This window comes from Gastrolobium bilobum, unplaced genomic scaffold (assembly GCF_033153095.1).
Source record: "Gastrolobium bilobum isolate Gb01-03AN ecotype WA unplaced genomic scaffold, APGP_CSIRO_Gbil_v1 utg8637, whole genome shotgun sequence".
NCBI lineage: Eukaryota > Viridiplantae > Streptophyta > Magnoliopsida > Fabales > Fabaceae > Gastrolobium > Gastrolobium bilobum.
Genome location: NW_026898325.1, coordinates 397,043 through 467,686, shown reverse-complemented (window position 1 = coordinate 467,686; position 70,644 = coordinate 397,043). Strand labels below are relative to the sequence as shown.

At 35.3% G+C, this 70,644-nt stretch overlaps 7 protein-coding genes and 1 non-coding gene across 10 annotated transcripts; 5 read left to right on the top strand and 3 right to left on the bottom strand.

The window, feature by feature from the left end:
• Positions 1-2,759: 2,759 nt before the first annotated feature.
• On the top strand, positions 2,760-4,706 carry LOC133314923 (uncharacterized). The gene has a single exon (XM_061516469.1). It carries the CDS (start codon positions 2,760-2,762, stop codon positions 4,704-4,706), a length of 1,947 nt encoding a protein of 648 aa, XP_061372453.1.
• Positions 4,707-15,006: 10,300 nt separating this feature from the next.
• Positions 15,007-15,980, top strand: LOC133314927 (cold shock protein 2-like). The gene has a single exon (XM_061516476.1). It carries the CDS (start codon positions 15,093-15,095, stop codon positions 15,645-15,647), a length of 555 nt encoding a protein of 184 aa, XP_061372460.1. The 5' UTR covers positions 15,007-15,092; the 3' UTR covers positions 15,648-15,980.
• Positions 15,981-28,995: 13,015 nt separating this feature from the next.
• On the top strand, positions 28,996-30,630 carry LOC133314894 (thaumatin-like protein 1). 2 transcript variants are annotated; one of them, XM_061516420.1, is made up of 4 exons: positions 28,996-29,088; positions 29,182-29,851; positions 30,345-30,433; positions 30,467-30,630. In XM_061516420.1, exons 1-4 carry the CDS (start codon positions 29,040-29,042, stop codon positions 30,607-30,609), a joined length of 951 nt encoding a protein of 316 aa, XP_061372404.1. In that variant the 5' UTR covers positions 28,996-29,039; the 3' UTR covers positions 30,610-30,630. The 2 variants fall into 2 exon arrangements, with proteins under 2 accessions (XP_061372404.1, XP_061372403.1); XM_061516419.1 differs by having other exon boundaries at positions 30,345-30,630.
• A 3,482-nt stretch (positions 30,631-34,112) lies between these two features.
• Positions 34,113-39,746, bottom strand: LOC133314922 (endo-1,4-beta-xylanase 5). The gene is made up of 8 exons (XM_061516468.1): positions 39,446-39,746; positions 36,677-36,711; positions 36,409-36,562; positions 35,842-36,014; positions 35,625-35,726; positions 35,287-35,433; positions 34,561-35,199; positions 34,113-34,448 (listed from the first exon to the last, which is right to left on the bottom strand). The coding sequence occupies exons 1-8, from the start codon at positions 39,744-39,746 to the stop codon at positions 34,113-34,115; spliced, it is 1,887 nt and encodes a 628-aa protein (XP_061372452.1).
• Positions 36,219-36,291, top strand: TRNAE-CUC (transfer RNA glutamic acid (anticodon CUC)). Its single transcript has one exon. It is a non-coding gene; the product is annotated as a tRNA-Glu (tRNA).
• A 10,298-nt stretch (positions 39,747-50,044) lies between the features above and the next one.
• On the bottom strand, positions 50,045-52,511 carry LOC133314932 (protein NUCLEAR FUSION DEFECTIVE 4-like). The gene is made up of 3 exons (XM_061516483.1): positions 52,086-52,511; positions 51,157-51,992; positions 50,045-50,714 (listed from the first exon to the last, which is right to left on the bottom strand). Exons 1-3 carry the CDS (start codon positions 52,413-52,415, stop codon positions 50,243-50,245), a joined length of 1,638 nt encoding a protein of 545 aa, XP_061372467.1. The 5' UTR covers positions 52,416-52,511; the 3' UTR covers positions 50,045-50,242.
• Positions 52,512-56,555: 4,044 nt separating this feature from the next.
• On the bottom strand, positions 56,556-57,583 carry LOC133314920 (protein EXORDIUM-like 6). The gene is made up of 2 exons (XM_061516467.1): positions 57,064-57,583; positions 56,556-56,938 (listed from the first exon to the last, which is right to left on the bottom strand). Exons 1-2 carry the CDS (start codon positions 57,581-57,583, stop codon positions 56,556-56,558), a joined length of 903 nt encoding a protein of 300 aa, XP_061372451.1.
• Positions 57,584-59,596: 2,013 nt separating this feature from the next.
• LOC133314897 (peptidyl-prolyl cis-trans isomerase CYP21-1-like) lies at positions 59,597-68,999 on the top strand. 2 transcript variants are annotated; one of them, XM_061516424.1, is made up of 7 exons: positions 59,597-59,806; positions 67,095-67,170; positions 67,251-67,361; positions 67,648-67,671; positions 67,759-67,941; positions 68,083-68,158; positions 68,555-68,999. In XM_061516424.1, exons 1-7 carry the CDS (start codon positions 59,708-59,710, stop codon positions 68,715-68,717), a joined length of 732 nt encoding a protein of 243 aa, XP_061372408.1. In that variant the 5' UTR covers positions 59,597-59,707; the 3' UTR covers positions 68,718-68,999. The 2 variants fall into 2 exon arrangements, with proteins under 2 accessions (XP_061372408.1, XP_061372409.1); XM_061516425.1 differs by lacking the exon at positions 68,555-68,999 and having other exon boundaries at positions 67,314-67,361; positions 68,083-68,162.
• Positions 69,000-70,644: the final 1,645 nt, after the last annotated feature.

Genomic DNA, 70,644 nt, shown 5'->3' with positions numbered 1-70,644 from the left:
ACCAAGAATATCAGTGTTTAATAATCTGCATATAAATATACATCTTTCAATCCAAAAATAATAATAAAAAAATAAAATCATATCATGATAAAATAGAGTAACAAAACAAGTAACAAAGTGTTGTATGAGCAGTCCACAACAATTCAAAAAAGCCACTTGCATGCAGAGAAATCTAAGATACGGAGCTACATAACAATTGGGTAACCTAAAAAAAAAAAAAAAGACTTGGCGGGCTGACCCATATGGGCTGGCGGGTTTGGCGGGCTGGTGGGTTGAAAAACTCAACCCAGCCCGCCCCATTTGGCAGGCGGGGCGGGCCAGCCCGACGGGCTCAGCTCATTTTGCCGGCCCTATTGCCAACCCTATATACAAGCTATTATCAATATCGTTTGTTCCTTTTTCTCAAATTTCTCTTTCTTATTTTTTTTAAAAAGATTAATGGCTCACGTGCATGTTGAGAATATGTAAACCGTTTTCACTGTAAGTACGGGCGTTCATCGCGTCATCTTAATAAGTCTTATAATTGAAATTTAACTATTTAAATTGATTCAGACAGTAAATGGTGTATTAATTAAACGCAAATCAATTATTAGATTCATGGTATTTCAATCCGAGCTTCGAACAATTATATCACATTAAACTTTTTATTATTATTTTCAAGCTTTTAAAGTTGTACGTTTTTTAACTTTACAAATTACATCTTTCCCATTCATTCACCAGAACACCCTCATTTAATGTTCAAATTATTAGCAAGTGTCTTTGGTCATATTTACCATCTAATTTTGTCATATCTTTTTTGAATAAAGAGATTAGAGAATATAAAGAGTTAAATGTTTTGGAAATATAATATAACATTTTGATTTGATTTAATTATTGTTTCGGAACATGAAAATTTTAAAATTTTGTATTAAAAAGAAGATAATGAATAAAAATAAAAACTTAAAAAAATCTAACAATTTTTTTTGTTTAATTAGAGAATTCTAACTAAACTAACCCTATCTTAATTGAATTGATTTGGTTCTTAATTGGTCTATATAGGGAATTGGGTTTAACAACACACAGTTGTATTTAGTTCAATATTGACAGTTTGATAAGTTGCTGTGAATGGATCAGCTCCTTTGCTACACAAGGATATCTACGGAATGATAGTTTTAATGCCGTTGAATGTGTTTCATCTAAAACAAGTGAGATGAGTATTTGCCAGCCTCCGATACTCAAATCAATATTTGAGTTATGAGCATAGGTAAATTGGAAAAAAAATGATCATATATGAGCTTTGAGCCTCAATCTTACAGTTATCTTATTAAGTTGACTTTAGTATGGCAGCATGATAAATATGTCCCTAATTGATAGATTCTGATGGCTTTATAAGCTTCACTTTAGTCTAATTCAGACCATATAAGTTGTAAAGGTCTTGAAATAATCTTTTCAACAATAAATTATAAAAAAAATTAATTATGCAATAAACTCACGAATAAAGTTACACAGTCATGATAAAATAGCTTAAATGTTTAAAAAATTCAAATATAATTGTTATATGAAATAAAGTAGTAAGAATGATTAATTCACAAAAGAGTTAACGAATATTTAACGTTATTTCCGTAAAAATAATGACTATTTTTTTTTATAAATCTTTGATTTAAATTCTTTACTTCATTGTTTTCCCCAAAAAAAATAAAAAAATAAATCCTTTACTGCATTATCATGGTATTGGGTTCCAATTTCGGTAGGTCCTTACTTTCACTACATAATTTGTTATCATGTTATTTAAGATAAACAATAAAAAAATAATTTTATGACATAATTTTCTTTAAAACAATTTTCAAAAACTATTATTTTTAACTTATTAAAAATACAAAATGGTTTTTATAATTTTTATAAAAAAATATTAAATAAATTTTTGAAAATATATATTCTTTTAAAAACACAAATGTTGATTTGATTTTTTGTTTGAGCTAATCAAATTAAGGAAAGTATCAGATAAATTTCGTATATTTAGTTAGCACCATTCTCAAACAATAACTCAGTTTTTAATTTTTGATTCAATCATGAAACATTCATTCAACACACCATAGAATAAATAATTATATATCTTTTCAAATTCATAACCGTCAATGATTTAACCGGTGCCAATGATTTAATTTCGTTTATTGCTCATGATTGATATAAATGCTTGGATTATTTAATTGATCGCGATGCGCCCTCTCTCTCTCTCTCTCTCTCAGCGTGTAACAAGCCGGAAGCTCATAGGCTAAAAGTTAGCATCACTCGCCTATCCATGGAGCGTGTCATCTGTTTCCTCATCGCACCGAGAATCAAGCACGTTCTACGAGAGCAAGAAGTATCTCAAGCCGTAGGATGAGAGCGTGGTGATCAGTCGCTAAATCCATGGGTTGTTGGTTGCGGAGAAGTTGTAACATCCGCGCTGAGTTTAGACCAACCAATTGCCCACCACTATAAGTAACCCAAACAATTATGGTTAGTCTTTACACAAAATTTGGAGAAAAACCCGTTGGACCATTCCCATTGTTTCCTTCACTGACCACCGGCGGCGCCACCATCACCGCCAGTGCCTCCTCCTCTCAAAGGCAGAAACCCCATGACCCACCATTACATCCATAAGTTAATAATAGGTTTAAGGTACGAGTTTCGAAGACAAACAACGTTGCGAGACTGAAAAGAAAAAGAAGACACGTACGAGTGGAAACATATATAATTAATAAGGCGTGGTGGGAGAGTGGCATAAGGGAGGGACAAACATGTCGAGCATCGTGAAGGAGATCCTGGCCGGCCCGATACAGATGGCTGACCAGGTATCGAAGATGTCGGAAGACGTTCAGAATTTCAGGCAGGAATGTCTTGAGTTGAAGGCCAAAACAGAGAAGCTAGCAGGTCTCCTCCGTCAAGCCGCAAGGAACAGCAATGACTTGTACGAACGTCCCACGAGGCGCATCATAGATGACACCGAACAAGTCCTCGACAAAGCACTTGCACTCGTCACCAAATGTCGCACAAATAGCGTCATCAAACGACTCTTCACAATCATCCCCGCCACTGCGTTTCGCAAGACCTCCGTGCAGCTTGAGAATTCCATTGGAGATGTCCAATGGCTCCTTCGAGTCTCCGCTTCCGCTGATGAACGAGACGATGAGTATTTGGGTCTTCCACCAATTGCTGCCAACGAACCTATTCTCTGCCTTATTTGGGAACAGGTTGCCATTTTGCTTTCAGGCTGTTCCATAGAGGAACGTTCGGACGCTGCTGCTTCATTGGTTTCTCTTGCTCGTGACAACGACCGCTATGGAAAATTGATTATCGAGGAAGGTGGAGTTCCCCCACTTCTGAAATTGTTGAAAGAAGGTCGAATGGATGGTCAGGAAAATGCTGCAAGGGCTATTGGGTTGCTTGGGAAAGATCCCGAAAGCGTGGAACACATTGTGAATGCAGGGGTTTGCTCTGTGTTTGCGAAAATCCTCAAAGACGGTCACATGAAGGTTCAGACGGTGGTGGCATGGGCTATTTCAGAGTTGGCCGCACATCATCCCAAATGTCAGGATCACTTCTCCCAGAACAATGCCATACGCTTGCTCGTCAGCCATCTTGCATTTGAAACCATTCAAGAGCACAGTAAGTACTCCATTGCCACTAAACAAAAGATGTCTATCCATTCGGTTTTGATGGCCAGTAATACAACCAATCCCGATGATGATAAGAAAATTGTACAAGAAGAAGATGATAATAATAATAATAATAATAAGCAGATTTCTCACCCGATGGTGAATCAATCCTCTAACCAGATGCACAATTTGGTGACTAACACATTAGCCATGAATGCTAATAATAAGGGAAACCCCAACAACAACAACAATGCAAAGAAGCAGCACCATGTGAATGGGAATCCGCATGTGTCAATTGCTGGGACAAGTATTAAGGGGAGGGAATTTGAAGATCCAGTTACAAAGGCACAGATGAAGGCCATGGCAGCTAGAGCACTGTGGCAGCTCTCGAGGGGAAACTTGACTATCTGTCATAGCATAACTGAATCAAGGGCTCTTCTGTGCTTCGCGGTTCTATTGGAAAAAGGCCCTGATGATGTTCAATCCTATTCAGCAATGGCCTTGATGGAAATCACAGCTGTGGCAGAACAACATGCAGAGTTGAGACACACTGCTTTCAAGCCCACTGCACCTGCTGCCAAGGCTGTTGTAGACCAGATTCTTAAAGTTATTGAGAAAGCTGACTCTGAACTCCTCGTACCTTGCGTCAGAGCTGTTGGTAACCTCGCTAGGACTTTCAGAGCAACTGAAACAAGAATCGTTGCCCCATTGGTGAGGCTGCTTGATGAAAGAGAAGCACAGATTTCTATGGAAGCCGCCATTGCCCTCAACAAATTCGCTTGTTCAGACAATTATCTCCATGAGAATCACTGCAACGCCATCATAGAGGCAGGTGGTGCAAAGCACTTAATTCAACTAGTTTACTTCGGGGAACAAATGGTCCAAATTCCTTCGTTAACTCTTCTGTGTTACATAGCAATGCACGTCCCCAAAAGCGAGACTCTTGCCCAAGAAGAGGTCCTCATAGTTCTTGAATGGTGCACAAAGCAGGCACATCTGATCGAAGATCCCTCCATTGAACCACTGTTACCCGAAGCCAAAAGTAGGTTGGAACTCTATCAATCAAGAGGTACAAGAGGATTCCGTTGATTTAACATATCTGTACAACACTGAAATGCATAACTCTTTTTTTTTTTTTCTTTTTTCCTTTTTGGGGTGTTGGGTTTTGTTTTATTTTGACAATCTTGCATGAGTGTATATAGATTAAATTAGCTATGTTTGGGTGATCGCCCTTGTGAAATTAATTTAGGCTCATTTTGTTTTGTATCAATATAGAAATTTATCTATAGAAGATTTTGTTTACCTATTGTTTCATTGGAAAAGATTTCATTAGTTTGTGTCTAAACATTCTTTTCATTAGTTTATGCATATTCTATATGGAATAAATAAGAATCATCTTGTAGGCAAAAGATTGATGTAATCGTTACAGACAAAATAAAGTCAATGAACACAGTGCCTAGCCTCTTCAACTTTTATTATTATTATTTAGGGAAATTATTTTCTCATTTTTTAATGAGTGGTGGATCCCACCACATCATGTGTCTATGATAGGAGATACTAACCTCCAATAACATGAGAAAAATAAAACGCTATTATTTAACTTGTCATTTCTTTTGTAGGAAACAAAAATTTAATCCTATACGAAACCAAAGCCCATTCTATATATTTCTTCTCAATATTATTTGATAAGAATTTCAATTAATCTTCATCTCTTTTCTCTCCTCTCAAGATTATGATATAATAGCGTTGAAAATGAATATGTGAAGTAGACATAAAATAATTAAAGGTTTTCATGTTGTTGGAAAAAATTATATCATGCAACAAAAAAAATAACTATATATTATGGGTAGTATATTTTTATATCACGTCAGCCAACAATGTCTGAGAAGAAGAAAATAAATCAACTTTAATATTATAAGTATATATTACACGTCTACCCATAATACATAATTATTTATTTTTTAAATGAGATTATTTTTTTGGCAACATTTCCAATAATAAAAAGGTGATACTTTAATAAATACAGTTATATAAACACTGGATCGATTCTCTCATTGGTTAAAATAATAGTTTTGTGCCTCTTTAAAAATAATTTTAAGATAAAAAAAATGCATGTAATCATTGTGATGTAAAAGGCTGAGCTTCCCATGTGATGTAAATGGTCTTCACTTGTTCCAGACTCTCCACCCACAACTTTATGTATACGATAGCTCCTTCGTGAAGATAATAGAGCATTGCTGCTACGTATTGTTCTAATTTTCTTTGGTTTGTTTTTGGGCCTTTTTTGCAGTTTATGTACAAAAGATTTGCACAAACAAACTTTTGATAATGCATAAGTTAAGAAAATTAATATATATATATATATATATAGTTTGGTGTTTGTCATTTTAAATGACATAAGTTATGTCATTTTAGGAGAGAGATAGACACAGAAAAACAAAAATCATAGGAGAGAGAAAGTAGGTGATTTTTATTAATTTAAAATTCAAATTTTCTGTGTCTGTATCTCTCTTAAAATGACATAATTTTCTGTCATTTAAAATAACAAACATTTTTCCCATATATACATATATATAATATATATATATATATATATGAGAATGATTTGTTTACAAATTTTTTTTACAAATTTATGCATTGAACTATGTTCTCCGGGGAAAAGATAGTGTGATTAGTGTTCTCCTGAGAGAAGATAGTGTAGTTTGTAAGAGTGTGTAAACAAAAAAATTTGTAAATATAACTTGCCTTATATATATATATATATATATATATATATATATATATATATAGGTAATCACTCCAGCAGAATATAGAAATCCAAATAAAATAACTAAATTTTCCCAACCTTATGATCCAATTGGATATAATTATTAGGACTATGAATTAGCCTGGACCAATGTCTTCTTCATGCAAAATAAAGAAAACAAACATTCATGGTTAATTTACTTTAAGCAAAATATCCAATATAATTTCCCACAATGGTTTAATAAATGGTGGGATTATTTTGGACCAATCTTTGATATCCTTCCTCCACAAGTCTTTGAAGGAATGACAATCTTTTTCAAAAAATTCGACAATCTAGCAGATCCCTTTCCAATAGATCTGCATTTTTTCTCAATGTTCTCTCTGGCATGGATATTTTCATGGCAGTAAAATTACGGCGATAAAACAGGCATCAGACTACCCCTAGTAAGGAAGGTATCTTAACACCAACGAAAGTCAGCTAAGGTTCTACATTTAAGATTGGATAGGAGTTCAGCAGAACGATCTTTCCATAAAGATGGATCACCAATAAAGTGTTGAATAATGGTGAAAATTAATTGATTAACAGCATATGAAATAGTTTTATCATCAGAGATTATTGGAATGCCATCAAGATCAATTTTAACAGCATTAAAAACTGAATTCTTTTCATCTTCAGAGAGATAATTATTCCACCAACCTTTGAGTTGACCAGAAAAGCCAGAGACAATAATATTGACAATGATTCCTTCAGAACAGTTATGAGAAGTCTGATAAGAAGTTGCAACCATAATCATATGGTGTAGAGTATTGAGTATGTTATACTCTGATAGGCCATCTATGTTCCACTCATAGACGTTGTTACCATTAAAACTTTTGAAGCTTGTATTCTTTTCTTCAAGTAGAAGATCAGGAGCAGTAGCTTTTTGGTAATAAAGTTTGGAAAGGTTTCTCCAATTATTAATACCAGTTATAGGATTAATTTTAATTTCAGATTTGTTATCTGACTCAGAAGATTCATCATAATGACTTAGAGTATTGACAGTTTTTGTTGACTGAGTGTTATGTTTATGAGACTGTTGAGTCTCTTGATCAGAATGTTGCGGAGTATCAGGAATGGTTAATGTACTTAACTTCTTATCTATTTTCTTAAGAAATTCATCCTGAGACTGAGATTGAGCAAGGAGATCAGCAATCTCTTTTTGACAAAAGGCAAGAAGTTCACCACTCATTTGAATTGGACGAGCTTTGGTTGGGATTTGCCTTTCATTAAAATCCTTTTCATAGGGAAGATCTACGATATGTTTTTTCCTTTGCCAAAAAGCATTCGGAAGATCAGAACAGATTGTATTCTGGATTTGTTCAAGCAAAACTTTGATCTTTCTGTTTTGATTGATAACCTAAAAAACAAGCAGATCTCTAACCGTCCAAACAGGGCCCTAGATATCCAACCCAAACCTATTTCTACCCAGAAACCAAAACCTTAAACACCGTACGTCTCAAATAACAAGTTTCTAGACGTAATATGAATAGAACCATCCTACTGGATAATAAACCAACCAAGGTTCCTGTGAAGATTTTCCCCAAAGACTTCAAAGGACATCAATTTCATTTCAAACCACATTCTCCAACTAAATCCCAAAATTTTTATGAGTTTATTCTACTTGATTCAAACTCTATTTCCATCAAACACTATAAGAGTCCAAAAGACCCTGAGTTTATTACTTATTCAACCATCCAGATTCTCAAGGTAATCACCCCAGCAGAATATAGAAATCCAAATAAAATAACCAAATTTTCCCAACCTTATGATCCAATTGGATATAATTATTGGGACTACGAATTAGCCTGGACCAATGTCTTCTTCATGCAAAATAAAGAAAACAAACATTCATGGTTAATTTACTTTAAGCAAAATATACAATATAATTTCCCACAATGCTTTAATAAATGGTGGGATTATTTTGGACCAATCCTTGATATCCTTCCTCCACAAGTCTTTGAAGGAATGACAATCTTTTCCAAAAACTTCGACAATCTAGCGGATCCCTTTCCAATAGATTTGTATTTTTTCTCAAAGTTCTCTCTGGCATGGATATTTTCATTGCAGTACAATTACGGCTAGAAAACAGGCATCAGACTACCATTACTCAAGAGACAAGCTTTTGTTAAATGGTGGATAGAATTTGATGTTTCAAGAGCTTACCCAGAAAATGTCAAGCTCTGGTTTAAAAAACATCCAAAAAACATCAAGCCAGCTGATCCAGAAACCTCCCTTTTCTTGAATCAAAAGGCTCAAATCACGGCAGCATTAGCAACATCAACCAGCAAAGAAAATTTTGCAAAGAATCTGCAAGGTATTCTTCAATTACTCCAAGAAGATGAAGCTGAAAGCTCTAAACAGAAGATAGGTTCTTCATCTCCATCTATCGCTTCTTCAGCAGAAGACTTCTACCAAAATGAGGATGATTGTTTTGGAATCAACTTAGCAGAAGACTGTTGAAGAAAACCATTGTAGTGACGCTGATGGCAAAATGACATGAGTATGATGTCAGCAGAAGGTGACACATATAGTGACGTAATCAAAGTGTCGGCATTAACTGTAGCAACACGAGTCAGTTTCTGTTCACATAACCTACACTGTTGAAATAGTACCGGTCATGTAAATTGTACTATAGCAATAGTGATTTTTCAATCATTCAAAGGGTTGCTTCAGTATGTTGAAGGCATCCTTTCATTTGCAAAGTTTTAGAGAGATAGTCTAGAGAGAGAGACTACGAGGTACTTCTGAGTTCAACTTTTAAATTATCATTTTCAATGATTGCTTTAGGAAGTTTATAATTAACTTGAAGTTTGAGCTTATCGCTACTATTGGAGGGTTGGCCACTTTTGTTCAGAATATGAATCAAGAGTGGAGGGAATATAGAAATCAAAACCTAATCAACCCCAGATGCATGATAATGCTGAGGAGATTGCTAGGCGGAGTTTGAATATATATATATATATATATATGAACCTCTCGTATGGTAGCTCACGTCGAGATCTCAGTGTTGGGGCCAACCTTTGGAAATATTTTTTATGGTCCAAGACCATCAAATAATTTGGTGCTGCTTCTCACAACATCAAATTTTTCTTTTCATTTTTATCCCTGTTATTTTCTCTTTTTTCCAATTTTACCCTCCCATTTACACTAAGAGGCCACCTTAAAAATTGTGGTCCGGGACCATAATAAGTTCTCTCCAACCTTAGGCCCGGTGGAAGTGTGGGAGTAGATGTGCTAAACGAACCAGGGGCCTTTGCCTCAGCTCGTGAAGGCCTGAGCTTACATGTTTAAAATTGGTTGTTGGCACCAGACTTGAACTTGTATAAAAGCTCGTTTAATAAAAAGGTCTCAGGCTCCAATTCAAAAGCTCGGCCTTAGAGCCTCTCAGGCTGGCCTAGTATATTATTTTTTATTTTATTTTATATTTTTTATACTACTTGTAGTAGCCCTCTCTTTCTCCTCAATCTATTTCACCTCATTTTATTAGTTAAATAAATTTTTTGAATGCTTTTGTTATATATTATGTTGTTTGGGTATACATTGAAATTATGAATATTTATGGATTACTAGTGTTGTTGATTATATATTATGTTTGAATAAATTTTTGTTGTCTGGTTTTTTTTAAAAAGGATAAATAAGGCTTTTATTTTTTGTAAATAAATCATGCCATAGGCCAATAATTATATTTATAACAGATAACAGGCTTGGTCAGGCTGACAAATTTCAACACAGGCGTAGCCTTTTAAGACCAAAGCTTAGCTCGGCTCGGCCTGTTAACACCCCTACGTGGGAGTATTTCTAAATTCGAAGGATTAACTTTCTCTATGGGAGTATTTCAACACAGGCTGACACGCTCCGACACGCGTCTGACACGCGGTCAATATTCTGGGACACGTGGTCAACGTTCGGACACGCTCCGACACATTTTTTCGACACGCAATCAACTTTTTCGGACACGTGGTCAACACTCGGGCACGTTTTTTTTAGTCTTAATTTTGTTTTATTAACTAAAAATAAAAATAAAAATTATAAATATTTTTTTTCTGTTATGAAATTTGACATGAAAAATTAACAAGGTACGAAAAATTATTTGTGTTTATATTTATGTTATGAAATTTGAATATTTGATTGGTTATATGACTTATTATGGCCTATTATATCTATTAAATATAAATTATATTATATATATTAAAAATATTATTTAATATCAAAACGTGTCCCAACGTGTCAAAATATGCCTTTTTTTAGAATTAACGAGTCGGCGTGTCATGTGGTGTCGTGTCCCGTGTCCTGTGTCAGTGTCTGTGCATCATAAATTCTCTCTATCAAACGTGACTTGCACCGTTTTCCAACCTCAAATACATAGGAAAGTATTTAGAAACTCTGAAGCAAAAAGCCACCTATGATTCTAATAAGAAAAAATATAAAAAAAATAGAAAAATTCAATTGATCAATTCCACGGGAGTGGATCCTCTCATGTGAAAAAGTGGTCATATGGTCATGTTATTTGATCACAACCATTATTTAAAGATTATACATTTTTCTCTCTTATCTCATCTTCAATGAGTGATTGTGATCAAATAATATGACCACATGACCATTTTTTCACATGAAAGGATCCACTCCTCAATTCCACACTTTAACACTCGAAATCCAAATAAACCATATATCAAACACATGTCATGTCAGGACCTACCATTAGAACCCGCATATAGGTTCTAGCGAATCCTGAAAGATTTGTTCGCAGGAAATTTTAGGAGGATGTATAGTATTCCAAGAGTACCTTAGGGGCGTTTGGTTGAGGAGAAATTTTTTGAATACTAGGGAAATAGAATTGATAGGGAAATGGTAAGAAAGTGAGATAAAGTGAGATAGATAGAAAATTGTTAAAAAAAGTAGTTTGCTGGGGAAAAACTTTACTGGGAAAATTAGGTAACTTTTAGGGAATGTATGTTTGGTTGGAGGTAATATATAGTGAAAATTTTGAGTGAACAGTGAGATTACCCAGCTTTTTAACAAAAACCCACCTCCCAAAACGCTTTCTCAACAATAAATAAACCTATCATTCCGTTCCAAAATCTAAAAATCCATGCAAATTGGATGGATAGCTTTCTCACTAAATCACCCTAAACGAAACATCTCGTTTCAAGAATCCTTCTTACATTTGCATAGGTTTCTTTTAAAAAATGGCGAGCCAAACACCACCTAAGAGGGTGTCTGGTTGAGGAGATATTTTTTTTACTAGGTAAATGCAATTAATAGGAATATGGTAGGAAAGTGAGTTTGGTAGGAAAGTTAAAAAAAAGTTATTTGGTTGCCAAAAATTTTACCAGACAAATTGGGTTAAATTTTATGAGTCTTTGTTTGGTTGAAGATAAAATAATGATAGAGAAATGGGTTGAAATGACAAAAATAATCATTCCATTTACAACTTGTAAGAAAGCAAGGATAGAAATTTTGGCCATATATTTGATAAAGAAGACGTAGTCAGAGGAGGGTAACTTTGTCACAAAATAAAATAACTTTTGGCCACTTACCCATCTAAACACAAATACCACGTTGCAAGTGGACAAATTGGACAGTGTTTTGTTTACTTCTTTGCACGTGAACTTGGAAGGTTGGGGAACATGATTGCTTGGGGAAATTTTCATTTTTCTTGAACCAAACAAAGACAACCTATAATACCAAACTCAGATAGATGGGGAAGTAAACCAAAATCCTGAACCAAACACTACCTAAATTTGTTCACAGGAATTTTTCTTTCATACTACGATACTTTTTTATTCTTCAAAAGAAATTTTTTATCTCAATTAAACTAAAGGCATTTTAAATGAGATAACACTTTGTCCTTTTAAGATAGAGACAGACAGAGAAAAAAGAATTTTATTTAAATTTTAAGTTAAAAAAAACAATCCATTTTCTCTTTTCCATGATTTCCATTTTTCTGTGTATACTCTCTCCTAAAATGATATAACTTATGTCATTTAAATTGACAAACACCAAACCCTTAAACTAACACGTTTATTTTTATTTTTACGTAAGTTCCAGCTTTTGACTCTTTCAGAGAGGATGTATGGTATTACAGAAGTACCAAATATTTGTTTCTAGTCATTTTTCTTTGATATTACAAAGATATTAAATTCGACATTCACTTTATTTAACAAGAAATTTTTTATTTCATTTAAACCAATATCTTCATCTTTGTTTTTATATAATTGGGAAAACTTCAAAAACCCTCTGAAAGTTTAGTCAGAATCACTTACTCCCTCCCGAAAAATTTTAATCATTTACACCCCTACTTAAAACTTTTTTATCACTTACCCCCCTAACTTGATTTTCCATTCAAAGTTAAAGTTAGCGGAGGTAGTCTTTTAAAAAAATACCAAAACTACCCTTAAAAATACCAATATCTTGCAGATAGGGGTGATAAATGAGTCAGGGGCCTTTTAGAGGCCTTTGGCTCGGCTCGTGAAGGCTCAAGCTTACATGCCTAATATTGGTTGTTGGAACCAGACTTGGACTTGTATAAAAACTCGTTTAGTAAAAAAGCCTCAGGCTCCAATTCAAAAGCTCGGCCTTAGAGCCTCTCAGGCTGGCCTAGTATATTAATTTTTATTTATATTTTTTATCCTGTTTGTAATAGCTCTCTCTCTCCTCTCCTCTCAATCCATTTCACCTCTATTTTATTAATTAAACAGACTTTTTGAATGATTTTGTTCTATATTATGTTGTTTCGATATACATTGAATTTATGAGTATTTATGGAATTACTAGTGTTGTTGACGTATATTCTGTTTGGATAAATTTTTATTGTCTTATTTTTTCTAACAGGCTAACAGGCAGGTTTTTATTTTTTGTAAATAAGGCAGGTCACAGGCCGATAATTATATTCGTAACAGGTAACAGGCTTGGTAAAACCGACACATTTAATCACAGGCTTAGCCTTTTAAGACCAAAGCTCGGCTCGGCTCGGCCAGTTAACACCCCTACTTGCAGACCTCTACACGTGTCACATTTGGTCAGGTAAATTCAAGGAAAATATATTCTATGCCACCTTTGGGAAAACGCCCAAGTTGAATACCATAGTGAAGAGACTGTTTCAACACAAAGGTTACCAGGAGCGTGAGTTTCAAAATGACGACGACATGGTCAACCAATTGGAAAATTTGCTAGGACAGATTGTGAAAAGCCCAATACTGTTAGTCCTGGATGATGTTTGGAAGGGATCGGAATCTCTTGTTCAGAAATTTGTGTTCCAAATCCCAAACTACATGATTTTAGTGACATCAAGATTCGCTATTAGAAGATTTAGCCCTCTATACTTCTTGAAACCCCTTGGTGATGCAGATGCTATAAATCTATTTCGCCACTCTGCAACCCTGAATCAAAGCTGCTCTGATATTATTGATAATGATATGAAAAAGGATGGGTTAATTAGTTTGTTCTTTAGGTGAACCCTGGGCTGTCCAGGATGTTTGGCAATAGGGTCATTGGATTGGGTTTGAAAGGTTTGTGGTTTGCTGCAATATGTCTTGCAACTTCTATGTTTATGTCCATTTTTTTAGTGTTAAGGACCAAATAGGTCTTTCGATGCTAAGGTCAGCTGTCCACAACTCCAAGAAGACATAAAACGACGTCGTATTACTTCCACGCTGGCATACTTACGGTGAGTCAGCAAAGTAACGGTCCACGTGTGCTCCGTTAGTTGGGCCGTCAGATGCCAACTAATGGAAGGACAAACGTGGCCCTTTTTTTTCAAATATTAGGGACTAAAATGAGCCTTTTTTATTGTTCGGGACTAAAATATGACTCGTGAAAATTGTGAGGGACGAAAAAGAGTATTTACTCAAAATATTTCTATATCATTTGGATACCGTCTTTCTGGTATTTTATAAAAACAATATTTTTAAGGAGTTATAAGTGGGATGCAAAACTTCAATAGGAGAAAGACAAATCAAGAGACTGTTCGATTTTTTTTATATATGTATTTATTTCAAATAATATTTATAAAAACAACATATTATATTTAGTTTGCTTAATTTTTGTGAAAAAAAATATGAAAGTGAGAAAGTAGTGTTTTTACTGATTTTCTTACAAATTTTAAAAATGCAAAACATAATAAAAGCAGGTAATGTTTTCATAGTTATTAACTAACGAATAGATATAAATAAAAAAATAAAAAATCAAACACTACCTTAAAACTAAAGCAAAACCGGCTAGATTTAAATTCAGAGTAATTTAATTTATTTTAAAGGTCTAAAATTTTTTTACTATAAAAACTGAACATTTTGCATTTTAAAATTTTGGCTGCTGCTTTTCTCTGAATAATAGAAAAATACCCGCTATTTTGTTTGCGTAACAACAATTAATACTTATTTGTTTTTTGGCCTTCTACATTTAGTAATTCAGTAAACCGATTAAAAGTAAAATAAAAATAAAAAATGATTTATTAAATATAAATTGAGAAGAGCGCTGACCATTCAACTACCGTTGGATTAATGAAAGTAGATTATTGAAATGGGGATTAGCAGAACAGGAAAAGCCGGGCCCATCCTCACAAAGGAAGCAATGCTAAATTTGAGTATAAAGAGCAGTTGCGCACCTTAGATAGTTTTGACCTAGACAGAGGGTGACATAGAGAGAGAGAGAGAGAGAGAGAGAGAGAGAGAGAGATTCAGAGATCCGAAGAGATGAGTGATAGGGTTTCTGGAAAGGTGAAGTGGTTCAATGACCAGAAGGGTTTCGGTTTCATAACCACCGACGATGGCGGCGAGGATCTCTTTGTGCATCAATCCTCCATCCGATCTGATGGCTTTCGCAGCCTCGGCGAAGGTGAGTCCGTCGAATTCGTTATCGAATCCGATCCCGATGGACGCACCAAGGCCGTCGATGTCACTGGCCCTGACGAATCATCTGTTCAGGGTAGCCGACGCGCCGCTCCTCCTGGCGGTGGAGGCAGGGGCTACGGCGGAGGACGCGGTGGCGGTGGTGGACGAGGTGGCGGAAGAGGTGGATATGGAGGCGGCGGCGGCGGCGGTGGAGGAGCGGCTTGCTACAACTGTGGTGAGTCGGGTCACATAGCTAGGGACTGTTACCAAGGAAGTGGCGGCGGTGGAGGCGGAGGTGGAAGATACGGAGGCGGTGGCGGAGGATACGGAGGAGGAGGAGGCGGCGGCGGAGGGAGCTGCTACAACTGTGGGGAGTCCGGGCATTTTGCTAGGGACTGCCCTTCCAATGCTCGTTAACCTAATAGTATGGTGTTGAATGTCTCTGCCCATTCCTTTTGTGGTTCTATTGGATGGGTCGGGGCTTGGTCTTGTGTTTTGTGGGTCCTTTTCGTATTCTGATTTGAAGATTATGCTTTAAAACGAGGGTTAGGGTTTTTCATGATGGGTCTTTCTAGTTGTGGCTTCTCTGGGCTTCTTTAAATTATAAGCAATTAGTTGTTCGGTTTTTGTTTTTTTTTTTGGGCGTAGTGAAATGGAGAGGGCTTTTGTTAAGTTCTGAAATCATTGACTATATACTCTGTTTCCTAGTGTTAATTTATACACATCATGGACAAAATCTGCTCTGCCTTATTCTTGCATTTTTTTTATATGATTTGCATTTATCATTGTCCTGTTGTTCCGATGGTTGTGTTTATTTTGATTATCCTCATCTAGAAAAGAGTGACATTATGAATTGTTTTTATGGCGATTTGCTATGATGATCTTATGGTGTATCAGGTATACATGCCAATCAAAAGTAAAAGAAAAAAAACCTTAGCCTTTTTGTTTCTTGGTAAGCCAATGTGTTCTTAATTGCTTCCACCCTCAGCCTTGATGCAGACACAAATTGATTTTTATTTAGGCTTTGATCTGCATCAACTCTTTTCCTCAAACCGTTTTGAACTGATAGTTGTGTTTAGCTTTGCAACTTATTCAAGAGGACAAACTGTGGTATTCCTTTTCTGGTTGGTTAATCAAATAAACTCTGATATTTAAGCGTAATGCTGAATCCTATTAAACAATCAGTTATCCTTTAAATTAGGCTATTTGTTTTGGAGGATTTAGCATCATTCCTTCCTGTTGGCATGTCTGTTGTAGTGCACGATTATGTTTATTCATTTCGGATCTGTAGCTCGTATTTACACTTTGCTTCAGTTGTTTGATTTAGTTTAGATTGCTCATTAACAACACCGGGTTTTCTGCCTTGTTTCCTCGGTATAGGTTAGAACTTTTGAAGAATATTTATTGCTGACCGAGCAGGCTACTTGGCTGTTTAATGGAAATCTTAAATCAATGTAGGAACTCAAAAGCACATGCCTCTAATTGATTACTTTTGTGTACTGAACTGGTAGCCTTGCATTTCTTTTCTCTCTTTCGGCACATCTATCCCCTTTTTCCACTTTGGTACCAAGTTCTGAGACTCGTCATCGCCTTTGGCCTTATAAGCCCGCAAGTATTTCACTTCATTTTTCTGCATGTTACTGAGGATTAATTTTGAAGAGTTATTGTACTAAATATGTATGCTTTTTTGTTTTGAAAGTTAAAAACTAAACATTTGAAGCCTTAGCATAAAAAATTATTTAGTTTACCATGAAGTTTTTACAAGCCCCAGAAATGCTGCTGTGAACCCGGGTATTAAATTGATCCCGTGTTTTGTAATGGGTACGGTGTGAATCGTATATGACTATTGCGTGCTGACGTTCACATGAAATTTGTACTGATTCTGGGATTTGGGCGGCTCCTTTTCTTTTTTGGGTAAGAAAGATTTGAACGGTTCTAGTCATATAGTTTTAACGTCATGCTGCTGTACACATTGGATTGAACAGATCCTATCCTAAATGAATTTATGTTATGATATGGGCTTTAAGTTGGGCTGCATGCTTTTGCAAACCAAATCTTCTTTTCGTGCTGAAATCCCTTTCAATTGTCTAGGTACTTTCTATTGGATTTTACTTGTAATTTGTAAGTAAAATATTCCACACAATTATTTAGATATACGTCGTACTTATCATAACCAAAGGAATTTTGGCCATTTGCACCCTCTACCTCTTGCATACAACTCATCGCAACACCTTGTAGATGAATTCATCTTTTTTGAATAGTAACACAAAGCAAAATACATCACTCTAAACTTTGGACCTACAGAGACCAATTGTAAGCTATAATTAGTCACTTCTCTTTTATTACGGATAAGGAAATGATAATATTTGAATTACGTAAACATATATTTTTATCCTTTTATTTGTTAGTTGCTTAGTTATTTGGATTAAATGTATTCATCTGAATTCCATAGAATTTCTAATATGGTATTAAAAAGGTTTCACCCTCGTGATCTTTCCATAACAATTTCATTGATGGGTTCGTCAGAATTGAGAGCTCTATGTTACCTTTTGCCAACGTCCCATTTGTTTTCCATGGTCCCCTTTAATTTTTTTTTTCTCAACAAAACTCATTTGTTCTAGTTTTGGCATACATTATAAGTTCTTGTTGCATATATTAGCTTGACAGGGCATTTCCGCTGATGATTATTCGAGTGAAGGACATTTTTGTTGATGTTATTTTAGCATTTTTTTTTTCTTTTTTGGTTTCTTTCTATGGGAAAGATATTGTAACAACCAAGTTGTGTTACTACCATGTTACTACCAATCAATCTCACCGTTCGATCGATTATGTTGATCCAATGGTTATATTTATTTCCATCTTTGTATAGTTATGATTCTCCATATTTAAAGTGAAAGCATTAAATATGAGAAATCATAACCATACAAAGGTGGAAATATATATAAAGTATTAAATTTGGAAAATCATGACCACACAAAGATAGAAATAAATATAACCGTTGGATCAACATAATTGATCGAACGGTGAGATTGATTGGTAGTAACATGGTAGTAACACAACTTTGTTACAATATATTTCCCCTTCTTTCTAACCATATTTTGTGGATTTTTTTTTAGTAAAACATTGGACATGAAAATATTTAATTTTTTAATTTGCAAGTTAAACATTCGTTACCTCTATCCTCCAACTTGAAGAGAGATATCAACTTATCATTCCTTCATCACAGGTTGAACAATTCCTTTAAAGAAAATCATGTCTTATAGGATGGTTATGATGCATAGACATGAATCGTGTAAATAACTCTAAAGATGGATATGTATAAATATTAACATTCATGGTTGCTTGAGTAATGGTAGAATTGATTTATAGATTCTACCTGCTTTCTAATTAAAATTGTGCCTGCGCACGAACTAGCCCAAAATTTTGACATTTTGGTCCGATAAGGCCTATAATTAAGCTTTCAAATGAAGCAAATCCTACATTTTAAATGTGGCTTATGTTCAACTGCAAGTATGTTAATTTCTAATGGGATTGCTCACCTGTCATAGGATTTTCCTCCATTGAGGATTTCTTGCATTAACTCCAAAACTAAAGAGATCACTTTGCTGTGTATGACTTGTAGACTAAAAAACCCTAGAGCAGTCTAACCATAAGCTATTAGGAGGCGTCCTGATAACTGAGATAGATGCACAATGTTAGTTAGAAATGTAACAAAAATAGAAGAAAAGCTAAACATTATTCTCTGGTCTGTAACATTATTTTTTTGCCATCTTACAAGTAGTTAAACTCCCAATATATGAAATACAATTTTAAGAAATTCTGAATCTTGGGATAACTGGAACTCAGGTCCTTAAGTTTTATATCCTTCAAAGAACTTATAGAACCAGGCCAATCAAAATTCTTGTATCACCTGAGAATTTTTATAATCAGAATTAATTGCCTAGCAGCCATCATGATTGTGCTGCATAGTGGTATGAGCAGTAACTTGACTCCTTTCACACTTAACGAAATTCCAACCTTCATCTTTATTGGCTTTGAAAAGTAAAAACTTGCTTCGTTCAGTCAGACAAAAATATATGATCGTATGCTTTAATTTGTACTTCAATATGAATATTACGGTTTTTTTTTTTTTTTTTTTTTTGGAAATTGAATATCACGTTTTTTAAGACGTGATTGTGGAGTACGGCCTAACGGGTGTATTGAACTTCGTTACCAGAGGAAAGATAAGACTAATCCCCCTCTGACCTCCAAAGATTTTTTAAGAATTTACTTGAGACAGATTTGAATTCCTGACCTAAGCAAATCTTTGGAAACTCATTTGCCAACTGAATTACCTTTACGGTTGATTGTTTGTGTTTTAAACTTGTGACAGCCTGTGTTATTTAAGTTTTTAACTCGTAAAAGATTAACATGTACTTGTTAAATTGTGTTGGCTTGCGTTAGTATTTTTTTCTTGAATTTAGAATATGGACTATACATTCTTATATATCTATTTATTTCAATCGCTCCAACGAATGACCTAGTACAAGACCGAGTGAATGATCATATCAAGTTTAATAACATTGATAGTAATTTTAATATTTTTAATAAATAACGGTCATCTAAATGGTTATAGATGAACACTTTGACAAAGCAAAATACCTTGAATTAGGAAAAAAAAAGGTATATAATTTTCTTTTTCTTATTTTTATTGCCAAAGTTACATTTAACACTATTATACATTATTTTTATTTTTTTGTGTTTGGCTGTTTGGAGGACTGTTTCAAACTTTTATCTTCATTGTGGTGAGAATTAGAGTTAATCTAATATAGTACGCTTGGTGAGCACAAGTTATGTAAATAAGATTATATATTTGTTTCAGTGACTCGCCGATAACTTAATATGTCAACCAAATAACTTAAGTCAATATTTTCTTCAGTCTGCTGTCAGATTTTGCTAGTTATGATTGACTCAATAATATCCGTTGCCTGTTACCTATACGCGCGGCAAATAATAGTGTTGATGAGGCTGATTTATGGAGTAATGTTTTGTAGTCTGTAAACAATTCGTGGATTCAAGCAAAAAGCTCGTCATTGGATACAACTTTAGACAAGTTTATTTGGCAAAAAAAAAAAAAAAAAGAAACTTTCCCCGGATTTTATATGAAAAAAATGCATGTATATCAAATATTCTAATGCCTCGCTATACTTTTTGGGAAGAATTTTGAGAGTAATTTGTCTCTAAAGCTGGTGGTGGCCTAGTGCCACTCACTGCTTTGAGGTGGGACCATACAATTTCCGTCAACATCCTATACTGTTAATATTGCATCAACATCTTGAACCTACATAACATAGTATACAAGGCAACAGGCCAACTGGGTAATAATCTCAAGAGAAATAAATAGTGAAAATTTCAGTAACGACTATTGAGCTTTGTATGAAAATTTAAGGGATAAATTAATTTTTAGAATGTTCTTAAAAGAGAATTATGAATTTCATTCAAATGTTTTTAGTCATAATAATCTGAATATGTTAACTAACATAATAATCTGAATATGTTAACTAACATAATAATCTGAATATAACAAACATAAACTACGTTTTACACTCTTGCTTGGTTTACTCAAATTAGATTGAAGGGATGAGGATAAGATACATGCTTAATATTAATTGTTATGAAAATTATAGTCATTCCTCATCATTTAAAAAATGTCAGTTTAGTAATGATATCAGATCTACTATAAATATATAATTTATATTTTTAAATAGCATATCCAATTTAGTTAAATTATTTTCATTGATAACGTTAAAAATAATTCAATTTAACTTTGAAGTGGTAAGATTACAGTGGATCAAATGTTTCAAGGAAAGGAAATTGTTTGTTGGACTGCTCCGCATCAATTATGGCCTAATTTATAAACCTCATCCCTATTCCTCATCAGATGCCGGAATCCATTAACATATAATCGAATTTTTTAAGGGGGAAATAATAGAAGCTTCTTTTGTGTCATCCGACCGACACTATTCCTTGAACAAAAGTTAACTTTTCCCTGTGATAGAAATTAGAACAAAATGGGGTTCTTTTTTAAACTTTAACAGTAAAACAACTAGACTTTCCAAAAAAAAAAAAAAAAGTAAAACAACTAGTAAGAATCACTTCATGATATTTCTTTGTTCTGAATCGGTATATGGGGTGTATGTCTGGCTCATTATCTTTGATCCCACCTTAATCTCTACATGCTATGGTTGTCCCATTAAATTAGAAGGCATCCACAATCCTACAATCATATCAATGAACGATTATTCCTTGATTTTATTTTATAAGATCTTGAGCCTCAAGTATGAATCTAATTTTAAATTACATTATCCATCATAGCCTCATACTAAATTGAGTGTGGAGTCTCTAACAAATATATGCCAGTTGCCACTATTATTGTTGAGATATATAGTCCCACATTGATTGGATGGACAACTAATATGGCCTTTATAAGGCCTTGGACACTCTCACCCCTTGAGCTAGCTTTTGAAGTGGTGTATCCCAAGGTTCTTAACATGGTATCAGAGCCTCACCGTTCCCCGCTTTAAAAAGTGAAATTAAAATAAAGAAAAAAGAGCACAAAAAGGTAAACCAAAAATGGGCCTGTGCAATTTTTCACGCTTCTAGCCTAAATGGCTCTTGCGTGAGGGGGCGTGTTAAGATATATAGTCTCACATTGATTGGATGGACAACTAATATGGCTTTTATAAGGCCTTGGACACTCTCTTCCCTTGAGCTAGCTTTTGGAGTGGTGTATCCCAAGGTTCTTAACAATTATTTTAGGAACAATGACAAAAGTGTCACACATTTTAAAAAAAAATTGCTTAAATATCATGCGAACATTATAATTTTCCAAAATATCACGCGTGTAAATACGCTATTACAAATAGCGAATTTTGTTTGCAGACATGACACATTGGTGGCCATTTAATTTCAATTGGTAGTAGTGAATTAAGTGATCAAAATATTTATAAACAAAAACAAAACAGGTGACAGTCTGATACAAATTCATTACATAGGTTAGCGAATTAGGTACCGCTCAACAAAATTTAAACACATTTAAATTCAGTGTCTGCACCTCTAATGCTTTTCTTCTATTAACGTGGGATGAGATTGTCAAGAAAGCAATGCAAAGAAAGGAGATGAGGTTTTTGAACAATATCATGAGATCCCCTAATTATGAATTCTTTTTGTTGTAAACCTCCTACAAGATTCAATTTGTTTCCTTATCTTCCTCTCTCTCTTTCTTCTCACGTAACCTATGTTAAGTTTGTTGAATTCTTTGGAGGAATAGAGGAAGAAAGAGTTTTGAAGCCTTTGAGCCGGAGAGAGATAGTGTTTGAATTGAGGGGAGAATTTTGTCTGGTTTGACATATCATAGTTAAAAAAAGTAATCTTTTGAACTGGTTTTCTCTTGGTGCTGCTGACTTCAAGATTATGTTTGGATGAGAACCTGTTTATGTTGTGTTCATAACTGTTTCCTTCTTGGAAAAGTTATATTTTTGAACTTGATCTGTTGACGTTCAAGGCTTTTCCTGTAAAATTCCCTTGTCTCCTTACGAAAACCAAGTCAGAGTATTGTACACTCAAGCTAGATGCCTTTTTACTTTCTTTCTTCTTCTTTTTTGCAAAAAAGGAAGGCTGCCAATTGAGGGGTACCTAATCCCCTAACCTATGTGGCAAATTTGTATTAGATTGTCATGTGTTATGTTTTTATTAAGAGTATATTGACATTTTGATTACTTAATTCGAATTAGATGACCATAAAAAAATGTACCACATTTGCAAATAAAGCTCGTTATCTATTGTAATGGATTTGCACGGGTGATATTTTGAAAAATTTTACTATTTACATGACTTTTAGTAAAAAAAAAATTTGAATTTGTAGCAAATAGACCACTGTTCGATTATTTTAAGGGAACATCACCATCAGTCATCCAAAGGAGTAAATTCACACTGTGCATGCATCCATACTTAACATTTTTCTAGCACCCCCATCATTAAATTTGTTAAAGCTGATATAACTGTCGATAACTTATACCATGCATAAAAGCTATCCCGCACTTGTGCTTTAAAAGTTTGGCAAGAACCTATGATGTATTTAGTTATAAAAAACTGTAAAGCGAACAATTTCAGCATCCGAGTGGCATTAAGAAGAGTGGGGTTCTTAAACCAATGCCGATCCTAAAACGGTAGCGGTGACTACTCACAGGGACCCACCGTTACTCACTATGGTCCATCAACCATTCTGCATAATTCACGCTCGGAAATCTTGGGGCACCGTGCCTTGATTCTTGTGTCCATACGAATTGCTACTTTGCAGTTTGCACTCGTTTCAGGATGATTCTCGGAGGGAATAGATTAAACTGAAAAAAGAATAAATGATATTTATAAGCATGTATAACTGATAATTAGAAAATCATTTTAACTTAAATTTTTTAATCTTATTTGCATTTTAAGAAAATTTTAAATAAATATTAACTTAAATGGAAAGAATTTATCTATTTTTCTAAAAAAAAAAAATTATCTGAACAAATTTAAGTTATTGTTTTGACTATAAGTAATTGAATGAAAAAAAAATTAAATGTATGTAAATTTCATTTATAAATTTGTTAAGTAGCAATGATTAAATAGAAATATTAGAATAAGTTAAGTTTGATAGGCTAAACCGAATAATCCAATAAAATGTGCAAATAGAACTAACAAAAATTGGGTTTAAATATATTTGGAGATAATATGACAGGAGCTAATTAATTCAGAGTGAGTCAAGTCAATTTAGTAATTTAATATTTTTATTTTAAAATATTACTCGATAAACCTCAAGGGATGATACAGATAGTAATTGAGCTTTATCAAACGATCGAATCACAAGGTTGAAAGTTCTTTGGTTCGATTTCCAGATAAAATATTTTGGGATCAGTAACAAAAATCTTGCACTCTATGGCTTAAAAAGATTAATTTCAACAAACGGATGGACGCCTTGGAAAAAAATAATACTGGAGTAATTATATGATATGTGAAGGATTTATTTTCCTTTACTCTTTATGATGTAAATTAATATTTTTTTTGTAAAAAAATTTACTTATTATTTTTTAAAATTTAAACTACACTAAAGGGGGAAAAAAGTGACGAAGTAAGTAAATAAAGTTTTTAAGTATAAAAAACATGAAGATTTTTTTTTAAAAAAAATAGACTATTTAAGCTAATGTGTTGGCCCATTCAGTTGATGACTTATAAGCGCATTTGTTAGGCTAATAATTTGCTTGGCAACAGCAAACAGCACATTGAGCTTGGTTCGAAAGTTTTTAAATTATTGCATGTTAATTTGAATTAACACATGTAGAAATGACCATTTTCAAAGGAACAAACATTCTTAATGAAAGCGAGAAAAATTCTCATTTCATTTTTATCCAAATCTAAGTATAAAAAATGACTTAACTTATTTAATCTCAGAGTCAATATGTATATTTTCGTTCCTAATTAACTTAAATTGATTTACACCCCTTTTGTCCTAAATATGTCCGGATTAAACTTATTTAACATAAAAAATATAATATTTTTAATATTTTTATTTAATTGTAACGTAATGAACATAAAAAATGGAATGATCATTTTATTTCTCCAAATTTAGAAATAAACATATTCCGTTTTATTTTCAATCTCATTCTCGTTTCTCTTCATTTTCCATAAAAAGCATTCCCTCAAATTAAATATGAACCAATTCAATCAAGTTGTACCGTATTATTCTTTTTTTCTTTTTTGATAAGCTGTACCGTATTATTCTTATTCGTTTAACAGTGAGATATTATTCCATTAGTGTTCACATGAGTATAGATTTTCGTCTTTTCGATAGTCTTAAAGGCGCACTCTTCATAATATATTTAAGATACAGCAGTCTTAATCTCGAATATAAAAATTAAGGTAGAAAGCATACAGACATCCTCATCCTCAACCATGAGAGAATTTATGGTGGACCGGGACCACCATTTTTTAGGTGGTCCCCTAGTATAAATGGGAGGGTAAAATTGAAAAAGAAGAAAAATAACAAGGGTAAAAAGGGAAAGAAAAAATTAGTGTTGTGAGAGGGAGCACCAAATCATTGGGTGGTCCTGAATCATAATAAATATTTCCGTCAACCATAACATTAACTTCCTATGATTAATTGAATTTATTTAACTCCTTTTCAATCAATTATAAGAAAACGAGTCAGTATTTATATGGATACCATGTAAAGAATCTTGGGATACACCACCCCAAAAGCTAGCTCAAAGAGTGAAAGTACCCAAGGCCTTATAAACTTCACATTAGTTGTTCTTCAACCAATGTTGGACTATATATCTCAACATTGACTTTTGTTAAAAAAAATGACAATGATGTGGGGATGATGATCATGATAGTTAAAAGTCTGATTTAAATATGCGCTTTTATGCTTTTATAATTTTTTTTAATCAAAACAATTTTATCAAGATTCCAAACGTTTTTACATTTTTTATGATTTTTTTTTACGTTAAAATTTTATACGATATTTTATTCTTCTTCCTAATTTAGGTAAAATCTTCATTATTTTTTTTTTTATAAGTAAAATCTTCATTTTAACTACCATTAAGGACGTGAACAAATAGTCATTGTAATAGTGGGAAATAATTTATAATAGTAGATTTTTGTATATCAAACACTGTAATTGATTGGGTTGTTTTATTAATTAATTATTAATTTTCAATAAAATATATAAAAAGTAATGGTTAAGAATGAGTATAAAATTTAATATATATATATATATATATATATATATATATATATTTTTGGAAATTTAATATTTTTATACCGCTTTAAAAAATTCCTACCACTTATAATAATAAGGAAAATATTTTCAGCATTGGTACAATGCTCAACAACGAGATAAATTGTAGCGTCTTCTTACATTGGATTCGCTTTTTCTTTCAACAGATCAATTATCGGGTGCTTTTACGGAACAGATCCATAAAATCAGACGAGCGTACATTGGTGAGGCCATGACAACTATACGCGGCAAGTCCCACCAAGCATCAGGCCTAGCAAGCCATTAAAAGTGGCCCAACAACGTCATAGCAAAGACTCATAAAACCAGGTATTTGGTAACTCCCATGCGGTTCGATCCAAATTCACGAGCGAAGTTACTGTGGTTTGGGAGAAAAAAAAATTAAGAGGGATTGAGGTGAGAGAAAAAAATAAAAGATTGAAAAGAGAAAAAAAAAATTAATACAGGTGTTAATTTTTAAATGAAATAACCATGATGGTCCTGGAGCATATTAAAATTTTTCCAAAATCAGACTGCACAATTTTAGCGGATTTATTCAACTACAGACAATTAATTTTTTTTTATTTACTGTTTTATGTAATCAAATAATAATGAAACCATTTATATAATATAAAATTTTTAATTATGATTAGTTTCATTTTTTTAAATAATCAATATAATTATTAATACACATACAGCAATAACGTAAAAAATGTATAATTTTTTTTTTAAGTTTTACATTTATCATGTTACAAGACAAAAAATATATTCATACGGACATATACAAAAAGAGAGAGAAAGTAAAATGATGAATGAGAAAAAAAATCATGTGGGCCCTACATCTTAAATGTGTGTGTGGGATCATCTTTCCGGGTCATGTAACATGATAAATATAAAATCTTTTTTTTTACACGAATAAATTCTATTTTTCATGAGCTGATATGAGTTTCGTTCCTTGCTAACTAGACGTGTAACGAAATGGGTCAGATGACTTGTCAAAGCCTGCAGCTTAGCCTGTTTTTGGCCTATTTCGTTTTAAAAACATTTTAGACTTGAGCTCATTAAAAGACTTGTTTAGAAATAAGTCACAAGCCGATTTTAGCAAGCTTGGTCTCTAAGCCTCAAGTCCGACTCGTATTTTTCAATACATTATATATTTTTTATTTGTAATAACAATATCTTATTATTTTTTAATAAATTAATATATTATTATTTTTTAATGAAATTATATCATATGGTTTTTTAATTTTTCGCAATCTTTCCTCTTTTCACCTGATAAATACATATTTTCTTAACCTCAATTCCTTTGTTGTCGCGGCCATCGCTCTTCTCTTTTCCTTCATTTGCCAAATTTCATTACTCTTCTGCCCCTTTCTCAACTTGTCTTTCCTTCCAAACCATCCATCTCTCTCCATTGACTTTCATAGTTGATAGTAAGTCCTCATTCTTTATACTATTTGTTCTTTTTTTGTCTCGTTGGCAAAATTGCTTCTTTCTAAAAAAATTATCAAAAAAATATATATTATTTGACTTACGGGTGAGAGTGTAAATGAGTTGAGTTGAGCCAAACTTTAATTTAAACAAGAAGAGCCTATGAAAAATATTTTGAGCTTGGGTTAACTCATTAGCTTGCTACGACTTAAATTCTAGGCTTGACTTTGCTTGTTTATAAAAAATTAAGGGTTTGGCTTGAGCTTGACTTAGGTCATTTAGAATAATAAAATGTATTTTTTTCAAACACACATACGTCCAAATGTTGAAACTATAAAAATATCAAATTATGTATTCCTTCATCAGATAAAAAACAATTATAAAACTCATTCAGTCCATATATATTTTAAGATCGAATAATGAGTTTCGCAATTTTTTCTTAAACATTGATCAAACTCGTGAAATAGAGAATGTGGGGGAAGAATATTTTAAGAAAAATATGTAATATAAACTAACCTTTAAAATTTCTTCTTAAACTTGCGACGACTTCACCGTTAATAGAATAAGTTATCGAGACTCTAAAGCTTATTATATTATAATCTTCAAAGAAGAATAGAGAAAGAGTATTTGAGTTTGGTTAGTTACTTATGTAGTCAAAGACAATAGTAAAAAATTAGGGTTAGAAATACAGGATTAATGAATTAGTGACATAAAAATATATTATTTATTATAATAATGTACTGGGCTAGCTCATGGACTTTCGAGACAAGCCTCGTTAAATCAGGCTTGTGCTTGTTTGCTAAACAAGTTTTTTTTAAAAGCTTGAACCTGTTCTATCTATTAAACAAGCCAGAGCAAGCCAAGCTTAAAGCAAGTTAAATCCTGGGCCCTTGACAAATAACTCGGCTCATTTATATCCCTACTAACGGATGTTTTATGCATCTATATATCTTGTAAGCATTCTACTTTTTTATCATTTTTTTTGTTTTTATTTCCAACAATATATTTAAATTGTTAATATTTTGGATTATTGTATGCATAAAAACATATATATTTCACAAAGTTAAATACACAAAAAAAAAAAAAAAAAATGATAACCTATATTTTAGGGATTGCAACATGTCATTTTTAAAGATTTGATAAGTCAAATCAAACATTATATTTTGTAAAAATAAGTCAAATTAAATTTATAATTTGACTTTTATAAAACTAATAAGTCGACAAACTTAAAATAATTTACACCACCCTAGCCGATTTAACTCAGTTAGATTAAAATCTTACTTGCTCCGAGTCATTTGCACGCCTGTTGCTGACTAACCTGTCGCGAAAACACTTTACCTCGTTTTGTGGACAGTGAGCTACTCTTCAATGCTTAATCCAAACCCTTTTTCCATTTGGCATTTGGGTATCCTGATTCCTAGTACTATTCTCAGTCTCCAGACTCTCCACTACCATCATCTCAGCTAACCATTGTAGCCATCTCTTTCACATTTCACACCGTAACATAACCCAGTTGTGAGTCTCTCACATTGCTCCTTTGCTTTTACTTCCTACGAAACCCATTTTCCCAAGCAGCACATCTTCTTATGGATTCCTTAATTCTTTGCTGTTCCCTGCTACTGTTTACTCCTGCAGGTAAAAACACTGTCTTTGTTTTTCTTTTTTCTTTTTTCTTTTCTTACAATACTAGATTTTGGTCTGGCTTATAATATAACATACATATGTCAGGTGTTATGGGTGCTATGTTTACATTTGTAAACAAATGCGACTACACAGTGTGGCCAGGTATTCTTGCTAATGCGGGTACCCCAATGCTTGACACCACTGGCTTCGAGCTTCCAAAGGATACTTCCAGGTCATTTCAAGCTCCCACCGGCTGGTCCGGTCGATTCTGGGGCCGAACCGGTTGCAATTTCGACGGATCCGGTTCCGGATCCTGTCTCACTGGCGACTGCGGCTCCGGCCACCTCGAATGCGACGGTGCCGGAGCATCCCCTCCGGTTACGCTAGCTGAGTTCACGCTTGGCACCGTCGGCCAAGACTTTTACGACGTCAGCCTCGTGGATGGCTACAATCTTCCCATGATCGTTGAAGGAACCGGCGGGTCGGGTCTCTGCGCTTCAACCGGGTGCACATCGGATCTCAGCTTGCAATGCCCATCGGAGTTGAAAACCGGGGACGGAAGCGCGTGCAAGAGCGCGTGTGAAGCCTTTGGTAGCCCTGAATATTGCTGCAGCGGCACGTATAGTTCGCCGGCGACGTGTAGGCCCTCCGTGTACTCGGAAATTTTCAAGTCTGCTTGCCCCAGTTCGTATAGTTACGCTTATGATGATGCTTCCAGTACCTTTACTTGTTCTGCTGCTGATTACACTATCACCTTCTGTCCATCCTCTCCCAGGTAAAAACGCTAACTTTCTTTGTTCTTTTTTTTTTTTAACTCTATTTCTCCTAGTACTATTTCGGAAGCATTCTTGATTATGTGTTTTTTTTTTTAACTCGTTGTAAGATGGCTTTATGCTTTATTATGTGTTATTATGGATCTCTAAAAAAAAAAAAAAAACTGCAACTTGTGACCATATTATTGCAATTTTTTATTTTTTGTAAAATTCTTCCAGTGTGCCACTGCCACTCAGAGTGGTAGGTGGTTGCTTCATATGGCCAAAGTTAAACTTTTTAATGCTTCTGTTTTAATAAGTTAATTGTTTGTTGCAATAATATTAATGGTTTGGTGGGTTTGCTTTTTATGGTGATGAATTTCGTCACTAACAAATCAGAATCATAAAAAAAAAAAAAAATTACCAACCATATTTGTCAGGAATGAGAAAAATGCTTTATTTATTTTTTACTGATAATAAAGAAATTGAGGATTGGCTAAATGTATGATTTTGCAGTCAGAAATCTTCAAGAGATACAAATCCAACGAGTTCAACAACATCACAACAAGGGTCAGGGACAAGTGGATCCGCGGGTACGGAACAGGGTGTTGGGTACTCGGTTGATGGGTATGGTTCAGGGTCGGGTTCAGGATCTGGAGATGCCATGCTAGCAGATGGGTCATATTTAGCCGGTTTGGCCATGGGAGACTCTCCCAGGATGTTCTCCTTCTCCATGTTCGTCTTCTCTGTTAGCTTTTTGCTTGTTGTCTCCTTGTTATAGCTGCACTACCGTAGTACCATTCTCATCATCATCATAGATTCATAGCTTTTGCTTGCTATATGATCAATGGGTAGAGGATTTTGTGGGTTTAATGGGTTCATGAATTTTGGCTTTGCCAGTTAAGCTGGCAGATTCTTCCTCCTCCCAAAACACCCACTTTGAGATTGTTAAAAAAAAAAAAAAAAAAAAAAAATCATGTGTAATACGTAAATTGTTTGTTTTGATTTAAATTATATATATTTTTTAAATTAATATGTTTTACACTTTAATTATTTTAAAAATAGTGAGTTTCTTAAAAAGTAATTTTATTTTTATGTTTTTTATAATTCTAAACATGACTAATTTTGAATTTTAAAAGATAAAATAAAAAATTTGGGTCAAATTTTAAAGTTGATACTATGACTCTATGAGTGTTGACAATTTAATATTATTTTTTAAAATCTAAAATCAATAATAAGTATTTAAAATTGTTGCATGTAAAATTCATGACAAGTACATAGAAAGAAAAAAATACTTTTGAAAAATTGGTTATAGTTGTTAATTAACGTTAAGAAAACCGTTTATATTAACGGAAATAATACTCTCCTGCTACAAGATAGTAAAAATTTTTTCTACACAAATTCATTTTTCGTGTTAATTAATTTTTTTTTAATATTAAATATGAGACCCACATTTAACTTGTCTCTTTTTTTTCTCTCTTACTGTTTTACAACGTAAGAAAACTTGAACTCTTATATTAAAATCAATTAAAGATAAAAAAAATTTCTTTAAAAGAAGAAGAGTGTAATATGTTAAAGAAAAAAAAAACTACATAATTGATTATAAAACATTTATTCTAAAAAGGCAACGTAATTTATCTTTGCATTTGATTTATGAGAAATAATACTCTCATGCCACATGAGATACTCTCATTTTCCTACGTAAATTTGTTTTTCGTGTCAAATAATTTTTCTTTTCTTTTTTAATATAAAATATGGGACCTACATTTAACTTCTCTCTATTTTTTTTCTCTTCTACAATCCTACACCATAACATAAGAAAAGTTAAACCTTGATTTATTTATCTCTCCATCAAAGTTTTTCGGAGTTCTATGATAGTGCGGGGTTTATAAAGTAAATAGCAAACATATTTCAGCAATTTTGGGTTGGCTTTGTTGGTTTCACTTCACATGTAGAATAACAAAATAATTGTTTGTGCTTGGGGCGTGGCTTTATTTTGGTTTCTCAGAAAAGAGAGGAGAGAGAGAGAGAGGAAGGTTTCAAAAAGAAGGTGATGGACCCTCTGCAAAGAGTACTATTTTGGTTGCACTAAAACAAAAAAAAGGGTACTATTTTGTGTCTGGAGGTAGGGTTCACTTTGCGGGTAAGACAAGTAGTTTGCTTGACTTTTGCCCGTTGTTTGTTATCAAAAGAAGGAATTTTGAGCAGCATTTGCTGTGAGATAATCATATAAATAGAACTTGTGGCTGTGGGTGGAAAACAGAAAAGGGGAAATTGAGACGATGCTACAGTTTGCATAGCAAAATCTTTAATCTTTAGTTTCAATATAAATCTCGAACGCTCTAATACAAACGTAAATTCCCGTATCTTATTTTTTATTTTTCTCCAAAAATAAAATTGCATTCTTGTTGTTTCTCTCCGGCTAACCAAAATATGTTTTTAATGAGTTTTACTCTTTTTATTTTAGTTAATGTTCACTCACGAAGTTAGTTAAATAGAGTTAGACTTCATAATTTTTTATTTTCAAGATTAAAGTCAATAAAAAGATTATATGTCTTGTTGAAAGCTAAACCATTCTTGATTTCTTGTCAAATTTTTAATTGGTGTTGTAATCAAAGGTGTTAAAACTTTTCTTCAGCAATTCTCAAAAAGAAGAATCATGTCGTCCAAATGCTGCAATAGAAGGGGACCACCAATCTTAATCTACATGACTTTAATGCCGGTTTGAGATTTTCCGGGGTTTTTTATTAGGTTAAAACTTGAATAAGCTTTATTACTCTTCAATCCTCTTTCTTGGTACAGATCTTTTAAGGTTATTACACAATAATTAAGAAAGTAATTAAATGAATTATTTAGCTTTTAAAAATATAATATGAATATAGAATGGAATTAGGTGAACTCTATCCCACTTAATTACCCCATTTTTCTTCCCTCTCCCTTAGAAATTAGAGGCATCAGATAGAACAATTTTATGAAACTTCATTTTTTATTTTTATTTTTCACTAGAACTTTCAAAGTTAAGAAAAAAAAATTGTTATCTCGTTCATCTTTACTAAAACTTCCAAAGAATTATTATTTTTTCTATCACAAAGTATCCAAACAAGGATATAGTAACTTTGTTCTATTCCATCTTTTTCATTATTATTCTACTGCCACCCTTCCATTATATTTTATTACTCTATATACCATTTCATTCCATTTATCACAATATCTAAACAAAGTCTAAATGGATGTCACAGGAATCTGTTATAAAAGAACCAGCTTCTGTACAAGATATTTTAAGTTTTTAATGTAAAAGTATATAACTATAATAATTTGCAAGAATCTTTTTCCTTTACTTGGGGTACTCATGTTTGTGGTGCTCGTTTAGTTTGTCACACATTTTATTTTGCTTGAAATTCAACCTCCTTTACTCTTTTTTTCTTCAATTTCTGGCAGAATTAAGGATGTATTCGGCAACGTGAAAAGCATGTGGGGGGTGGGGGGTCCTTCATTATCATCGTTAATAAGATTCTCGAATAGAACTGATACCAAAATTCCACATATATTCCCGTCCAATTTTCTTGAATTTTAAGCTTTAAGTCTAGGTTTTCCTCAGTGAATTTCTCTGAAGAAATGAAAAGAACAATTGACATTGTTTAAAATTTTATTTATAAAGGATGTTAATATATGATTATTCAATTATACGTGCATTAATTGGATTTGTTGCCTTGTCATGCGATTATTCTTTTGATCTAAATTTCAGAAATACACATGACATTCTCGATGGGCGTTCTATGCTCAATTGTGGCCCAACTCACCATGACACTTTTCACACCTATTTTACTGATTCCCCCGATAACTATATGAAGTTATGCACCCACACCACACGCCTTATGTGGCTATAGTATGCATAGCAAATTATCAGTCCTCATCTTGGGATTGAACATCTCACTGCATCTACTACATTACAATAGGAATTTGGATTGTCTACTGATCTTTGCCCTTACCCTTCAGTTATGAGAGAAAGATAAAAAAAGAACTATCATAATTGGATCCCCTGTTATTCACGTAGAGTGTATTTGTTTTTAAGTCTGTCTCTCATAATAACACAAGAGCATGTTAGAAAGTGTGGATGGAGTAGTAGAATTTTGAAGAAGATACCTTGATTTAAGCATTCTACGATGGATATGCAGATTTGACATTAACACATGCATCCAAACATCTATGATGCTGATAATAGCATTTGAATTTGAAACTGAAGTTTCTAGTGAAGTTAAGCAGCTTCCCAAATAAAATAGAGAGTCAGAGTGTAATAGTGAAATGTCTAGTTTCTTCACCCCGACAGAGAGAGAAGGTTGAATTTGTAGTCCTGTTGCCGTACTTGGCATTAATTCTGTATTCTCCTAAGAACCCATAAAAGCTATAAGAACCGTGATTATCAGTCACTCCCTCTACACGACCAGTTTGCCACTCCTCAAGAAGTTTGTCCACCACATCACCTGATGGGAGGTTCTTGAAATCATTGTCTGTGAGGCACATTTGGTAGCACCCTTTTGGATGGAATGCGGTCCAAAGCATTATTCCATTCACCGAAGGATGTGAGAAGCTTTCCCTCAACACTTCTTCCAAATAAATTGCCTACATAAAGAAAGCCAAAGAAAAGAGATTAAATTAAGCAAATAGCAACTAATTTTATTTTTTGTTATTATTTATTTATCTAGAACTTGAGTTGCTAGTTGCTCTAGCTCACCTGAGTTTCTTTATCAAGTGTTTTGCTTATGTCAACTTCAGTAAGCCAAATGGGAAGGCCAAGTGTTGCCAACTTGTCTAGGATAGCTCTGATAAGGGGAGGATTTGGTATTGTGAAGTGACCCTCCAAGCCAATTCCATCCATAAAGACACCATTTTGTTGTAGTTCTCTTATCCGTGAGATGTAGGCGTCAACAGTGGAATTTACATCACTGCATGTTTCCACAACATTAAAATCATTCATGAACAGGGTTGCTAATGGGTCTGATTTATGTGCTGTCTCAAAGAAATGCAATGTGGCATCAGGTCCAAGCCTTTGTTCATAGAAATCAAAATGAAGCATTTCATTGCTAACATCCCAATGTATGAATTCTTCTTTGTATTGGCTCATGAGACTTTGTATTCGGGAATTAACAGCAGATCTTAACTGGATGCCAGTAAGGTTAAGAACCCATGCCGGAGTATATTTAGGGTCTTCCCAGAATATATTGTGCCCTCTAGCTATGATTTTGTTTGCTCTAACAAATTGCATCATCTGATCCGAAATGGTGTAATTGACCTTGCCTTGATCAGGCTCTGTGGCGTACCACTTGAGCTCATTCTCAAAGACTGCAGCATTGAACCGCTTCACAAACCAATTCTGTACGGAAAGAGAGGAGTGAGGCTGCATGTGTTACTTTTTGTATGCTGTGGATTATGATAGTGGGGTACATAAAAAAATACAAACCTGATAGGGCAAGTTGCCAAGAATGGTCTTTGCTATTGCAGATCCAATAGGGAAGTCTTTTGAGATTTGCTCTATACAGATTGCTGCTCCTTGCAATCTACTTCCATTAGTATCTGACACATGAACAGTGACGGCACGCTTTCTTTGCTATCAAATGCAAGAGGAAAACAAAGTTAAATTCTTCTTCCCTCTGCTCTATAGCACATACATGACACATCCCTTTTCTTTATAAACTTGGTTTTCTTCCTACTTTTATTGTGAGGAAGTCTATGCAACACCATCCTTTTTAATCCGGTTAGTTTTGTTTTGTTACTTGAAGGTGGTTTACTTGTGCTCACCGTATTAATTATATACTGTTGATTGGTTCTCCATTGCTGCTTGGTAAATGGTTGCAGTGATGGGCTAGCTATATCTATATTGATATCTTTACCATCCCCGTTCTGCATAAATTACCAAACTCAAATAAACAAAACCAAATATATATATCTTGAAGCAAATGACTAAGCTGAAAAGCTATTTTACTACTGAATAAAATAGGGAAGAAAAGCAAGCTACCTCAAAGGAGATTATAGATAAATTTGAAGGCAAATTGAGAACAAATCCACCCTTCAGAAATGACCAGCATCCACGCTTGGCTGCAACTGTCCCAATGCACTCATATTTTTCTTTTTCCGTTTGCAAGCTTGCCCTTATCATAGCTGAACTTGAACTTTCGACTCTCACCCATACTGTAATATAATATATAATCAGGTACCCGCATCATATGTTCGTTACAATATGTAACAACTATTCAATAATAGGAACCTAATTCTAACCATTTCAAAGGTAAACATGCTTTGATGAATGAACAAGATTGATTTAGATTTGATCATAAAAAAAAATGTGGTTAGGAAATTAGATTAACTGTATTTCAACTCAAAGCATGTCAACAATCCGTTGTAGTCTAGTTGGTCAGGATATTCGGCTCTCACCCGAAAGACCCGGGTTCAAGTCCCGGCAACGGAACTTTTTTTTTTTTTTTTTTTACTTTTTTATAAGTAGGACCAAAAGAATATAATCACTTTTACAATTACTAAGATGAAAATGTTGACGAAACAGAAAGGATAAAGAACACAACTCAACTGGAAAAAGTGTAGATGGTGCCGTCAGTGAGATTATTCAGAACGAGTGAGGGCATATCGGAGACAATGCTGCTATCTTCCGAACCATCTCGAGACAGAGACTCACTCTTGAAAACTCCTCCTCCGTAGAGTGGCTTCTCAGGGTGCTCTTTGCACTGTCAACCACACAAGTCATATCTTTCGTCAAGAACTAGAAATAAAAACCCACTGACATAAAAACTTACAGGTTTAATCCCAGTTCAATGTTGAAATGCAATTATTTTAATTACCTCAGTGTACGCAGTGGACTCATATAGGGGTCCATCTGCAACAAAAGAATGGAAAACTAATGAAATATTGAGAACATTATTAATTTAAGAATTGCATCTTAAAATAAATTAACCAGGGAAGGGAGTAGGAATAAGAACCATATAAAGAAGAAACCAAAGAAGCCCCTGATAGAAGGAAGAAAGCTATAAGGCTACGTAAAGGAATATCTTGCATCCTGGGACTAGAAAATCGGAGCTGGTCACTCTCCTACTGATGAGAAACAAAACTGTTTTAAAACTGTGAAAGGAATTGTTTGGCATAAATACAAATGCCCGTGTTAGTGCTGTCTCCGAGAAAACACGACAGAGAGAGAAGGAGAGACGACAAAAAATGATTGTATTTAACGTTAATGGGGATTGTGGAGGTGTGATATCACAAGGGAACTGTGGACCTGTGAGGAAGCCCGTGCTCTTATGCTCTTCACATGCTCTGCGAAAGAGAACTTCATGCCACTGTTAATTGAGTGACCATTATTTATATACAGCATGCGCCTCACTCTATAATGGTTTGCAGTTGGCAAGTTTTACCATTCAGGCTCCAGCTGCATCATTAATTACCAATTTACCAACCATTGACTCTCTTCTCTTGCAACGTTTATTGATGATAGTAATAAATTTGTCCTAGTCATTTCAACGTCCCCAGTATATATATCTTGTTCTCTAATTTGGACTTATGGATCCTCGTCTAATCTTTAGTATCCTACTCTCTAGTTTTTTTTGTTAATTACAAAATTAACTTCTGCACACTTTTTAGACCACATTTTACGCCACTTAATTTGCACGGATCATTAGTTCGCGAACAAAATATTAACGCAAAAGTCAGATAAGCAAACAGCATGCCCTTTCATATTTGGGTCATATTTGCACTTTCAAGTACAAAAAGGACAATGACATAATGCAAATAATTGACTAATGAATGGAAAATTACTGTTAGAGAATTAATAAGAACCCAAACAATCTCAATTGCCAGCAAATATTATTATCTTTCTTGTATTTACTAGCTCAACTATTCTATTAAAAACATGGAATCTACAATAATTGATTGTTTAAACCACAGAAACCCTATTTATTAATCACCAGCTCAGGACGAAAGCAGGTCATCCAATTTTGGAATAAGTTGTTGGGTGAATTTAAATTTAGGTCGATGCTATAAAACTTCATAAAGTCAAGGCTCGAATGGCAGAAAAAACTATCGATTGAATTCCTGTCATAATATTGCAACAGCTCTTGCTTAAGCTTGAAAATTTTGGTTCTCTAAGAAAATTAACATTCCTGTTAAGTAAAAGAAATTCATCATACTCAAAGAGTGCTGCAAAAAACTTCACTTCTGATAAAGAAAGGAAAAGATAAATGAATGTGGCGTGATCTTTCCCAGAATGTTACTACAGGAGATCCCATTACCATCTTCTTATAGGAATCAAGGTAGCTTCGAGGGACCATTGAATACTCATTAGCTAAACCATAGAACTGGCATGCGCTCTTCCTTTTTGGACCATAGGTTGTGGATTAATGTAGAGCTCTCCCCACCCTTTTAAATGCCTCATGTTTCAAGCATGGGCATCAACCAATGAAGACAACACAAATAGGAAAAACCGAAATAAAAGTTTGAGAATAATAAAAACCATTATAAAAAGACCTTCATCCAACTGGATCGAAACGGTTCTTTACATGATTTTAGAGTTTCAGTGAACATAAGATCACGAATTCGATCTTCATTGTTCCCACTAGTGAAATTAAATAAGCATAAGGTAAAAAAAAAAAAAAAAGGAAAACGTCAAAACCCCCTATAACTTTTCTCATAATCATTTACCTCATTCCCAAAATTTTGAATCATTTACCTCCCTGACTTAAAGTTTTTTTATCATTTACCCCCTAAGTGAAGGGGTAAATGATAAAAAAAATTTAAATCAGGGGGTAAGTGATAAAAAAATTTAAATAGGGGGGTAAATGATTCAAAAAATTTGTGAGGGGGCTAAATGATAATTGAGAAAACTCATAGGGGAGTTTTTGAAGTTTTCCCAAAAAAAAAAGACTCTCATCCCTAATCCCTTAAAGTTTTGTTAACAATATGATTTTTTTTTATTTGTTTTTAAGATAACTATATATTTGCCTTTAACTGAACTATGCTCCCTTGTTTGCTGCTTGGTATCAAGTTCTGTGTAAATTTATTGATTTCTCTGGAAAAAACAAAGCATGCCCATCAATATATTCTCTTTTGTTTCTCTATTGGGCTTTCAATGTAGTGTAATCGACCAAATATGCTCCGTGCAACCCAGGGGTGTGCATGGAGCGGTTTGGTTTGGTTATTGTCAAAAACCGAACCAAACCAGTTTTAAACGGTTTGGATTTTAAATCGAACCACTTTTTTTTTAAAAGCGGTTTTTAATTTGTTCAAACCGGTTTCAAAATCAGTTTGTGGTTTCAAAATCAGTTTTAAACCGATTTTAATTCAAAACCGGTTTTAAATAAAAACAAGTTATGAACTACAAATCGGTTATCAAGATTAAAACCAGTTTTATAATATATTTTTTTGAATGAATGGATGCAGATCAATGAATTCATAATGTATTAACTTATAAGCTTCTCATAATGCAGATGTATTAATTCATAATGAATTCATAATATAACAATTAAAAACGGCGTTGTTCCCATCCCATAAGCTTCTCGTGTTGGTCGAAAACCCACTTGTTGAGGCTTCCATTGGGCATAAAATCGTAAACAAGCATTAACTCGTTCCGTTTTCTGCACCAACTCGCAGTTGGACCAAGTTCTTGTGCTGAAGCCTCCCCATGCTAGAAATCTCTGCCATGAATTCTCTTAACCCTTGTTTAGAATCGTGGTTGACGTATTTCACCGCAATTTCCGTCTTGTTTGAGAGTGTCCCTTTATACACTCTTTCGAACCCTCCTGAACCTAGGAGCTTTTCTTTTCCGAAATTCCCAGTGGCCATGTTCAATTCCTCGTAGGAGAATCTATGTGGCCAATACTCAATTTCCCACTCTTCGATCTCATCCTCTTCCTTCTCTTTCATTTTGTTGAAGTGTGGAAGTGGTGAAATTTGGGAATTTGGGAGCTAGGGTTAAAAATCAAAATATTGAATAGGTTAAATCATAAAATGATTAAAAAAAAGGAAAAGTGTTTGTCATTTTAAATGAAATAAAGTTATGTCATTTTAAGAGAGAGATAGACACAAATAAAATATTTTTTATTTAAAAATTAAATTAAAAAAATCCACCCACTTTCTCTCCCCATGATTTCCATTCTTTGTGTCTATCTCTATCTTAAAATGACATAACTTATGTCATTTAAAATGACAAACATTAAACCCTAAAAAAATGGATATAATTTGGTTATCGAGTATATCCAAACCATTTCATAAATGGATAACCAAACCATATTTAAAATTAAAAAGTGGTCGGGGAGATTCCCCTCAGAAAAAGAAAGTGCATCTCGTCTCTTGGAACACTTTGTGCTTGCCGATGAGTGTTGGAGGGCTGGGATTTATAAACCTTCAAACCCAAAATAAGGCTTTTCTTCTGAAGATCCTGTGGCAGATGGTGAATAATAGGGAGGGGCTGTGGGCTCAGGTACTATATGGGAAGTATGGTCGTGAAGCTGACCTGAGAAGGCAAATTCTATCCTCGAATCTTGATTCTAAATTATGGAAAGGATTGTGTTTGGTTTGGTCTGATTTATCTAATTCTCTGCATTGGGACACACATAATGGTCAAGATGTCAGGTTCTGGAATGACTTATGGACCGATTTGGAGAGTCCTTTGAGGGACTTGGTCTGTAGACCTCTTGCCCCCTTTATGGAACAGATGAGGAGTATAGAGATGGTGGATGAGTTGAATGGAGAATGGAATCTCAGGCTCCTAGGCAATTTTCTTCAGGAAGACACTACCTAACATATTCGGTCCTTCTTACCTCCTTCTAGTGATAAGGGCCCTGATAGATTAATTTGGAAAAGCTCCGTGGGGGAAAAGCACATTGTTAGGAAAGCTTATTGTAAACTCATGGGTCATGACAAGCTTTCCCCTGACCCCATTTGGAGGGTTATATGGAAGTGAGACGGACCCTTTAGAGTGAGGAATTTCCTTTGGTTGGCCCTCCACAGTCGTTTGTTGACAAAGACCATGACTGCTAAGTGGGGAGGGACCCCTTTCTGCCACATTTGTGAAGATAAAGTGGAAGATACTGTCCTTGTTCTGAGGGATTGTAAGAATGCTAGGCCCATTTGGAAAGCCTGGCTCACTGGGGGTAGGCAGGATAATTCCTTCTCTTTGAATGCTTCTGAGTGGATCAGAATGAACATAACTATAGGCTGGGTTCACAGGCAAGCATTGAATTGGATGGACATTTTCTCAAGCACTATCTGGCACCTTTGGGTTCGGAGAAACAATGAGGTGCATGATCCTCAGTTTAGCAGACCTTTCTATCCAATTCTCACTATCTCAAACTTTATTGTTGAAAAAAAAGAGGCAATGGGGTGCAAAAAGACTCAGCTCTGTTTTCCGAGATCTGTTGCGAATGAGAGTTGGCAGCCTCCTCCTTTGGGTTGGTGGAAGCTTAATGTAGATGGGGCGGTGAAGACTAGCCATAGCTATGCCACCAGTGGGGGCTTGATTAAAGACGACAGAGGGCAGAGGGCAGTGGGTTAGAGGATTCACTTATAAGATTGGTATATGCAGCTCGATGATGGCGGAGCTGTGGGCTATTCATATCGGCCTCCAGACAGCTTGGGACAGTGGGGCTCATCACCTGATTGTTGAGAGCGACTCAGAGTTGGTAATTGAGGCGCTATCGAATGATGGAAATAGGTACAACATCCAAATGGTAAACTGTATTAAGACGTGGTGCTTGGAGGAATGGGTTGTGCAATTTGTGCAGGTGAGGAGAGGGAGGAACACCAGTGCAGACTGGCTTGCTCATCATGTTGATGCCAATGAGGCTGATCTGGTAATCCTCCAGGATGTACCCCACGGGTTGGGACAGAGACTAGCTCTAGAAGCTAGTGTTTTGTCTCTGTAACTGTTTTTCTTTTGGGCTTTAGCCTCTTTTATATACTAAAAAAAATAAAAATAAAATTAAAAAGTGGATATATTTTTTAACCGGTTTAAAAAAAAACTAATTTTTTAATTTGGTTTAGTTTGATTTTTAATTTGGTTTAGGTTTGAATTTTAATTTGATTTGAACCAATTAGATATTTTGCACATCCCTACTAAAACCCATATAATGAGGGCGAACTAGTGTTGTGAGGAGTTTGTCATGTTGGTCCTTCTGTAAGGACGTAATTAGGGAGGATAGAGAAGAGGGATTTGAAAGGAGAAAGAGGAACTGAGAGAGAGGGAGATAAGACTTTTGACAAATAACTCATGCCATTGAGTGATTGATTTTTCATATTTAAAGGAATTGCAAATCTTAATCTAGAATTCAAATTGCTGAAAGGTAGGAATGTCTTATCCTAAAAATAAGCATTAACAACTAAGTCCTAAAAATAAGTACTGGAATAACAACTTTCTCTAATAAAGCAATTGCTATTTTATTGAAACTAAATTAAATGCTACTAATGGTTGGGCCTGTCATGTGACATAGTCCATTAGACGTGTTGGGGCTTGCCGTTGACGTCTTGGCCTATCCGTGGTGGGCTGATCTGCTACATCCCCTTGGCCATCTAAATTATCCATGTCCTCATGGATGGAGATATTTTGTGATCCGCTAGCATTCAATGTGAGCTGCGTGTCTGGATGTGAGTCAGCCTTATCTTCTGTCCGTTGGGTAGTGTGCATTGGAACGACAGTGGGCAGTGGAGCGGCAGTGTCATTATGATTGAATGGTGTCATAATGTCATGGGATGTTGCGTTTGATGAACGCGTTGGAGATGTATTGGAAACACCGTCAGTCACATTGGATACATCGTCTCCAAACATTGATCTCTCCTCTTCCCAAGTGGAGTCTTCTGGAGCGGAGTCTGACCATTGCACAAGAACCTCCTTGATTTTTTTTCCTCTTCTCCATATTTCTCGGTCGCCAAGTATGGCCACTGCCTGGTGTAGTGGTTTGTTGTCCCTCGTTTGTGTTGGTAACTGGTGGACTTTGTACGGCGTTGCTGAGACGAAGGGTCGGAGGAGGGAAACGTGGAACACTGGGTGAATCTTGGAGGAGTCAGGGAGTTTTAATTTGTACGCAACCGGTCCGAGCTTCTGTAATACCTCAAATGGTCCATAATATCGCAGCGAGAGCTTTTGTGTACTCCGTTTCTGCAAGGATATTTGACGGTATGGCTGTAATTTCAGTAACACTAGATCTCCTTCTTTAAACTCCCATGCCTTTCTTTTCTTGTCACTGTAAGCTTTCATGGATGCATGAGCAGTGTTTAAGTTTTGTTTCAAACTTGTCATTATTTTGTTTCTTCTGGACAGATCTGTGTCGATTGCTTCCAAGTTGCTCGTCCCAAGACAGTACGTTAACAGATTCGGAAGAGGAATACCAAACGTTACTTCAAACGGTGTGAATCCTGTGGATCTATTGAATGATGTATTGAAATGAAACTCTGCAAAGCTTAAGATCCTGGACCATGTTTTTGGGTTATCGTGGACAAATGCTCTCAGGTATTGCTCCAAACATCTATTAACACGTTCTGTTTGTCCGTCGCTTTGCGGGTGATATGCTGAGTTGTACCGCAAGTGAGTACCTTGGAGGGCAAACATTGCGTTCCAGAAGTTGCTAAGAAAAATAGGGTCACGGTCGGAGATGATGGTTTTTGGAAAACCATGGAGTTTGCCGACTGACTCCCAGAATGCGTTTGCAACTTTTACCGCGGTGAAGTTTGCGGTTAAGGGTACGAAATGGCCTCCTTTTGATAACCTGTCCACAATCACAAAGATAACAGTAAAGCCGTTAGAGTTAGGTAAATGGGTAATGAAATCCATGCATAAATCCGTCCAAATGTGTTTGGGGGTGTGATAGGTTGCAGTAGGCCATAGGGGGAGTGATTTTGTGGTTTGATTTTCTGACAAATCTCACACTGTTGGACAAAGTTCTTAACATCTCTCTTCATTCCTTTCCATGTAAATGTTTTGTTCATGCGCAGGTAGGTGTTTTGGATCCCAGAATGTCCTCCTTGCAAGGAACTGTGAAACTCGTGGAGCAACGTGTTCTTCAATGAGGATTTTGCTGGAATGAAGATTCTGCTTTTATGGAAAAGCAAATTTTTTTAAAATTTCCAGTCCTTCCATTCATTTGGTTCTGTAATAATGCCCTGGATGACTGTAATAGTGTAGGCGTCCTCATTTAATTCCTGCTGTAATATGTCTGTGAAGTTGCATGTTGGGCCTGTGATTGTTGCTAGCTGGGAAGAGGGTAAGTTGCTGCCCTCTTCTGGAATTCGGGACAAGGCATCTGCTGCTGCAATTGTTTTGCCTGATTTGTAGACAATGGTGTATGAAAATCCCAAGAGTTGTGACAAGAATTGTTGCTGCTCCGGAGTTTGCACGACTTGGTTCATCAAATGGTAAAGGCTTTTATGATCCGTGCGAATGACAAATGAAGCTCCTAGTAGGTATTGCCTCCATTTAGAAACGCCGCTAGTGATAGCAAACATTTCGCGTATGTAGGTTGACTTCTTTTGCATTGTTGGGGATAATTTTCGGGTGTAATAGGCAATTGGGCGATCATTTTGCATGAGAACAGCACCGATACCAACACCAAAAGCATCCGCCTCTAATATAAAAGGAATTGTGAAATCCGGAAGTATTAAAATAGGTGCTGTAGTGAGTAGTTCTTTCAACTTGTCGAAAGCAGAGTCTTCCTTTGTACCCCAATTAAATCTTGCCTTGGAAGTTAGATCACTTAGAGGAGCAGCTATTGAAGCAAAATTCTTGATGAAACGTCTGTAGTAACCAGCCAAACCTAGGAATGCGCGTACTTGGGTCACAGTTGTGGTTGAGTCCAATTTGTAATTGAACTAATTTTTTCTGGATCAGGGGCCAGTCCTTTCCCTGAAATGATGTGACCTAAAAACTGGATTGTATCTTTGGCAAACATGCATTTAGATTTTTTTCCAAAGAATGAATGTTCCCGTAGATAGATAGTACGGACATTAGGTGATTTTGGTGGTCCTTTAGGTTCCTGCTGTAGATCAAGATATCATCAAAGAATATAACTACAAATTTCCTTAAGAAGGATGAGAATACCTCGTTCATAGTAGCCTGGAAAGTAGATGGTGCATTTGACAATCCAAATGGCATAACCAGAAATTCGTAGTGGCCCTGATGTGTTCTGAACGCAGTTTTATGAATGTCATTGCTATCCATTAAAATCTGATGGTACCCCGAACGTAAATCCAGTTTTGAAAAAACTGAGGCACCATGTAATTCGTCAAGCAGTTCATCAATAGTAGGTATTGGGAATTTATCCTGTACTGTTATTGCATTTAGAGCTCTGTAGTCCACACAAAAACGCCAAGTACCATCTTTCTTTTTTACCAACAGTACTGGGGAGCTATAGGCTGAATGACTTGGCCGTATGATTCCTTCTTTGAGCATCTCAGAGACCAACCTTTCGATTTCATTCTTTTGGTAATGTGGGTATCGGTAGGGACGCACCTGAATTGGTTTGGTATTAGGGAGGAGGTGTATGTGGTGGTTTGTTGGACGATGTGGTGGGAGATGGGTTGGGGTGTTGAAGACGTCAGTGTAACGGTCAAGAATTGGGGATATGGATTGTGGGACAGGAAGTGAATGGTCGTTGTTGGGTTGGTGTGGGGTGACTGACAAGCACATTAGGTATGCTTGTATGGGTTCATTGGCAATTAGTTTGTTTAGTTGGGAGTTGGTTATGGCTGACGGAGTGAAGGTAGTGTTTCCCTGAAGAGTAATGGATTGTGAGTGATTGGTAAAGGTCATGGTCAATTGTTGGTAGTCTGTGGTCACTAGTCCCAATGCTGATAACCATTGCACCCCGAGTACGACATCCGCGCCTTGTAGGTCCAAAACGAAGAGATCAATTTCAAAGGTATGTTGTTTCTGTAGCGTAATGCGTACCTTGGTGCACATTCCTTTACAGTATAAATTGTCTCTGTTCCCAACCTGAACTTTGAATGGGCTAATTGATTGGATGGGTAGTTTTATGTGACTAGCGGCCCGTTCTGTGATGAAATTATGGGTGCTGTCATTGTCTATCAGAATTTGGACAGAAGTACCTTTTATTGTACCAGTTAAACAAAATGCTTTGGTTGAGTGGTGACCAAAGAGAGCGTTAAAACTGATTTCTGGGGATGTGGGTAAATCTGGAATGGTCTCTTGAGGCGGTATATTGTCAGCCTCCAGTTCTTCTTCCTCAACTAGAATACACATAAATGCTGATCCTGATTTGCATTTGTGCCCAAAAACATACTTTTCATCACAGTTATAACAGAGCCCCTTTTCTCTTAGTGCTAGCATCTTTGTTTGGGATAAACGCTTTATTGGTAATGGTGTTGGTTGGGATGTGGGCTGCTTGGGTGATTGGGATGTATTTGTGGTCTGTGAGCGTTGTCCCCAGCGCACAGTGCGATCTTCTGCCTCTGCAAAGTTTCTGGCTAGGCCCCATGCTGCGTGAAATGTTTCTGGTAAGTGTGCTTGTACGTCGCCACGGACCTTAGGTTTTAGGCCCGAGATGAACATACTCTTCCTTAGGCCGTCTGGTATTCCACTGACTTTGCTAGACAAAGTTTCAAATGTGTTTTGATATTCACGCACGGTACCAGTTTGGGTAAGGCGGCATAGAGCTCCTGTTGGATCTTCATAAATGGTGGGTCCGTACCTGCTGATTATTGTTGTGCGAAAGTCCCTCCAATTCGCAATCAGTCTTTCACGGGATAGATTGCGGTACCAACTAGAGGTTGGTGCGTCCAAGTGGAAGCATGCAAGTTTTAATCGCTCAGGTTCTGTGACAGTATAATAATCAAAATATTGATCAACTACAAATAGCCAGTCGGTGGGATCTCCTTGGGCAAAGCGTGGGAAATCCAGTCGGATTGGTTTTGGGCGGGTGGTTTCCGGCCGTCCAGGGTGAGCTCCGAGGACGCTGCTTGTTGCTGCGTTCGTTCGGTGAGTTTCCATGAAATTGGCCATCTCCGTTTGAAACCGTTCCATCATGGTATTCATTTGCTCCTGATTGCTACGCGCACCTGAAGGAGGAAGGCTTGTTGCCTTTCTTCAATCGAGGCGATGAAGGTATTCTGTCTTTCCTCATGCATATTGATCTGTTCCTGCATCTGCGCCATACGAGTTTTTTCAGCCATGGAGGTGAGTCACAAGGATGAAAGCACCAAAATGTAAGGACGTAATTAGGGAGTATAGAGAAGGGGGATTTGAAAGGAGAAAGAGGAACTGAGAGAGAGGGAGATAAGACTTTTGCCAAATAACTCATGCCATTGAGTGATTGATTTTTCATATTTAAAGGAATTGCAAATCCTAATCTAGAATTCAAATTGCTGAAAGGTAGGAACGTCTTATCCTAAAAATAAGCATTAACAACTAAGTCCTAAAAATAAGTACTGGAATAACAACTTTATCTAATAAAGCAATTGCTATTTTATTGAAACTAAATTAAATGCTACTAATGGTTGGGCCTGTCACGTGACATAGTCCATTAGACGTGTTGGGGCTTGCCGTTGACGTCTTGGCCTATCCGTGGTGGGCTGATCTGCTACACCTTCCCTTGTTCTGTGATTAGGTTTCTGGTATTTGGAACAATACTTTAAAACCCTATTTAGTTTACACGCCGGCCCATGTGTGGATTGAGATGATACTGGGCCTACCAACGCTTTAGTAAAGTTCAACAAGAAATAGATTGGAGATGGGGATTTTGTGTTTCTTTTTGGCCACACCTTGGTTTTTATTTTATTTTATATAACAACCAACAAGTGAGATAATATCATATAACTGTATTTTTTGAATTTTTGAAAGTGTTTTTTTTGTGTGAATGCAATAAAATTGTTTTATGAAATCGAGAAGATTGAATATGAAAGATAAAATATTAGATTTCATATAATAAGTGGGTGAGATTAATCTTGATTATATCTGGGTTACATTATTTTAAAATTTTAAAAACTAAGGAAGATTGAAAAATTTTCTTGTAGTCTAAATGAATTTTGGAAGATATAATTTTAATTTGAGAAAAGAAAAGTTAATTTGATAAACCCTCACTTAATTCATACATTTTTTTAGTATAAAAGTTTTAGAAGGTTTGGGTTTTGTTTGATTTGAAAAGTTTGAATAGTATACGATAGAGGAGTAGTTATATGTTGATAACTTGTGTGCATGAATCTAGAGACACATTTGTGTGAATTCTTATATAAAGTTGGATTTTTTTTTTATTCTTGTAATTTGAATTAAGTTTAACTTATTATAATGAATGTTTTTTAATAGAGGTATTCAAATTGAAATTGTGGATTTTTTTCCTACTTCTCAATTTTTTTTCAGATGATTACTGAATTGTTCAAGATTATTCTAATATAAATTTCTACTAATTTAATTGAAAAAATTTATAGAACTAAATCACCTATTTTTTAAAATTATTTTAATTTTTTTGCAAAGTTTTTAAACCATTATTAAAACAGAGATGAAATGCGCTAAGCTAGCTACTATCTATCTCTACGGGGCGTTTAAAAAAAAGGGAAAAGTGTCTATGATTTTAAAGGATGTAAAGTTGTGTCATTTTAAGTAAGAGAAAGAGATAGATAAAGGAGGAGAGAGTAGACAAAAAAAATATAAAGGTGTGGGTCTCTCTTTGTGAGTGTGAAAAGATATAAGTTGTGTCATTTAAAAACAAACATTTTTTCCTTAAAAAATAAAATAAAAACTTTTTTTTTTTTTTTTTTTTTTTAAGACTAAACTTTCTCTTTATTCGCATTGGTGTGAAACCACTCCAAATGCCAAAGAAACTGAAATGCTTAGGATCTGAAACTCAATTATTGAGTTCTATGTCATTGAACAAAAGTGTTGTTGTCAGGTACGCAGCAAAGCATTGACATACATAATCTCAGTTTAAAAGTTCTACCTGCTATGAAGAAAGTCAAACGCAGTCACCATGAAAAAATCATGAAGAATAAATGCCGAGCTGCAAAACACAGAGCGACTCTGCTCCAGAAACAGAGGACGCCAAACAAGCAATAAATTCCTGTTTCAATTTGAAGAAGCGTGCGTGACTTAAATCTGGTTAATTGTTTTCAAAATGAAATTAAGATTAGGTAGGAGTCGGTGGGGCTGTGGTTTGAGGGTTTGGAAATTGGAGAGATATTTTATGATTTGTTGATTTTGATGGGAAATTTTGAAATTTGGGGATGTATTGTATCAGATACTCTTAAAATTGAATAATTGTTGGCACTAGCTACGTGGTGCGAAATATTTGAGTGGCGTGGGAGTCTTTGGAGTATTTAGTGTGGGGCGTGGAACTAGACATAGTATTTATTGCGCAAGGAAAAAGTTATGGATGTGATGTGATTGATAGCGATGATCGATTGTGGCAATAAATCCTCGAATTCAAGGTGAATTGTTGGCGTATAGGAAGGGAAGCGCATTAAAGACATGTGAGATCCATTCCACGAAAAATACTCAACTAATTCATGTTCTAGAGTGGTTTATGATATCTTAAAGTAAAGGCATATGGAAATATTTGCTTAGATAAAATCTCATGAAAATTTGTGTATATATATTTTTTTTAAAATGAAGATAATAATTTCTCAACTATTAAGTGATGTCCTGAAGGGAGTAAATTTTTATATCAGATACTCCCTCATTAAAATTAGAAGTAATTATAATTCAAATTAAATGAATTCATGTGATATTACAAATAGAAAAGTGAATTAATTTTTTTTTTTAATTTTGCTGAGTTAGTATTGAGTACTGAATATTACATGAATGTTGAAAAATATGTGAAATAACATCTAATACACATCTTCAACTAGATAAATATCTTTTTTATTTTTTAAATGTTTTTCCCTCATTTGGTCAATCAGCATTGGACCTATACTAGACACTAGTGCCTAGACAGGTATACTTTCTAGCTTGTCTATCCCTCACTACCTTTTGTACAAAACTTTTTGTCCACAGTAGGGCAAAGATTGCAGGGAGAAAAATAATAATAATTGTGATGAAATACGAGTAAAGTCTATCAAATACTTTTCACACCTAAAATCGTAGAACGCCAGTTCATTGAGTTCAACAGATACCAAAATGCAAAATATTTCAATCTAAAAGAAATAAAAGTATTCATTCAAATTGTTACTATAAGAATTCACATCGTTTCTTGGAAACATATATTCAAAAACAACTACTGAGACAACAGAGGCGGAAGGCAGGTTATGCTTCAGAGCACTGAAAAAGGAAGCACAAAGAAATAGCCCACCTTTAATACCAAAAAAATTAACCATGTCATTGAGTGTTAGGCATATTGGCGGAAATTAGGATATTACTGAGCAAAAAGCCTGTCAATCAAAGGACTATGATACCATCTTATATACGTGGCATTCCCGGTCATCGACTACTTGATGTCATCGAGGATGTATTGGTTTTTTTTGCTCAATGAAATCTTGTCGTAAACCTTCGTGGTTCTGATTGACAATAGAATGTCTAAGAAGAACCCAACAATACAAGATGCAGCCATGATTATGAATACTAGTCTGTAACAATGAGCTCCAACACAAGTGTTGCCTCCTCCTGCGGTGGGAGTTGCCTCCATATCATATAGTATGCCAGCAAGCAGACCAGAAAAGAGGAAAGAGCCAAGGGGAAGGTTAAGGATTAGAATGTTGTACATGAGACCATAATATTTGAGGCCAAATAACTCAGAGGCTGTCGGGACAGTAATGGCGACTCGGACTCCGTAGCATAAGCCAACTACAACAGACCCTATGTAAAGTGAACCGGGCACAGCCATTGCGAGTAATATGTATCCCACGGCCATCAGAATTTGAGACGCTGCATTCCAAAGAGGTCTAGGAGTTGCACCTTTCCTGCAACGTGCAAATATAGGAGAAATTTAAAAAAAAACACAATGCTAGTTAAAAACACACAACGTATTTTATGTATTATTTTTTTCAAAATTAAAAGTCAAAAATATAAAAAATATAAAAACAAACTCTCTAAATTTAATTTTAAAAATAAAAAAAGTTATAATATTTAGAATTATTTTTATAAAACAAATCTTATCAACAAATTTTTTTATTTTAAAAATCAAAAAACTACTTTGAAGATAAAAATGAAATAGACCCGATAAATTGCAAGTAACTTATCTTTGGGACAACTCACTAGTCAGTAGTCACTACAAAAAGAAAGTCAAAAGGAAGCAGGAAGAGGTACAAAATGAAATAGACAGAAGAGAACGCCAGACATTTTATAATACAATATTAAATTCGTTTCACACAAGAAGGGGGTTGGAGTTGGAATGTGACTTACTTGATGAAGTACTCAGAAACGGAACCCGAAATGATCCGACCGAAAAAGCCCCAAATACTGATCAAGGATACAAAGATGGAAACGTCCGAGTAACCAAGCGCCAACCCCATTTGGCCCATATTGTTAATAACGGACAAACCCGTTCCAACCCCACACAGCATAGAAACAGACAAGATCCAAAAGTCCACGGTTTTAAGCGCCTCCACTATGGTGTGTTCTTCTCCAATCATCACCGCCGCCTCCGTGTCCTGTGCTGATTCCTTCACTCTTTCCGCCTCGGTTTCTTTTCCCCTGTCGTGACTGGGAAGCAACGCTTCATTCACCCGTCCCTCCATATCCAGGGCCGGTTTGAACCGGTCCGATCCGCGGGCTTTGAAGTAAGAGTAGACCGGAATCCCTAACGGCGCCACTAACAGGAGGAGCAAAACGACGGCGAATACCCGAGATAACAAAGTGCTAGGATTGGGCACGAAGCCAAAAGCCAAGAGGTAAACGGCAACGGCGGCGGCGGCGGCGTTGAAAAGGCCGAAATACCTTGACTCTTCCTTGTCTTGGATTTCGGTGGAATTCGCAGGAGGGACCTCACGGAGTAAAAAGATGCCGGCGAGGCAAACGACGAAGGGGACTAGAGACAGCATGAGGAGGAAGGAAGCAGGGTCGTTGGCGAAGAGAGCAGAGCATAGGTCAGTGAATATGGCGGTGCTCAACCCCACATACCCTTTGAGAATGCCGGAAACGGGGCCTCTGTTACGGCGGAAGTTTCGTATGCAAGTGACTATAACCGCCGTGTTCATCCAGGATGAGCTGTTTCCCCCCATGCACAGAAATATGCACATCTGTATTTATTTATTTATTTATTTATTTATTTGAGCAAATAAGGACCGAACCCTAACACATAATAGAATTGCTGAGGCAATAATGTTGATTACCTGCCAATAGGGAAGGGGTTGAATTCTTTGACTGACAACTAGCCACTGAAATCCATAGCCGATGATGCCTTCGACGGAGCCTATGAGCAGAATAGCCCAGGTTGGGAATCGATCGGAGGCAAGGCCAGCAAGTATGCCAAAAGCCTTGCCAATATCTTTAGCCACAGAGAGACTGTTGAGCTGTATCTGGGTGAGATGCATGAGGGATTTCAGAGCATCGGAATAATTGGGGAAAGTATAGTTGTTGCCGGAGATTGCTTGAATCCACACCGCCGTCACGAAGCCCAGCCATTTAGTGGCGGTGGAAACGTGTGGGAACTCAGTGCCCATTTGTTATTAGTCAACACAAAGACAGACCCAAATAATTTTCAATGATTGTAGGAGTTGAAGGTGAGGCTTAGAGCTGTGGAGGTTTAAATTCGCAGCTACCATTTCATACTTATATATTATATACCAACCAAGAGTCTAGCCGCACGTAACGTAGGTATTTTAATTTTCATTCTTTTAGAGAAAAAAGGAGGGGGCGAGGGGCATAATTGTCTCGACACTTAAAAGAATCACAATTGGTTGAATGAAGTTTCTTAGCTTGATATATATATATTGTGGCTCAGTTTCATTTTAAGAATTTCAACTTGCTCAAGTAGAAAATATATAAATGCCAAAGTATTAAATGATGACAGATTTGACCGAGCATGGAAATTATAATCTTACATTGGGGAAGGTACTAAACTACTAGAATCTGTACATGTTCAACTGCTCCCCAGCAAAATGTCGTGAAGGTATGCCTTGTGATTTGTGACGTATACACAAGGCATGTTAGCAAAATGTTCAAGACCATTCATAATGGAAAGGATTTCTTATCGCAATGATGTTGTGAAAGAGTTAATATCTTCTCATCTCATTTCAAAATATATTCTTCTTTTATACATAATAAATATGGGAAAAGTGTGTATAATTTTAAAGGATGTAAAGTTGTGTCATTTTAAGAGAGGGAAAGAGATAGATAAAGGAGGAGAGAGTTGACAAAAAAAAATAAAGTTGTGGGTCCCACCTCTTTGTGAGAGTGAAATGATGTAAGTTGTGTAATTTAAAAGTATAGACACTTTTCCCAATAAATATATGAGCCCATTGAAAAGAGAATTTTTTTTTTAATAAGATTCACATATTTATTATTTATGTAGAAGAATAATATCTTCTCATATAACATGAAAAAATATTAATTCATTGTAAAAATTCAGTATTATTAGATACTCAAATACGTATAAATGAGTAATGTTTTTGTAAACCGTGTAAAACTAAATTTGCAGTAAAGAAGTACTGAAAATTTATCCATAATCATGACTATTATTCATTTAAAACAAAGGGAAATGATTCATTTATAAAATTTTTTAATAAATTTTTATAAATTACATTATTTACTCTCGAGAGAACATAATGTAACCTAGTGTTTTTCTAAAAATATATAGTGAAATTTATAAGAGTTTGGAAATAAAAAATTTATAAATATAATACTCTCCTAAAACAAATTAGTAAATAAATCTCACTGCCAGTGTATCCATTCAATTTAGAATTGTCCTTGCAACACGAACCCCTTTATTAGGTGGAGAAATAAACGAGATATTACTTAAATAGAAAAAATAAATATAATCAAGTGAATTATTTTATTTCAAAAATCTTCGTACTAATAGAGTAGTGAAGAAATTTTCAGAATTGAGAAACCCACGCAAACGGGACATTGACCCTTGTGACACTTTTTTGAATATTAATTATCATTATGCTATGAAATAAATGAATTTTTTTAAAATGTCACGTCATATTCTCGCTATGCCAACAACTGAGACTGGATTGGACACGTGGCAATGTCTTCAAACCACAAATCGCTCCCCACATTGTAGCGAGATATTCTAGGGTGCTGACACGTGAAAGAGGTACACCTATCCTCGCTGGGCAGTCTAGCGAGATAGGCCAGGATGCTGACACGTGGAAAAAGGTACACTTATTCTCATTGGGCAGCCCAGCGAGATTAGCTATGTGGACAACTTTTTGCAGATGTGATAATCTCGCTTGTTGGCGTAGCGAGAATGTGACGTAGTGCTACACATGCTAAAACAAGCTCTGCTCGTGTTTTAAATGGAGACGAAGGAGCTGACTTAAAAATTGTGAACCGTGCTTTGAAAATGTCAAATATCCTCTCAATTACATTAAATGATGCAATACGAATATTGAACAATTGGTTTGCATTGAGGGTCATTACCATAACCTCGAAATGAAGCTAAAAAATGGCGTCAATTGAGAAATCCACAATCTACTAGGAAATATTTATGAAATTATATACAATGCATATAAAATTAGTATGAAATTTTAAAAAAATATTTATTATTTAAAAAATAAATACTTACCTCGGGGCACTTCAAGTTTACTCTTCTTTGTTAAAACATCACTTAGCAGCTTGGAATCATGAGTTGAACCCTCCTATCCACTAAGAACATACATGAATTCAAAATAAAAGTTATAAGCTACAAATACATTTTGTGAAATTTTTTCATGACGATTACGATAACTGCTTACATCTCGTTCCCTCACCATTATAGGAATATGTGTACTATCAATAGCTATATATAAAAATATTATAGTAATGACAATTAAAATATAATATTATTATGATTAGATAATTATTGCATACCTTGGAATGAGGGTAAAACCTTGTGCTATCCCTTATTTTAGTGGGCACAGTAGGTCCCGATTTAGCCATCAAATCATATGATATTAGATTTAAGGCCTTCAAAATCTTGTGAAATTTTTCACTTGCATCAATGTGATCGGCCAAATGTATTACAAATTACACAATATCGAGTATTTTGGCTGACAATTTGTAAGAATGATGCAAGCATTTCTTCAATGGAAATAAATCTTGTATCCTCCAAAGGTTTTTTTCTTTAAGAATTGTGCATAACTTACGGAACACATTTGGATACATTTTCTCTCCAAAATTGGCATATGTACTATGCAATGGGCATTATTCTTCTGCTCATTATCTTGTTAAACAGTAACTTGCATTCATTATCTTTTAACTCAGTGAAGAAAGCAAGTTATGTAATAGCAACAATAATTTCTTTTTCTTGTTATTCAACAAATAAATATTAAAATTTTGTCTCTTATTGTGTGCCTAATATGGTGCATAAAAAGTCTTGAGAAATTTTTATCAGCAATATACTATTTATTAAACATGTTTATCGTCAATGTATTACCAGTGTTACGATAAATATATCAAAAAAATAAATAAAATGGAACACATCATTAGAAACGACAAGTACAACCATAAATCATGAATTAATCATGAAGAAGAATAGCATAAGAAGGAATGATAAAATCAAAGAAAATAGGTGAGAGTAAAAAAAGGACATCCTCGTTACCTTGGCTTTGAGAAAAAGGCTATGGTAAATTGTGAGGCATTACAATAGAGAAATCTCAGGGATTAGGGTGAGATTGTGAGAGAGACATACTATTTATATTTGGATCATTAAAAAATCTCACAAAATTCACATTAATAGAAAATTTATTAAAATTGTCAGAATTTCAATACCACCAGATTTGAACGGTCTCTAATTTTTTTTAAATCTTAATCGAATACCATATGATTTTTGTTATAATTCTTTAAAATCTTAATTAAATACCAATTGATTTTTTTATCCAAAAGTAATACATTAAAATTGTTTAAAATCTCAATCCAATACATATATTAAGTTTTCATGTTTTAGACGAAATTTAAGAATGATTTTAATCCTTTAAAATATGATAAAGTTTATTCGTACGATACGCTGAGGTCCCCTGGATGCCATGATGTCTTTGATGATTTTGCCAATTAGATCACGTAGTTGGGCCTAATCACATCGATCCAAGAATTAGAAAGAAGGAAAAAAATTAATCGTTTTCATTATATATGTCTCGATCCAGATTTTTTTTATTTGATTTTTTTAAGTCACTTGCAAATTAAATTTATTAATTAATTATTAATTTACAATAAATAATAATTGTTAATTGACAGAAATCAACAATATTAAAACATAATTGTACTAGATTGTAAAACATAATTTACAATAAGTATAATTTTTCCCAAAAAAGCGCATATCTAAGAATGAGCGTAATATTAAAAAATGCGCAAGGTAACACCGCGTCCCACTAGGCCTGGTAATAATATTTCATTAACAACATGATTAATGTTCCCTTGGGTGTCCTTTCACAAAACACAAAATAGGACTAGGGAACTCACGTTCGGACGTGATGGTAAACAAATTGCATTCGAAGAAGAGGACAAAGGTTCTTCGAAATACAATTTCTACATTCAAAGAAATGAATTTTCATACCCGATATGTGGGTATTAAATTCCTAAAGAAAAAATTAAAAAATAAAATAAAATCCATTGATATTTGGAATGATGAGCGATGCAAGGAACTGGGTAATTAATAAGCTCTACAAAGGAGTCCAGCAGGACGATGTTTTGGGGTTCCACAGAGCAGGGAGCAAGAACTTGGTATCCTCTTCGCCATGAGTATTGAAGACTCCACCATTAACGGGGTTCACGGGTAACTTGCCGGTTGCAAAAATACCAGAGCACTTGGTTGTGACTTCGATGATATGTTCTCCGCGTGCAACTGAGTAGAACCCATCCATGTATGGGTTGGTCACCGCTCCGGCCAAACCACCGGCCAATAACATCACCATCGAATCCGCTCCAACGTTCCCGCTCGGTGGTTTCATTATACCCGTCGGCTTGGTTGGGCTCGGCAAGAATGGCCATGCACACTCAGGGCACTCCTCTTCTGGGTCCCCCACAGCAACATATGGTTGCTCCTCTGTATATACATTCATTATTAATCAATGAAACCAATTAATCTACCACGTGGATTTACGTATAAGATTAAACCAATTAAACAAAAAATAATTATTTTGAATTAAATATGGCTATGGGTATACGTACCAATAAGACCATGCTGGGCGCATGATCCAGCGCACATATCTTGGACTGTGACACCGTTGGAGGCTACAATGAGAGCGAGGGTGTTTGATCTTCCAGCAGTTGCCTTGGGGATGAGGGGCTTGATGAAATCTTTGATCAAGACTTTGCCATAAGAGTAATTTGGATCAACCTCTTCGTGCACAACCTTCACTTGGATCCTGGGGGTTCCAGGTGTTGGAGTTTTGGCGAATGCTTGATAGCTCTCGACAATGTGCCACCATGTTGAGACTTGAGGTTTCTTGTCAGCAGCAGCAGCGTCATCGATGTTAAGGGACCTGAGGAAGGACAGAATGGCTTTCTTCTGCGCCTTAGGAATGGGACCGTACCATAAGATACCAATGTTCAAGTTTCCAGTGAGGAGACGACCCCCATGGTGAACCAGGGGCGATGTTTCTTCAGGAACAGAGGAAAGGGCAAGAGGGAGGATGATCAACAGGGACAGAACGAAACAGAGAAGGCGATTATGGATAAAAGATGCCATGTTGTTGTTCTTACTTTACCTTCTATTTCCTAATGCTAAATTTATACGTGAGAGCTTGAGTTTTCCAATGCGCAATAAATAGTTCTAATTCTTTTTACAGAAAAATAAAATCAACAGATCACCACTAGATTGCTTTTCTTTTCTTTTAATAAGGTGACTAATTTAAGTGTCAGATCAAAATTGAACAAAGGTAATTGGTAGAGAACATAGTGGAGAACGAGTCAACATTGTGGCGATTGACATGAATGCGAAAAAAGGGGTCAAAAGAAGCCACTAATATTTTTGGATGAACAAATAGCCCTAATATGTGGCGTAGCATGAAATGGAATCCCACCAAATATCTATTTACAACTTACAAGTGATGACTGGTGACTGATAAAAACCAATCAGACCTGACCGGTTCGACAGAAACGAAACTGATGAATCAATCTTGGTCCGGGTTCAATTGGTATCGATTTTTCTAAAAAATCTAATTTTATGAAATTTTGAACAAAATATTTGAAAAATAACATTAATGAGATTCAGACCTAGACCATATAGATTATAACTTATAGCACTTATTACTAAACTAACTCTATTTATTAATTAAAATACTTTTAATATTATATTTATTATATATATTTAATTCATGTCATTGAATCAGTGACTTACTAATTTAACCGATGATCCATTGAGATCATTGGTCTGGGTTTGATACCACCGTCGACAAATTGAAAAATAAAAGTGAAATGGAAAAGTTTTATGGATTTTCGTTTTAGGTCAGGAAAGGAAAAACAAAATGTGACGACAAAAGAAAAGCATTTTAGCGGGAAAAACCAATCCAGTGCATTGGTAGGTCTCACTTCATCAAATAAATGCTGAGCTCGACTATTTAATTTAACTTAAATTAAATATTTTTTTTATAATTCTCAACTGTCATAATTAATATGTTAAATCTTCTTAACAAGTTTTTATTTTACTAAACCCTACTAGGCCTCAGGGCAGATCCAACCAGTAGAGTGGGGCTTTTTTTTATCATCTTTTTATGTGTTTAAACGAGCATATAGCTGTGAATTTAAAATTCATAATGCCTTATTACATGTGACAATTTTTTTTGTACCTAAATGTCACATATTTATTTAGTTTACATACATCCCAAACTAACTTTATAATTTAAAAATTAAGCATTGCATTAAAGGGAATGTTACATTTACAAATTCTTTGTTCACAAACTCTTACAAATTATACTGAGCATGACCGATCATACTTCAATCAAGAGTATATGGCCGGTCATACTTATTGTAATTTGTAAAAAAAATATGTAAAAAGATCATTCCCCTTATATTAATATCGTGCTTTATATAAATTTTGTTCGATTTTATTTCAAAATATATAATTTTAACTCAAAAGTAAAACTTTCGTGGGTTTGTTAAATTGGCAAAATTTGAATATTTACTTTAGGAGAATAATTTGTTTATAAAATTTTCCTTATAAATTTTTATAAATTACACTATGTATTCCTGAAAGTACATAATATAACCTAGTGTACTTTCGGAAGTATACAGTGTAGTTTATAAATAAAAAATCTGTAAATATTTATATAACCCTCCCCTTTATTTTATAAATAAAAGTAAACTATATATTAATAAGCCCTGTCATTCAAATATTGTGAGTTGTGTTACAATCTTGTCATAGTAACTTTTATTGCTTGAAATTTTGAAAGATTATCTTTAAGTTGGTTAAATTGGTGGGAAATTAGACATCATTGCAAATTTAAGTTATTATCTCAACCAAAGAAATAGATCTAGCAAATTCCATTAAATTAAAAAATAATTATATACTCCAGGTTGTAGACCGTTTACAGTTTAACAAAACCAGCATCTTATGGAAACACAAAAAAAAGTGTGTAGTTCATTTCATTAATCTGCAATCCACATGGGTTGGTTTGCATTATGCTCTGATTTTAAAATCGATTAATTTTTATTTATTAATTCTATCTGTATTGTACAATTGTGTCCTTTGCGACATCTTTACTGCAACTGGAGCGTTTCCGAGACAAACCCAGTAAGCTCTATACCATGGAGGATTACATAGTTTCGATTTTTTGGTGATTAGATGTAACTCAGCATAGTGGGCATTGAAGCAATGCGTAGAGAGATCTCGTTCCTTGTTCAGCCGCGATGTCTGCTTCTCTTCGTTGTTCTCTCAATTTTCCTTATTCTCGCATTATCTGGCTCCAAACGGGTATATCTTTTTTGTTTGTTTACTCTTGGCACTATAAATCTGATTCGGATAATTGAACTGGATTTCGAGCAAATTGTTTGATCTGTCATCTGTCATTGAATATAGTACTATGAGTTTGATGGGGTTCCGTTTAAATTTGATTTCACTGATCTTAATGTTCGATTCCAATAGTTTTAGGTGAAATTCATTTCCTTTCTTTCTTTACTTCCACTTTCTGATATGATGCAAATGCAATCAAGGTGTGAGCTTTTGTGTTGTAGTATGGCTTTCTTGACTATTTTTAAACTTCCTGGGATAATGGTTGTAACTCTTTACTGAAGGTTGTGTTGTTGCCTCCCTTTCCACTATAATCCTTCCCTTTCTTTATTTGGCAAATTGTTTGACTACCTTGGCGGATGGGGATGATCTTATGATGGCCACTGGACTGACGGTGGGGGTAAGGATATGTGGGCAAGTTGAATCCTCAGATTGAGAAGCTGTGATGAGGGAGATACCTGCATAAAATATTAACTTAGCAAAGAATACGTACTCATTTGGATAAGCGGTAAAAGAAGGGGACTTTGGGACATATCTGCAAGAAAGGAAATTCTTAAATAACGCACTAGAATAGTTATTCTTTTTTATATATGAGAATGCCTTTGATTGCTTGGTAGTTTACAGAAGTATCTTAATCGCCGTTGCGTGCTGAAGTAATTTTGTAAGTGGTAACTATGCGTAAAGTTGTACAACGACTTATATACCATAAAGTTATACTTGGTTTACATAGTTTATTAAATTGGAGATTAGATAGATAAGTAATACCCAGGATGAGAACCTTCTGGTATACTTAGTACTTTCTATTATTTAATCTACCTCTGTGGCTATGGAGTATGGAGTCTTAAGGAATATATGGAGTTTGGTTCTAGCATGTGTTCTTGTATCTTGGATATGACTCTTATGAATAATTATTTATTTGGTGGGGTGGTAACATAGAAGTTGAGGTTCATGTTTTGCTTCTTTTGCTTGTTATTTACCACCAACCAAGGAAGTTCTGAATTTGGTTTTTGTAAATTTGTAGTCTGATATCTTCCATTAAGAAGGAAAGAAACTATACTTAGCGTTAATCAATGTTGGAAGAGTTATCTTTAATCTTTCATTTTTTAATTTGAGTCTCAGAGAGAAAGAGACATATGCTGGAATTAATCCCTCATGTTGGTTTATCATTCGTCCCTTTTATTTTCCAACTGGTTATGGGTACTTCTTACTCTTTGGAATGTCCCAAATAAATCTGTTAGTTGTAATCAGAGGCCTAAACTAGATAAAGCTCATGTTAGAGTTATACTGAAGTCATTCAGGAGCCTTCAACTAAAAGTTTAAGCTTTTAAGAGAGTTGGTCATATGGTATCAGAGCCTTTTTGACACTTGATCATGTGGTGAGGAGATCGATTCTAGATGCTGTCATTCTTCTAATAAAAATGAAATTTTAGTATTAGGTAGAGTAAGCTTGTATATATAGAAAGTTTGAATGATGGAACCAGTTTTTCCATTAAAACTAAAAGAAAAAAAAACGTACAATAAATAGACACCAGAAATATTCCAGTGCAACAAATCCCTATAATCAGGGAAAGAGATAAAACTAGAAAACTGAATCCTATTTTAACTAAACAGGAAAAATATCATAAACAAACTAATCCTAGGAATTTAAATAACAAATAACGAAACAAACTCCTAAGATTAAGGAGGAAAAATAAAACATTCTAGATGCTGAAAACTAGGGATTGCAACACTCCCCCTCAAGCTGGGTGGTAGATGTCCAGCATTCCCAGCTTGGAAATTAGTCCTTCAAATTTAATTCTTGATAAAGACTTGGTTAAGATATCAGCAATCTGGGACCCTGTGGAAATGTGACTTAGATCAATAATATTTGCATCAATTTTTTCCTTGATGAAATTTCTATCAAGTTCAACATGCTTGGTACGGTCATGATGGATTGGATTATTGACAATTCCAATGGTGGCCATGTTATCACAGAAAATCTTCATAGGATCCTTGTATTCGAGGTGTAGCTCCTTTAGGACTCTTAAAATCCACATTCCCTCACAAGTGCCTAAGGACAATGCCCTGTATTCGGCTTCAGCACTGCTTCTGGCTACCACAGACTGTTTTTTACTCCTCCAAGTGACCAAATTTCCCCACACATATGAGCAATAGCCTGTGGTTGATCTTCGATCGATAATGGATCCTGCCCAATCAGCGTCCGTGTAAATCACAATATCACGGCTGGAATTTTTCTTGAAGAACAATCCTTTACCAGGAGTCATCTTTAAGTATCGTAGGATTCTGTAGACGGCTTCCAAGTGCTCTTCATTTGGGCTGTTCATAAATTGACTGACCACACTCACAGGGAAACTAATATCAGGCCTAGTGTGGGCTAAATAAATGAGTTTTCCAACTAGTCTTTGATATCTCTCAGTGTCTACCGAAGCACATTCTTGTTTGAGTCCTATCTTGTAGTTCGCCTCCATTGGTGTATCAGAAGGTTTACATCCCAACATCCCTGTTTCATTCAGCAGATCAAGAGTATATTTTCTTTGAGAAACTGAAATTCCTTCCTTAGTTCTTGCCACTTCCATTCCAAGAAAATATCGTAATTTTCCAAGGTCCTTGACCTCAAATTTGTGAGCTAACGTCTCCTTTAATTGCTTTATCTCATCCTCCCAATTACCAGTAATCACAATATCATCAACATAGACAATTAATATTGTAATTTTCTGATGAGGTGCAGTTTTAACAAACATAGTATGATCAGTTTGACATTGGGAGTACCCTTGATTTTTGACAACTGCAGTAAACTTATCAAACCAAGCCCTTGGAGATTGCTTCAAACCATAAAGGGATTTTAATAATCTACATACCTTTCGAGATCCTTGACCATCTTCCACTCCTTGGGGAATTTCCATGTAAACCTCTTCTTCTAAGTCACCATTTAAGAATGCATTCTTCACATCCATTTGCCAAAGGGGCCAATCTAGGCAAGCAGCAATGGACAAAAGAATTTTAATTGAATTAAATTTTGCTACTGGAGCAAAGGTTTCCTGGTAATCAATGCCCTGTGTCTGAGTGAATCCTTTGGCCACAAGTCTTGCTTTATGGCGATTAATACTCCCATCTTCATTATATTTGATGGTAAAAATCCACTTACAGCCAACCACTGATTTTCCTTGTGGTAAGGTAACTATCTCCCAAGTGCCATTTTTTTTGAGTGCATGCAATTCATCCTGGATAGCAGAACACCATTCAGTAGTCTTAGATGCCTCAAAGTAGGATGTAGGAATGGTTTCCTTGTCAATGTTCTTGACTAGATGTTGCATCCTGGAGGAAAGATTAGCATAGGATATAAAATTACAGATGGAATGACTTGTACATGTCCTTACCCCCTTACGAAGTGCAATTGGCATGTGCAGAGCATCATCAGAACTTGGCAGCAAGGATTCAGTTTGGTCAAGTGCAGGACTAATGGTTTCTTCAGTTGGACCAGGAGCCAAGGTAATCTGTTTGTCAACATGTTCAAGCATCTCAGAAGCTGTTCTGTATTTGGGCCGTCGCGTGTAGACTTGCAGGGGCTGCTGTTCAGGCGGTTTCTGGAGCGGGCCGGAAGAGGATAAGCCATTAGATGAAGTGTCATTTTCCTGAGATTCACCTAAGACCGGTGTAGGGGCTGTTGAAGCAGAGTTTTCTGGAGTATTAGTCACAAACAACCATTCCTTGGAATTAGGGATCTCCCCCTGAATGGCGGTTTGGGAAAAATAAGGCTGATGTTCAAAAAAGGTGACATCTTTAGTAATGTAGAATCGATGTGTGGCTGGACTGAAGCATTTATACCCCTTCTGAGTAGGGGAATAGCCAAGAAAGATGCCCTTAAGAGCCCGAGGATCCAATTTACCACCTTGAGAGTTATGAATGAACACGGTGCAACCAAAAATTTTTGGTGGGAGATTTGGGGTTAAGGTAAATGAAGGGAATGCAGTGAGGAGTGTTTGGTAAGGTGAGGAGAAGTGTAATACCCGAGATGGCATGCGGTTGATAAGGTAAGTGGCTGTAAGAATAGCTTCCCCCCAATAATTTTTGGATGTATTTGAGGCAAAGAGTAGGCTACGAGCAACTTCAAGTAAATGGCGATTTTTTCTCTCAGATACACCGTTTTGTTGTGGGGTATTGACACAAGAGCTCTGGTGGATGATGCCATGGTCTTTTAGGTAAGCTGAAAGGTCCAAGTTAAAATAATCACGTGCATTGTCAGATCTAAGGGTAAGGATTTGGGTTTGAAATTGGGCAAGGATCATTTTGTGAAAGACTTTAAAGGTGGATGTGACTTCAGATTTATTGGCTAATAGGTACACCCATGTCATTCGAGTATGATCATCAATAAATGTGACAAACCAACGAGCACCCGTAAGGCTTTTAACAGTTGCAGGTCCCCACACATCACTGTGGATAATGGCAAATGGTTTAGAAGGAACATGCATTTGTAAGGGATAATGAGACCGAGTTTGTTTTGCAAGTTGACATATATCACATGAAGGAAAATTCGAATTCTCATTAAATAAAGAAGGGTACATCTTTTTCATATATTGAAAGTTTGGATGCCCTAATCTAAAATGCCATAAAAGAGCCTTATTCAAATTGCTAGTTGCTGCAAATGTGCTGTCTTGAGTCTTCATAACCGCGGCTGTGTAAAGTTGATATAAACCATTAGAGACCCTAGCACTGCCAATCGTCCTCCCCGATGCCAAATCTTGAAAAATACAATCAACGTGGGTAAATTTGACTGTGCACTTTAAATCCTTGGTCAATTTGGTAATAGAAATTAAATTGCAGGTAAGAGATGGAACGTAGAGAACTCCAGTTAAAGATATGGTTGACGATAGGTGAACAACACCAATTCCGTGAACCTTGGCTAAGCCTCCATTTGCTGTTTTTACTGATTTTGCCTCGAAAATGGGAAAGTATTCAGAAAGAAGAGAGGAATTACCAGTCATATGATCTGTAGCCCCAGAATCTACCATCCAGGAATCACATTTATCAAGATCGGATTGGAGAGCTGTATGGAATGTACCTGATTGATGACTATCAGATGAGGGATTAGATTTGTCCTTATTGCAATCTTGCAGCATGCGTTGTATGGCTATCACTTGTTCCCTTGTAAATGTATGGCCTTCGGATTTTGCTTGCGGAACATCTTCTACAACTGCAGCAACATGATTAAAGTCTCTGTTTTGTCTTGGCTTCCAATCAGCTGGCTTGCCATGGATTTTCCAGCATGTATCCCGAATATGCCCAGTTCTGTTGCAATGGTCACACCAGAGCTTACCATTTCGCCTAGGTCTGGAGTCTGCATTGTTGGGTCTAGAGACAAAGGCTGCTGCTTCCAAAGGTGCATCAACTTTTGGGATGCTATTGGTCAAAACTTTGCGGCTTTCTTCCCACTTTAATTCAGAAAAAACTTCTCGCAAGGATGGCAGAGGGCGAGTGGCCATGATGCGGCTGCGAGCTCCATCATAGATTGGATTGAGTCCCAAAAGAAGGTTGTAGGTGCGGTCTTGTTCAACAATTTTCTTATACTGAAGAGTATCGGCTGGAGTAGTCCATTCATGTTGATCATAAAGATCCAATTGTTGCCAGAATTTTAGGAGTGAATTATAATAGCTGGTGACATCCTTGTCCTCCTGTTTGAGATCACGAAGAATCCCCTTGATGTGAAACAAGGCAGCTGTGTTATCTTCCTTAGAGAAGGCTTCCTTCACGCCATCCCAAATTTCCTTGGCTGTGGAGCACAACATGTATGTTTCAGCTATTTCAGGCACCATGGAATTCAGCAACCAAGACATCACAAGGTTATTTTCAATGGACCACTTCTTGTATTGTGGATGACTGGTTTCCAGAGGAGCAGCATCACCCGTACCGGTGAGATGATCTCCCTTGCCACGGCCTCCAATGAACATACGAACGCTGCGTGACCACAACAAATAATTGTCTCCATTGAATCGATGACCAGTGATGACTAATGCTGGACTATCGTTGGTAATGACAGCTGCTGAGTTGTTGTTGGTTTGGTTTGATGCTGAAACATTGAGTGGGGTTGTTGTTGGAGTGGTATTTGTACCGGTGGTATTGGAAGAAGTAGTTTGGTAGGCTCTCATGGTGCCAAAGAGTGGCACATTGGTAGCCATGGGTGGATCAGTCCCTTAAAAATCAAGCTCTGATACCATATAGAAAGTTTGAATGATGGAACCAGTTTTTCCATTAAAACTAAAAGAAAAAAAAACGTACAATAAATAGACACCAGAAATATTCCAGTGCAACAAATCCCTATAATCAGGGAAAGAGATAAAACTAGAAAACTGAATCCTATTTTAACTAAACAGGAAAAATATCATAAACAAACTAATCCTAGGAATTTAAATAACAAATAACGAAACAAACTCCTAAGATTAAGGAGGAAAAATAAAACATTCTAGATGCTGAAAACTAGGGATTGCAACAGTATATGTCCGCATTTCAATCCTAAAGGACTATTGTGTGATGGGACGTGTTAGAGTTGGTCCTTGATTTGATATTGAAACCTCTTTGATCAGGTGGGTAAAAGTTCGATTCTTCCCTTTCTCATTCTTCAGATAAAAAAAAAAAAAAAAATTCAGCACAAAGTAGAATGGACATGCCATGCTTTAAGTCCAAAAGACTCATGTTAAGAAATTTGTTAGAGATATATTCATGAGCTTTTAGCTTAAACTTTAAGTAGAGTTGGTTCTTGATGTGTTCTGAACTTCTAAATATAAAGGAAGTTCTTTCCTCCACCATATTATGTGTTTGCAGTGACAGACCCAGAAATTTTTAGTAGCGGAGGCAATGAAGATAGGAGTTGGGAATTTGGGGAGATAGCTTGATGATTGCTCCCGTGGGACAGAAGTTGGTTTCGTTTGTGGTTGAATTTGTACCTATCCTTTAAATGGAAAAAGTTAGTGACATCAAAATTACTCAATAAACTTCTTGAGTGGGGGAAAATTTTAAAAAAATTTGGGGCCAAATTAGTAAACTAATAATATAATAATAGATAGAAGTCACAAAACTAACAAGCCTGTTGAGACATATGCCTTTATCTCCATAACCTGGTTTCGTCCCTTTGTGTCTCTACACTTTTATTAAGAGAAATATTGATGGTTTGTTCATTAGTTTATTTTTTTCCAGTTACAATTCCCATCTTTATTTATTGTGTTTTGTCAATAGTAAAATTTCGTCTTTTCTGATGTAGCCAGAGGAGAAAGAAGAACAGCCTGAAATTACACAGAGAGTATTCTTGGATGTTGATATTGACGGACACCGTTTAGGTTTGCAGCACTTTTTTTAGAAATTTTAACCAACTGTTCTCATTTGAATCAGTTTGATTTACTACATTTGTTTTTATTAGGAGGAGGATGTAGGCAGTTAAGAGCAACAACTTATCATGTGCCGTATATTATAATTTCTGCAGGTAGGATCGTGACTGGATTATATGGCCAAGTTGTACCAAAAACTATGGGTATGCCATTGATTTCCTATTCCAACTTCTTTGGTCTATGACGTACTTTATTGCTTCAAGTACAAGAGTGTAAAGTTCCCTTTTAGTAGAAATCGTAAAGTTTGTTAGTTGTTCCTTTTTGTCGCCCTTTATGCAGGGTGGCTAGACTTCAGTCTTTTCAGTAAATTCAAACTTAAATCTGCCCAATGAAGCTACTTCATTGGATATGATGTCATCTACATAAATAATGCTTATGCTATCCCTGCGCATTGCAATTTTTTAATGATTGAAAACTTTCTATCTGCAGAAAATTTTAGAGCATTATGCACAGGTACTTGGTGTCTTTTCTTTATGTTGTTTTGTGAATTTAATCTCCATTTTGTCCTCGTACTGATTTTGAGTGTTGCATGCTGTGTAGGGGAGAAAGGAAAGAGTGCCTATGAAATAAAACTTCATTACAAAGGAACACCATTTCATCGGATAATATCTGGTTTCGTGATTCAGGGTGGAGACATTGTTCATTACGTTGGAAGAGGATTTGAATCTGTTTATGGTGGCACCTTTCCTGACGAGAATTTCAAGATAAAACATTCACATGCTGGTCTGTAACATTATTTGCTTGGTCGCAAGCATGTCACTTTATTAGAACTTTTTTTTTCTTCATTTTTTGAACTTGATAGCTTTCTCCATTTAGAGGTGTACGTTTGAGTTGTTTCCTTGTAAATTTACTCCATGGTTGCAGGTGTGTTGTCTCTGGTGAATTCAGGTCCTGATTCCAATGGCTCACAGTTTTTTATCACCACAGTGAAGGCCAGCTGGTAAGTATTCTGCTATGCCCTTAAACTGTGGTTCCCAGGCAAATCTTCTTGTCCTGTCAGTTCATGGTATAGGCTATTTCCTGTATCATTTCAGACCATCTAAGCTCTTCTGTGCTTTCTTCTCCTCTCTCCCCTAAACAAAAAAAAATGGTTATGCTTCTTGCCTGCAGAAAAGGGACCAGAAGCAGTTAGATTGTTATGTTGTGAACAGTTTTATTTGAGGCTGCCAAAATTGTTTTACTTTATTTTAGTGGAATTCGGCCAAATACTAGTTGATAATCTTGCATGTAGAAACTACATAATTTTGAATTTGTTCTTTTTTACAAATTATATGCTCGTTGTGCCAATGCCTATAATTATGATAATTTGATATCAGTTCACATGTAAACTTTCCAGGTTGGATAGAGACCATGTTGCCTTCGGCAAGGTTGTTGAAGGCATGGATACTGTGTTTGCAATTGAAGGGGGTGCTGGAACCTACAGTGCGAAACCCAGAAAGAAGGTAGTGATTGCAGACTCTGGAGAGATACCCAAGAGCCAGTGGGATGAGGAAATATGAACTTCCTTGTTACGATGACAACAAAGTATTCCTTGAGTTAAAAATATGTTTTGATATCTGTTTTATATTAAATTTCCTGTGTAAGATGTCTAGGAAATCTCACTAGTCAGTTCTCCCCGCTCCCCCAGATGAAAGTCTTGTGCGCATTTTTTTTCTTCTTCGTCTTTTTTAATATTTTGATTAGTTTTGTGTATTATAGTTCACAGCTTAGATTAACACAAAGCTTTATTTTGTAGGGAAAGGGAAAGAAATTAAAATAGATTAGATCCACCCACTTCTTTATTCAGTCCACTTATTTCTTCTTCTTTTTTGGAACAACAGTCCATTTATTTCTAAATTCAGTGAATGTACGGTACCTAAAGATGCCGATCACTGCATGATATATCTAAACTTACAGTTTGAAGCCTAGTCTTGTACAAGCGGAAGGAATCAATGAATATAATTAATGAAGAGATGTCTGGTGGTCGACTAGCTGTAATGACAGGGCCATTGAGTGTTCTGTGGCAATTGCTTCAAGGTTTCGGCTTGCTATTGTTCTATTGTGTGGTCCATGCCCTAAAATTGGCTACAAGAATTAACCACAGCATAATTACAGTCTTGATGCGCTTCTTCCTTCTAGCACAGCATAATTAGCCACAAGAATCGAACTAATATGACTCTTCAAGGGTCCGAAGTTGACTTAACTCTAGCCTGCCTGGTACTTAATATGCCTCTTCTGAGGTATTAGATCTAAAGATCATTCTGAATCAGAATATGGCATATGATCATATGTATGCTGCGTTTTCTACCTCTAGTTTGCCAAATGAAACTTGCTTCTCTGTTCTCATTGCGTGTAGACAATAATGATAAGATCTCTTATGGAGAAAAGGGTTAGACCCTGATCAATGCCAAAGATGGACAAGCCAGATATACACTTAATCAAACAAGGACCAAAAAATAAGTCACTATACATATATGCCTTTTTGTCAACTCCGTGAAGGAAAATTAATATGCACCACAAAATTGTGCACTTCCACGCAGAATAAGCTCTCGTAAAATACTAATGTACTTACTATACATGGGAAATTCTAGTGGTCTATCCCAAGGTACGGACACATTTACGAATAAAAAATCTTGGGTTGTAATTAGGAACAATGCTAGACACATTTATGCACATATCACTATATATTTGCGCAGTTTTTATCATTTGATTATAACTAATTTTACTTCGTTTTCATTTTTGTATAAATACACTTTGATTTTGTGACCTGCTCCCTTGTATAAAGGAATGCGTTCCGCTTGGATGGAGCGGGCCAACCATTTGATGGACATGCCTCCCCATTCACCTTCATATACCTTCCCTTGCTGCTTGCTGGCTATTTCCCTGGATTTTTGTGTCCGTAGTCTCGATTTCTCCTCTCTTATATTGACTTATTGTGATTTTTATTTATTTTTTATTTTAGCAATTAGGGGTGTTCACACACTCATGCCAATCCAATTAAAATTGAAAAAACCGAGACGAAAAATGAAAAACTGAAGAAATAGAGAAAAAAAAAATGTGGGTTATATTAGCTTTTGGATTTAAATTTACAAATTTGGACATATATTTTATGATTCCCATTAAAATCATATTTTAGGTTTTTATATTTTGATGAATTTATTTGTTAAAATATTTGTAACAAAAAATAAATAAATAAATCTAGTCCAAATCAATTCAAATTAAATTAGAATAGATCAATTGAATGGTAATACGAAAATAATTTTGAAATAAACTTAAGTTATTATATTTATTGGGTTTAACTTTTCTATTGTTGTTGCAAAAAATATTTTGTCTGTCAACTCCTATAAAATTAAGTGAATCCCACGCTGTGAAGAGAAGAAAGAAAAAATTTAATGAAGCTCACCCATTTTCACCATATCCATATTTATGCATTTCCATATTTATTAC

What these genes read in the sequence shown, in the direction of transcription:
- LOC133314922 (XM_061516468.1), bottom strand. Translation starts at nt 39,746, where the DNA reads ATGAAAGAGAAGGAAGAGGATGAGATCGAAGAGTGGGAAATTGAGTAT. An exon ending in AGTCCACTGCGTACACTGAG is followed by an intron (nt 36,563 to 36,676) that starts GTAATTAAAATA and finishes TGTGGTTGACAG; the next exon opens with TGCAAAGAGCACCCTGAGAA. An exon ending in TATCTATAATCTCCTTTGAG is followed by an intron (nt 35,727 to 35,841) that starts GTAGCTTGCTTT and finishes TAATTTATGCAG; the next exon opens with AACGGGGATGGTAAAGATAT.
- LOC133314897 (XM_061516424.1), top strand. Translation starts at nt 59,708, where the DNA reads ATGCGTAGAGAGATCTCGTTCCTTGTTCAGCCGCGATGTCTGCTTCTC. An exon ending in TTTTAGAGCATTATGCACAG is followed by an intron (nt 67,672 to 67,758) that starts GTACTTGGTGTC and finishes CATGCTGTGTAG; the next exon opens with GGGAGAAAGGAAAGAGTGCC. An exon ending in GATAAAACATTCACATGCTG is followed by an intron (nt 67,942 to 68,082) that starts GTCTGTAACATT and finishes CCATGGTTGCAG; the next exon opens with GTGTGTTGTCTCTGGTGAAT.
- LOC133314932 (XM_061516483.1), bottom strand. Translation starts at nt 52,415, where the DNA reads ATGGGCACTGAGTTCCCACACGTTTCCACCGCCACTAAATGGCTGGGC. An exon ending in AACCCCTTCCCTATTGGCAG is followed by an intron (nt 51,993 to 52,085) that starts GTAATCAACATT and finishes AAATAAATACAG; the next exon opens with ATGTGCATATTTCTGTGCAT. An exon ending in GTTTCTGAGTACTTCATCAA is followed by an intron (nt 50,715 to 51,156) that starts GTAAGTCACATT and finishes TGCACGTTGCAG; the next exon opens with GAAAGGTGCAACTCCTAGAC.
- LOC133314894 (XM_061516419.1), top strand. Translation starts at nt 29,040, where the DNA reads ATGGATTCCTTAATTCTTTGCTGTTCCCTGCTACTGTTTACTCCTGCA. An exon ending in GCTACTGTTTACTCCTGCAG is followed by an intron (nt 29,089 to 29,181) that starts GTAAAAACACTG and finishes TACATATGTCAG; the next exon opens with GTGTTATGGGTGCTATGTTT. An exon ending in TTCTGTCCATCCTCTCCCAG is followed by an intron (nt 29,852 to 30,344) that starts GTAAAAACGCTA and finishes ATGATTTTGCAG; the next exon opens with TCAGAAATCTTCAAGAGATA.
- LOC133314920 (XM_061516467.1), bottom strand. Translation starts at nt 57,583, where the DNA reads ATGGCATCTTTTATCCATAATCGCCTTCTCTGTTTCGTTCTGTCCCTG. An exon ending in CGCCCAGCATGGTCTTATTG is followed by an intron (nt 56,939 to 57,063) that starts GTACGTATACCC and finishes ATGTATATACAG; the next exon opens with AGGAGCAACCATATGTTGCT.
- LOC133314927 (XM_061516476.1), top strand. Translation starts at nt 15,093, where the DNA reads ATGAGTGATAGGGTTTCTGGAAAGGTGAAGTGGTTCAATGACCAGAAG.
- LOC133314923 (XM_061516469.1), top strand. Translation starts at nt 2,760, where the DNA reads ATGTCGAGCATCGTGAAGGAGATCCTGGCCGGCCCGATACAGATGGCT.